Genomic DNA, 72,089 nt, shown 5'->3' with positions numbered 1-72,089 from the left:
TCCAGGAAATACCTCAGTTCCTCCCCAGTGGCAGCTCGTGTGGGATCCAGCTGCTTTCGGCCATTAACAGGGGGAAGCAGGTGGAGAAAATGAACATTTGATGTCTATCATCTATTCGACAAATGGATCCAACAAGATTTACAAGCACTGGTAGCAATATTGCATATCTACATCGTGTCTGATAACATAAAAACAATTAGCAGAAACTAATTCAATGACTATTCCCTTCTGATGGGAGCGTTTCACCCATTACCCAGTTAGATGAGCAAGAAAACACTTGGAAGTAAAGGGAAGGAGCGCCATGAAAAAAATTCACAGTTTGGATTTAGCTCAGCCTAAAATATGTTTAGTTAATTTTCTGTAAACTTACATAAGACTCACATAAAACTATTCCAGAAACTGGAGTTATTCATGATCCAGGAAGAGTGATAATAAGGAAGCTATATATAGATGATGAATTACTATCCAAGGGGAAGGGAGGGGGGGGGCTGCTTTTTAAATATTTCATACACCAGACCTTCATTTCTCTGATGGAGAGAAAGAAGAATTCCTTTCCTCCTTCCAATGTGGATTAGTTAATTACTTCAGCATCCATGTGATGATGGACTCTTTGGACCCAACACAGACTCTGAGATCCTTATTTACAGTTCTTTCAATCTCAATATTTTCTGAGTATCCTTACATGTCCTGTGAGCATTGTTTTTGGTTTGCAGATTGAAATTACTGTAAATTTGTGGCAAAACATCACAAGTAAAACAGGTGTTTATAAATCTGCTCTCTTGGCTCACTGCCTAATTTCCATAATATGATCCATTAACATTTTCACTGAATATTCAACCTTTCCTGCGAGCAACCCAGTGGTTTACTTGTTAAGTCATTCAAATGAAAATAGGAAAACTGCAGAAATGGTGCGTCTGCGAGACTGCGATGTCCTACAAATAGGCGGCATATGGCACTGGGAATACGGCTCAGTCACTTGTTTGATTGATTGGCGCACCATCGCCATCCAGCTGTCAGTCACACTTTTGTTACATAAAATGAGACCACCGGACTCGTTCCAGTTTGAAACATAAATATTCATGATCAGCATATGTTTTTCTACTTTAATTTGTCTTGCCTTTGTTTTGCACACTAGCTGCAGCGTTTCATGTGAATGTCAAGATAACTCTTGTTCAACTTTTTTTTTTTCTACAATTCAAGCTATTGTAATCTTGCTACTTCCCTAACTTTTACTTTAGGACTTCTGACAGAATGTCAGATTTACATGTGTGTATCCGCCTGGTATTTTTGCCTGCAGTGCATGAACTATTGCATGTGTAAACCCATGGAAAGGGTTTACACAATGGGTTGACAGCTACTATAATTAGACAGTACCGCATTACTGCAGCATTACACAAGCAGTCTTCTCTCCTTCTGCGGTGGGCTGTGTAGGTAGGAGACATCTTGCAGTTCACCTGGTGGGCAACATCTGGAGGTGTGATTTGATTAAAACAGCTCCCACATTCCACCCTGCACTTCACACTCCTTTGTGTTGCCTCCCCTGGCCGCTCTGCTTGTAGGAGGGGAACATATGGGCCACGGACCAGCTCATCCAGCGTGATGTCACCTGGTGAAGCCTGGTAACAAGAGCCTGCTTTAACAGTATGTTATAAATATGCAATTGGACAATAAAACCTCCAGATCCCCCCTCAAACAGCATCATTTCATGTGAGTCACAAATTAAACAAATTAAATGTCACAAATTAAATGTCACTTATAAATAAAAGCCTGAGGTGGCTCTCTTTTCCTATTTGTTTAAGTGGAAAGAAAACATTGAAAAGTGAATTAAAGTGTTTTTCATATGCTAAATTCCTCAGAAATACAAGCACAAATACATATGAAACTAGAAGTAGAAGTAGTAGATGTATCACAAGCCTTAAACTTCTAAAATTTCTTGACTTTGTTTGGTAATGCATGATGCAAGGGTATAGCTTTGGCCTCAAAGGATGATTTCTGAGTTTCCTGTGTGCATCAAGTCCAGTTGTGGATAAGATATCTGGATGTCCTATTTACTCACCTGAAAGCTGTTTGGTTCTTCAGCGTGCCGCGCCGCATCGGCAGGTTACAGCTCTGCATCTGCATACGGCGTAGTTAGAAATGTTTGTGAACAGCCATACATGTCCTCATTTGATTTTTAATTGTCACAATCTGAATGCAAACTTACAGATGTCTAAAACTAGAATTGGCTGATGAAATGAGCACCACATTTTATTAGAAACGAGTTAACGGGCTGAACTGGGAGCTGTTTCACAATTGGAGACAAAAGCACCAAAATACACTAAACTGCCAGTTCATCTGATGACTGGGAAGAATATGGATGATTTCACATCAAAGTTTTCCTCTTCATGTCACAGTATGTTTTTGAACTTGCACTGTACAGCTCAGGAAAATATAACCTCACCCGGATCAGCCTCTCCTTTATGGACTTGTGGTTAGTCGGGTTGAAGTGTTGAACCTAAGTTAGTCATTTTTGAACTTCGTATTGAAGATGTCATCGCAAATTTCTTCACTTGAAGATTATAAACAGGTTTAATTAAATGTTATTAATACATATGAATTAAGACATCTTCGGCTTTTAAAATGTGGTTACAGTGATTTTAAACTCTGCATCTTTGTTCAGTTCAGAACAGTTCAGTACAATTTCAGTCAAGCAAACCTGTTAATATGACTTACACACTTTTTCTGGTCTAATGTGTGTAGTTTGTCTGTTCAAAGTCCATAAGTTCATAGTCAAAAGACAGACATGTTGGTATAAAGTATAAAAAAAAGAACTAAACAATTAATCTCTGTATTTTGTATGTAAAGACAAATACTTCAGAAAGGTTTGATAAACAATATGCACACTCTAACGTGCTATTTTGAGTTAGAAAGTGAATGATACTGCAGATTTATTGCTCTGAGCAGCATTTAAAACTTCTTGGAAAATCTTGGGACATATTTACTATCACTTTGTACTTTGTTGTAATAATATTACAGCATTTATTATTGAGGTGGAATATTTACTGCCAGAAAGACATGGACATACTCAGTACGTTTACATGCACCAAAAGTCAAATTACTGCTTTAGTCCAACTGACATCGAAGTTTTAAAAGTCATGAATACACCTCAGTTGGGTTGTAGCTGAACCGAACTGGAGTTCTTGAAATCAAGCTATTAAATCCAGATGATGAGGTTCTGACTCAAGCATGTATACACAAACCACAGTTAGCCGAGCTATTGACTGGCCGGGAATCCCTCTGACGAGACCACAGAAGCGGGAATAACAACAGTCAAGGCTTGACAACAACACAGAAGCAGGAGAAGAAGTGGAAGACTTACTGTACATCTTCCTGCAGCATGATCAGGCTTAGTATGTACGAAATGTACAGAGCTGCTGCATCGTGGCGTCCACATCTCTCCGCATGTTCTTGTCCTCCTTCTACATCTGCTTCCAATATGCCACCTTTGTTTACTAACTGGTCTAAGTAACCAGAAGAATGCCAACGCGAAAAAGCGTGTAGCGCCACCTAACGTTGCAGAGTCGAAAGCACCTCAATCAATAAGTCAATTTTCTTCCTGCGCATCTATACTCGGATTTCTCGGAAACTCCAGTTAAATCCTTAGCTCGATTGCTGCCAATAGCTCGATTTAGATGTGCATGTAACCACACTGAGTAATGCTAGTGCCAGCTACACTTCCTGTCTGTTAAGAACAGGAAACGGAGTCACACCAAAACTGGACATCAGGAAGAACTAGTCCTTGTCTTGATTTGTGCTGCATCATCGAGATGGCAGGGTCTTAAAAAACATAAAAGTATGTTAGCAGTTCAGGCTGCTGGTGGTGGTATAATAGTGTGGGGGTTATTATCATGGCACACTTCATGCCTGTTGATTTACCTACCTACCTGTTCTTTAAGACCTTCTGAATTAGTCACCACTTTGACGTGGATCTGAAGAGCGCTTGATCCCTCGACTACACATGTATCGAAAGATGTATGAAACCAGAACCTTATTCTTCTAATAACAAATGAACCCTTCCAGTATCTCTGTAACAATGAACATGTGATGACTTTCAACAACGGAAGAAGCTTGTTTAAACAAAGCGATTATTGTGGTTTTACTTTGTTACTATGCAAGTACAAACTAAAATCCCCTTACTTCTGTTTTGTCAAAAAATGTCAACATTTAGAAAACAACATTCATTCTATTTAAATATTAGACTTTTAGAGGACTGTTGCACAAAACCAAGATAAGCTGGAATATGTCGGTTATTCCGGCAGAATTTATCCTCGAGTCGGCTGCGTGAAAACGGGGGTGGATCAGTTACCATGGAGATTTTTTCAGCGCAGCTAGACTGGTTGAGACCAGGCTTACAGCCAGGATTTCTTAATCCTGCCGCTCTGTCTGTTCAGTCAGACGTCACTCTGATACGGAATAAATGCAGCTGACAGTTATTCATGATCTTTTGTGTGTATGCAACATTAATTCTATTTACCTGCTTCAAAAGGTTGCAGAAAATGGCTATTAGGATAACAGTCATTATTATATCCATTCCATATTGGCTATAATTGTAAAATTAAGCCCTTTATGAAGGGTAATACTCATTTTAATATCCGATGTTTGATCAATAGCCTGTGTATATTTGTTTGTAATACTACTGCAGTTGTTGAGATGATTATAAATGGCTGAGGTTGTTAAACTCAAAGTCATCGATGTTTTGGATGATGAGGCTCTCATCCTTAAAACAGCTTTCTGAATGAAGAGACTGGGGAATTTTCTCACAACTGGCTTTATGAAACACCTCATTCCTCCAGTGATGGTATCTGTTACCTGTGCAGACGAGGAATATTAGTCCTAGATTACTTACTAAAATTAAAATTAACTGATGCTCAAAGGTTTAAGGTTGTTTTAGAAAAGTAGCTATGGTTTTAAGGTTTTAAATGTTATAAGAAAGCTTTGAAGATGTTAATATGGTATTTCCCATAAATTATAAATACATTAAAAGTGTGCAGAATTACCACATTTATGAGGCTTTATCTCTCCAAACCACCTATATAAGAGTTTCTGATATATATACCTTAGATGTATTATATGGGTCAGGAACGTGGACCTATGCCCTATGAATCTGAAAAATTCAAACGTAATTTAATTCCACTTGTCGATCCTGAGAACATCAAGCATCAAAGCCTTGGCTATATGCTTATTTTTGGCCATGAATGAAAGTCATCTATGCCAGCAAACACTGATTTGTAAAGAAGGACCGATGCTTTAAGCTGAGTGGAGGTTGGTCTGTAATGTCTGTTTCAAAAGCATGCCTTTGAAATGTCTCATTGCATCTGTGTTGCCCTCTAGTCATGGCAATGACTACTTCCTCCGCTGCCTTTGGGTTCCACTTTACCTTATCATGCGCCAGCAGAAAGAAACCTGGAATATTTTGGAGGAAAAACACCGTCGCCTTGAATGGTTAACATGGGATTTGCCGCACGAACGGTCAAGACAAACGTTATCCATCACGTTGATTAAATTCCTCTTAGCTGGTGTCCTTGGCCAAGTAAGTTTGTGAGATTGGCTGTGAAGCGACAATCACACACGGAGTCAATGAATTATTTACGATTGCACCATAAGCCGTTCAGCTTCCTTTTACGTCGCCATTCTTGCAGAATAACCGAAGCATAAAGGTGGCATATATGCACATAGTTACATTTTTTCAGTTTGGTCAAATAAACAAGTGCAATCAAGCTTGTCTCTTGATTGAAAGCTCATTGTTGGAAGTGTCATCTAGATTATGGAGCTACATTAGAGTCAAAACCTGTCATCGTGTTTAAATGGCATCTATTACACAACTAATCTGTACTGTGTTAGTTTATCACCAGCCACTCTCCATCTCAACTGCCCTCAGGTTACTTTCAAGGTGAATTAGTTCGCGTCAAATGATTCCACATGACAAGCTTTTAAGATTAAATGCTCTTAATTACCTAATTATTGACTACTTCCATCACTGGGACACTTATCCAGATTAAAAATTACAAAGATCCCTCTAATCACACACCATCTTGGTATTGTTCTGAACAAAATGGCAGAGTGCTCCCTTCATTTTGATCCGTAATTGGAAAAAACAAACGGAAGCAAAGCAATGGGGATTTATGGAAACAACTTGAGCCAGTAGCCCTTCTCAAAAGGCTAATTTTATTAACTGCTCACAAACAACAGATGCAGATGGATGCTCTGCATGAGCTTTCATGTTATTTTAGTACACAGATTATTCAACTGTCGAATCAGTAACTTGGAATAATTGTTGAGAGAGTTTTGCCGCTTGGACTCTCAGATGTTCAGAGAGATTCACTGGAATCCACCAATCAACCAATCCTGATAGATGCGACAGGTTTGGGAAAGCACCCAGGCGGATTAAAATGAGTGATTATTGATCTCTTTTTCTGATCTACATAAACATTTGAGGCACTTGAAAATTTGTGTTTTGAAAACTTGCTTTTGGTTTGTTGCTTTTTTTTTTGTCTCCTTAAGCTGTTCTCCTCCCCTTTGTCATTAAACTGCCAGTCAGCGTTAGGGAGTGGCTTGGGATCCAATCAATCAAGCTGATTGGGAATGTCAGGAAGTAGCTGCTTTAAGCAGCCAGAGGTTGTGCCTGTTGCAAACTTCATTTAACCAACACAGCATGTTCGCCAGCATGATAATTAGAGCAGAGTCCTTGTTCATCTTCCCTCTTAAGCTTCACACTCGGCGTAACTGGAACTGCAAATAGCCCGGCCAACGGTACTTCTCAGACTTCGAATTCCAACACTGATACTCTACTTTGCCATTTTCAGTTCAGTGTGTTTTAAAGGAAATGATGGACTTGAAAACATTCACATTTTAGAGCTCGAACTTTGTCAAAAGGGAACTAACTGTTTAAGTAAAGAAAGCTGGATATGATTCTTTATTGTTTTTTTTTCAGAATGCTCAAGATTACAAGAAACATGCAAAAGCACTTTTGCATTTCTCTGCAAAGAGTCGCATCATTTGATGAACCGATTGAAGTAGTTTAATCCCTGATGGGGCAGAGCGGCTGCAGGCTGAAGAGGTAGTTTACAAAAAAGCCTTCATAAACATCAGTTTATGCAGTGCAGAATTTAAAGATGCCATGACTGACAACACTAAGGTTTTACAATAAGAGTTCACAAGCCATTGTTGAACAATAATATTTAATATAGCACAATAATTCTTGCAGAAAGTGAAAGAATATTTTTTGAATTGTCTGCACTCGACACAAACCATGAAGGTATACGAGTTTAAAAGATCAAAACATTTTCCGTGTCTCAAGATTAATTTTCAGTCCGCTATTCCCTTTATAATTTAAAGATAAATGAAAAAAGGGCTTCATAAATAAAAACAAACCCTGTTTTAAAGTTCAGTTTCACCAAGGTTCCTTTCTGACCCAGGTTATGATCCTATTAATTTAATAAAAGCAGATTGGTGCTAGAAACAATCATTTTAAGGTTGTGAACAGGGTGCATGCAGGGAGAGCGTTAGTGGCTCGCATTGATTCATACAGTGCAGCTTCAGCTGAGAGTGACGGGAGCCCAGAAGCCGAATCTCCATCAGTCTGACCAGTGCTGTCTGTCTCCCTGAGCTGCCAATAGAGCCTGATGGGCCTTTTAGACACTTATCAATATTTAACCAGCCTCCCCCATTGACTCAGCAATTACTGCCTAATTGATCCGAGATTGATTATCATTACCACCATAATGCTAGCAACGGTCATAGGCAAGGGCTGGTAAAAGTCCTTAGTGGGGAATTCTGTAATCCTTTTATGATTGAGGCCCTGCTCAGACCTTGCATTGAAATGCGTCCTGAGAAATGAGATCACAAGTGGCCAGTGCTTAGCATGTGTGTTCACACCTGGCATTAAAAGGTGTACACAAAAGCATCTTGGGTAATTCCTTGCTGCTATTTATTTATATATATATATATATATATATATATATATATATATATATATATATATATATACACATACATATATTTGCATGAATGCATACATTATTATTTTTAATTGTCAGAGATAGCAGCTGCAAATGACCAGATACAACCTCCGGACAAAAAAAAAAGAAAAGAAGAAGAATCCAGAAATAGCATGACGCAGGATGCATAGATATGAATCAGGGTGTTTGCAACACAAAGAAGAGAGTGACTCAAAAAGACCTCTTTTCCAGTCATTTGCATGTAAAAACAAATGATTCATTGCTTAAGCCGGTGACGTTGGTTTATCGGCCAATTCCTGAATCCTTTTCTGTTTAGACTGCAAAGAGAATGTGGACACACACGCCCGTGACCACCTTCAAAAACGCCCGTCCGGGAATGTGCTCAGACCTTAGTGTTGGTCACATGTGACTGGATTTCCAAGGATACATTTTAATGCAAGAAGCTGTCTAAATGTGGCCGCTCAGCAGTGTAAGAATGAAACTCTCTTAATAATTTTATTCCTCACAGATACAGTACAAAACCGTGGTAAACGCCATGTTCGGGCTGCAGCACATGCAGAACACAACTCAGCCCTTTGAGCAGCTTGTACTGTACCGATATGTCTAAACTTTTGCTTAAAACGTCATACTTTTGTTCTCCTTTGGCTTCTGATCGAATAATGACTTCTGTCTTGATCAGATGTTCCAGTCATGGATGTACTTTCTGTTTATCGGTTTACAGTGTAGAGATCTCCTGCCATTCAAGTGACTCGGCAGCATATAGTCGTCTACTTAAAAGTATCGATTAAGTGGACGGAGATTTGTGAGGATTTATCCACATGGATCAACTACAGAATTCCAGTGTGCCCCACGATATGTATATTAGCCTGGGAGATATTCAAATGGAATCTAACTGGACACACCTGGTTCTCACTGCCTTATGTATCGGAAAGAATCGGAATTCACTTCTAGTGAATTGGAAACAAAAATCCAGTTTATGTTTTAACCACTTTAGGAATCTTCTGTCAGATCATATTAGTAGTGAGATAATGTCTGCCTCCACTGAACAACATTCGGCTGAATTGCATTCTCTCTGGTCCCCGGGTCCGGGGATCGGGCCTCCCCTGGCCGGGGGGTGCACGGCCGGGCGCGGCGGTGGGGTGGAGTCATTCTCAGGTGTCTTATGGGTTTGTATGTGTATGTATGTGTATGCGTATGTATGCATATATATATGTATATATATATTAAATATAGTAACATTGCACATATATATGCCTTAGGTTTTTACCAGCATGGTATCATGTGTGCAGACAAGGTAAAAAAAAAAAAAAAAAAAAAAAGTATTGATTAAGTTGAATGCTTTTACATGTAAAAATCTATAAGATATCACTGTTTTTATAAGCCAAAAGATTTTTTTTGTTATTGCTGCCAGTACGAGACCTGAAGTACAATCCAGCCTCAGACCGGTCAATGCTTTCGACCGCGCGACTGTGAATACGTCTTACGTGTGATCGAAGAGCAATGAAAAGTGGGGAGTGGGGTCCAGGAAGCCCGTGCTCCGGCCAAAGCTTCAGACGGATTACTTATCCCTGTAAAATCTTTGTGGCTCTCCTAACTGCTCACATGCATCATTTCAACATGAATGGCTCCCACTTCTCTGGTTCTTTGTGAAAAGTAAAAAGTAAAGCTTGAAGACATGTTGCATGTTACGAAACTGGCTTTGCACCCAGCCAGTAATTATGTCACCATGAGAGAATTCTTCCTAAAAAAAAGGCAGTTTTGCATTAAACAACCAACATGTGGCCCTCTCTCACATCTGTAGACTATAAACCAGTGTTTCAAGTCACCTGCTAAAAGTTTAGCAAAGATTGACTCGAGGAGTCACTGTTTACACAACTAAAGGCCTATTCCTTTTTTGAATTAAAGGATAATAATGCTCCTATTGATGTTTCACAACAATTATGTAACGGAATGAAACAAGTTGTGCGAGATGAAATGAAACATAATATAAAACGTCTCATGTTATATTATGGCGTGGAAAAGCCTCTGATTGCAGCACTAAAGTTCACTTAAGAGAGATGATATATAGATGATATATAGATATATGAGAGGGGAGGAGAGCACCTCAACTCAAGCAACACTTAATCATTACATGATACAATTGTAGAAATGTGTGTGGATCCTTAAAATTACTTAAAGAAAATCATTAAGTGCAAGATCATTGTTTCCCTGACAACCAGAAGCACAATTCACTGGATATATCTTTGGAACAAATGAAACTGATTAAGTATGAATGATTTGGTTGAAAAACTAGCTCAATCATTGCTGAACAACTGTAAACCTCCACTTTTAAAGTTTTGGCTGAAGGTGAAAGTCCACGTTCTTTGATGCCATAAACGGCCCCTCAGCAGGTTCTCTGCACCTTGAAAACCAAAACATGAGTTTAGTTTAGAGCCTGCAGTCACTCAGATGATAATCATAATAAAACTGGAAACATGGCAAAGCAGAATGTGGTTTAATGGTTTTTGTCCAATTTCAAGCAAACCTTCAAAATCACGGGGTTCAGTCCTAACGATGAAGCTTCTTTCAACTGCATTGAAGAGTTCTAAGAAATATGGAACAAAGTGCGTTCTTCTCATTGTCATCTTTTAATATGACATATTAGTGCAAGTGTCAGTCACTTCATTTATTTTTGAAGCCTCTATGACGGCACAAGGGCTAATTATTATTTACACTTGACGTTTGTAAAGCATAACCGTCAACAGATTAGAAGCTGGATCTGAGCCTCTTCTGCACAACATTTTAAACCCCACATTGAGGTATTTGACTGCTTGGAGAGCAGTCGTCTGTGTGCGTCTCAGTTACTCTGAAAGGATGCATCCTTTTCACAATCTGTGACGATTATGTACATTCATGCAACAGCAAACAGTTCCTCCAAATTAAGCAAGCGGCTGTCAAATCAAAAACAGACATTTTCCTATTCAGCATCAAAACCAAAAGCTTTTACGTCTCATAACCTTTTCTGCGTCACTTATCTGCTTGCACTGATTTGATTTTGTGCATTTCGCCATTCCTCCCTCCTTTCCTTGCATCCTCCTGCTGTCCTTCACTTATCCATCTCTTAAAAGTCATCTTAGGTTAGCCAGAATGTCACATCACTCAAGTGTGGCCTCTGGGGCAGCTCCTGTTATTTTAAAGGGTCATGTACATTTATCCAAGCAATGAATAAGGAAGCACCCAGAGGCTGCAGTAAAAGGCCTGAGGAGGGCCACGGGTGGAAGGATGAAAAGCGTTTGCTTGGGCAAAGTGCGCTTCAAAGAGGTACATTTTCTTGAAGGTGAAAGTTCAAAGACTGATCACCAATTGGATTTTTTTGCCCAATTTAATGGAGCCTTGGGTCGTCCACCCAAGAGGCCGTAGTCATATAACATTTCCGAACACTATGTTCAGTTTACCAAAACTTAGCATTAACAACTCCTTAAAGTGCACGGGAACTGATAGTTGGCTCTATTTCAATTATAATAATTTTGTTTAGGAAAAAAAAAAAAGAAAATGTTGTCTGGAAGTATGAAAACATTTTAATGAAGTCAAGAGGTATCCTCCTGCACACATGGGAGAAAGCAAGCTGCAGAAAGAGTGGCTCATTTGACCATTAGCTGCTGCCTGGGATGCTTGCAGCGGGCCCCGTGCTCATTAAGCAGTGATATAAAGCACAATCTCATAATGACTAAAGATCTGTTTTGTGGTAAGCTCTAAAAAAAACGATTGATTCGTAAGCAGAGGAAGAGACGAAGCCCAGAAAAGAAGGAGAAAATTATAATGAGAGTGTGTGAGCAAGGAGGGAGGGAGGACGGGGGGGAAGAGGCATTTAGTTGGCAGACAGTTTCCTTATTCAGCCGGGCTGGGGAGCAGGGGTAGCTGTCTGCTTCCATGTACCTCATCTATCACTGCCTATTTCTGGGAGACTCACCCATTTCCCCCACCGCACACACAGATGGAAGGGACTGAGAATTCAATCTTTCCTTTGCCTCGCAGTCATCTGCAGAGATGCATTCGTTCACCCTTTCGCGGCAGGGCCCCCGAAACCTGCCAATAATCGTCCGCCGGGACCGGGGGAGGATGACTTACAGGTAACCGGGCTTTTCTCCGTGTGATCTCGCTGCAATCTGTAAAGTTACACAGGCAGATTAGGAACAAGTGGAGGCAGGCTTCGAGAGACGGCGCTGGTATTGGACGGCCGGGATTCACGGGCACCTGTGGCACACGCGCGCTTAGTTTAGCATTTAGACGATCACAACCATCAGCATCAAAAGAGAGGGTTTTTTTATTTAATAGTTCAAGAAAACCCTGCCTTTTGGTGGTAAAGGGTCTGGGAGCTCCCTCAGACCCCACCACACCCCAACACACACACAAAATAGGACTAAAGTAGGTATATAGAATGGAGAGATGGCTGGATTGGTATTTTAAATACTTCAAACTATACAGATTGTTTAAACTTTTAAGATGTTCTCTCTCCCCAAATGAATTCAAATTTGGTGCCTCTTCATTATTTTTAAATCTAGTGTGACCATAAAGCAGATTTCAGGGTATCACCTACAGTATTTCTTCCATTACACAGTACATAATGTTATTTTTTTCCCTTCTCTTACATGATTCTATCAGTTATTCTTCCATAAATGTAGATTTTTCAGACTTACATGCCATTTGCAGTGTAGCCAATGATTCATTATTCTTGTTTGCATATAAATCCAAACAAAGCTAGAACTGGACAGTGTCCACGCGCTGTGGATACTAGTTTAATATTTAATCTGGTCATTTATAGTGAAAAGGCCCTTCCAGATGTGCTGTTTTTCACCAGTCTGATGGCAGCAGATCGTGTGTGTGTCCTGTCTGAATGTCCCTCCTGGTGCTTCCCAGCAACGTTTTACAGCAGCAGTGTGATTAAGTCAGACCTGGCAACCTTTTCATGTCACTTCCCACTCGGGTCGAGTCTGAACGGCTGCAGTAACGTAAACGAACGGATGCGTTCGGCAGCAGTGGGTTAATTGAAGCTCTGATCAGCTGCTCGGAGGAATGCGACTGCAGTATTGAATAAAAGTGCTTTCTAAACCTTTCTACTTTGGTTCCATACACACAGGGAGCAGCTGCAGGGGCCTACTTGTTGTTGTTGTTGTTTCTTCCAGCCACATTGTTCCCCCTTTCCCTGCAGATAAAGCCGTGTTGGACTTAGACTTTCAATCAATCCATTACTGATCCCTGGTTCTCACTATTCAGGGTCATGGGGTCCTGCTGAAACCTGTCCACAGGTACACCCTGGACCGGTCACCAATCCATCACCAACAAGCTCACACACTCACCCCTATTGGATAGTTCACTTAACCTGACGTGCATGCATTTGGACCGTGGGCCGAACCTGAAGTGTCTGGAGAAAACCCACTCAAGCATGGAGAACATGCTCCGTGTGAGCAGGTTCAACCCAGAAACGCTCCGGCCGACATTCAGACCAGGAATGTTGTAGATGTGTGGCTGGAAGAGCATTGCATGTTGGTCTTGCACTTATATGGCGGCTTTTTAACCTTTTTTAGCCTCACCTTCCCATTTAGGCCGCGTTCAGACTGCAGGCAAATCTGATATATATCTGATTCCTTCTCATATCCGATTTTCAGGGCTGACTGTCCACACTGTTTTTAGCAAGTGTCCATATCGGATCTGGCTCTGTTCAGACAGGGCCACATCATTGACTGATCTGACGGGTTGCCGTAGCAACGACGTCAGAGCGGAGGCGTCACCCAGCGCGTGTATTGTGTGAAGTCATGTATTTCTTTTATAAAAAATCCCAAAATATCTGTAGCCTACCGTTTCTGATTGGGTCGGCACTGCGCATCATTTTTAGACATAACAATGAACGCATACAGCAAAAGTTGTGTGATCGGCGGAGGGACCCGGCGTCCCAGCAGAAACAGAGAAAGGTGTTCAGAACAAAACCACCAGCAAACTAACAAACCAACCAACAAAGCTCAGAGTTAACAAAACGAACCAGCAATAAATAACTGGCAGCCCCGCTCCATAACCTCTCCTCCTAGGAGGAGAGGGGCTGACGGGCTGCAGGTTCAGGCTCTCAGCGCGACTGAAGGCTGATTTATGGTTCTGCGTTACACCAACGCAGAGCCTACGGCGTAGGGTACGCGGCGACCCACACCTACGTGGAAATGCGGTCTTTTTTTCTGCTATTAAAACATGATTTGTAATGTGAATTTGCAACACTTAAACTACAAATAATAGTTTTTGACGTGACATCAGAGATTGTACATGCTCTCTGTGAAAGGATGAGTAGCTCCACAACTGGAAATGGGCGGGTGGTTTGGAGCGTCTGGGACAGTCATATCCGATCTGAGTGTTTGGACTGTTCAGACTGACACGCATCTGCCCAAATGAGATATGGATCGGATATGAAACTACCTCCTGGAGGTGGTTTCCATCTGGTTTGCAAAAATCGGATATCATGCGGTTTGGGACTGTTCAGACTTCAAAAGAGTCATCCAGTTTCAATCTGGATGGGCTAAAAATCGGATATTTGCCTGCAGTCTGAACGCGGCCTTATACACTACTCCACGCCATACTATGTAGACGGAACAGATTTATTTTCTTTCTCTACCTATTCACCAGAATATTCTACTTTAATCTGCAGTTTGACTTTCCCCTTTGAAACAAGTGGCTCGTCATCACTCTGACAGGCCTAAACTCCTTCCACGGAGGGTGTTTCAGCATTAAACACTCCACTTTCGCTGGAACTGTCTGTGTGAGGTCAGAACAAGTGGATGATGATCACAGATGTGATCCAAACCTTTCAAACTTAACTACCTCTCCCTGGTGAGTCCCAGCACAAGTTGGCTCTTCTCTTTCCTGTCTCTCGCAGCTCCGTCTTAGTCATTTGCATAATCCCTGTGAAACCCTGATTAATAACTCTCGTGTGATTTGCATATCTGTGCCTGAAACTGAGGACAGACACTCGTGCGGTAAATACAGTCCAGCGTGAGACCAGCTCTTGGAGGTGGGATGTCGGGGTGGGGGGTCTCCGGGAGAGAAAGACAAATGTGCTATGTGCTTCCAGTAAGTGGCGCATGCACACATAGATTTTCTAACTCTTCGGCCCTTTTTCTACACCCCTCGGCCCCGTCGGATGTGGAGGGGCTGGGAAAAAGAAGACCTCGCTACTCCTGCAGGTCCTGCCACCAGCAAGGCAAGCCCCTATTAAATCACTCCGCCAACAGGGAGGGCAGGCTGGCACAGAGGCTGGTGTTTGCTTCAACATTGCCCCCTGGTGGAGAAAAAATTATGAGATCTTTGCCTGTTTCCCCATTACACTGTAGCCCTCTATAGATATTATGAACGAGTTAAATCGTCATTAACATTGTGGTCATTGAACCATGGCAACAAATAGCCATGATGATGAAGTATTTTTAGGATTGCAGAATGTTAAAGCTTAAAGGAGATTAATTATGGACATTTTTTTAAATCCAAAAGTCGACACTATTCACTGAGGTCTTAATGAAACGTATTTGACATGTGAAACTACCACAAGGATGCAGAACAAGAACACTTAGCATTGCATCTCTGTTCATGGCAGCCACATTGAGGGGGTGGAGTCAGCATTTCAGCTCCACCTCCCTGTCCCGGTGCAATGTGCCTCTTTGGAAATCCTCAACACAGCTTTGTGCTACCGTCTCCACCTCTGAGGGACAGTAAATGCAACACGATGTTGAGATACTGATGAGGAAGTGTGTGTCTGGGTCTGTGATTTCACAATGTCTGGAAATCTGAACCCCTCACTGAATAGCATATTTACTTTAGCCCAAAATGAAGTGACAGAGTTCTCTCATTGTTGAGTTTTGTGTCATCTCAAGCACAGAAAATCCTCATACTCATTATTTTCCATTTTTACTTTATTAATTTAATCAAATCAAACATGCAAAACCACACATTTCAAGTCTATATGTTGGCTGAATATTCAAAAGAATATGATCATACATGATTTATTAGGAAAGTATACAGCTCAAGTGCAATTTATTCATTTTTTCAAAGACTTTTGAGGCGATGCTTGCGATCCGAAGACTGGATGCGTCGTCATCCTTTGACGACACATCCAGCTTGGGCGGGTGACTCACTGGCACGCACAGCCACCCACCCCCACGCAGACCCACCCTCACCTCCCTCGGAGACCACAGGCTGCAGACGACAAGCCAGCGATGAGGTAATGACATTTCCTCCTGAGTAATGTGGCCGAAGGCATCAACTGTCTCGCAGACGGCCAGGAGGAGATATCTGGACAGCTCCGGTGACAAGCCCTGCTCTAATCGGCAGGTACAGCTTTCACTGTAGCTCAGGACCCAACCGCTGAGTAGCAGCTAAATAATTGAACAGGTGCAATATGTTGAGGTGGTGTGGGGGAGGGGGTTCGGCCAAAAGACCTGCAGTGTCCTCTGCTTGGGGTAAAAGTCATTAAATGTTGGTCTGGATAAAATGTCAAAGTACTTGCCTTACATTTTGTGGTCCAAAAAACACAATGCTTTCCACCTGACGCCCCCGAAGGGCAGCAGCTGTCGGTTCCTCCACCAAAACACACCTTTTTGTTTTGCTTATTTTGATAAAACACTTATTTAAATCATTTTTCTTTTTCTCCTGAAAATTCAATTGCTTACCGGCTTCTCGTCGGGTCGTCATGACGACAAATTAGGACGTCGCGCTGGCATTTTGCTCGTACCTTGGCATGTGTCAACGACGGCTTCACGGACACACCGATTCCAGATTTCACGGGAAAGGCTGTCAGTGGAGGAGAGTGACGGAGCAGTGAGGTGTGTGTGTGTGTGTGTGTGTGTGTGTGTGTGTGTGTGTGTGTGTGTGTGCAGGGTGGGCTGGCTGACCTTGGGGGACTCTCCCTGTGCAGAGAATATAGAGAGGGAGGGATGGACTCAACCGAAGCAGGTAACAAGCCACACATGGCGAGTGCCACAGCAGCAGTCAGCTGAAACCGACGAGGCCTCTCTGTGAAGGCCAGACGCTGCACTCTGACACAAACAACAACACCACGGTGTACGCACACAGGTGTGTGTGTGTGTGTGTGTGTGTGTGTGTGTGTGTGTGTGTGTGTGTGTGTGTGTGTGTGTGTGTGTGTGTGTGTGCGCGGACAGCATATCAGTTCAAAGGCTCAGAGATGAAAGATTACGGGTCCAGAAAACTTGAAAAAGAAGCAAACACAAAGCCCGAGCTGAGGAAATAATGAGGAGGTTTAAAAAAGAAAAAAGAAAGCAGCTTTATGCACTCAACATAATAAAAGCAACAGAAAAACAGCCTTCAGTTATTGTGAGTCAAATCATTTGTGTACGATCGTTGCACATAATTTGAAGATAATGTTGCCATTTTTGTATCCATTTGAAAACATATAATATAATACTTTTTTCTAAACTTTTACTCAAAGATTTAAACAGAATTTCACTGAAGATCTTGAGTCTGACAAGGTCATGGCAACATCTTAATTGGTCATTCAGTTGCAGGTTTTCCAGCGTGGGGGCCACTGTCCTGTGACACAAGTCAGATTCAGCAGTACTTAAGCTGTTGAATAGATCTGCCCATGTCTGTCTCTCTAATACTGCAAAATAAAGAGGACGGCAGAAAAAGGCCCAAACTCCCACCGCTGTGTTTGACGTTTGGCGTTAGCTTCCTGTAGACCTGAGGTCTGCTCCAACTGTCAGCTCCTTTAAATCAGGGTTAAAAACATTACTGTTTACGCAAGCGTACTCTTAAATTAAACTTACCTGCTGTACTCTACTGCCCTTATTTTTAACAGATTGTGCTTTTTATTATTTTACTTCTTTTCTTATCATCTTATTCAATCATATTTGTTATTTACTGTCTAATTATGTCGAATTATTTACCGTCTAATTATGTCTTGCCGCTTTTAATGTCAATGTAAAGCACTTTGAATTACCTTGTGTTGAATTGTGCTATACAAATAAATTTGCCTTGCCTTGCCTTGCCTTGCCTTGCCTTGCCTTGCCTTAGCTGTTTATGCTCTTATCATGTGTTGTTAGAACTTTGTTCTAGACGTTTTGTGGTCTGTTTACAACTTTACAGACCTGAGTTATGATCCTGTGGTGAAAGAGGCTTTCTCCTTTAACCCATGTGCAGTTTTGTTGTTGTTTTTTTCCAAGATTCTACATGAACCATTTGCGAATAAGCTTTTTCAGTGAAGAAAATGTGGAAATGGTGTCAGAGCCCTCTCTGTATGGGTAGGCAGCCTTAACTGATCCTCTAATGGCGCTTTTCCACTAGTACCTACTCAGCGCGGCTCGGCTCGGGACGGCTCGTCACGCCTCGTCCCGGCTCCACCCGCTTTGGCCTCGTTTGTTTTTAGACACCCAGGTGAGAATTGGTGAGAAGTGGGCAGGTTGGGGTGAAGCTGCTGTGACGTACTCGACTGCGCAACCGCTTTGTTCATGTCGGCGCTGATGAGAAAATCAGCTGGAGCCGCGAGCGGCTGAGAGTAAAACAGCCCGTCTACATCCCTTTTTTAATTCTCTCGTCAGCCCCCAGGTTTATGAACATCTGCACCTCAGAGTTGAATCACCAAACAGACGTTTGTGCTGTATAATAAAATCGCTGCGAGCCGCCAGCATGGATCTATAATATTAACTGGATACAGTGCCCAAAATGGCCGCCCATTCATTTCAATGCATTCTGCTCAGCCAGCGCATGTGCCGAAAAAATCTCGGACTTCCTGGTTTACTTCCGTGTACACGGGCCCATAGAGCATGCGCAGTTGAGTCACCTCCCATGATGCTCTGGGGCCTCCCATCATGCCCCGGGGCAACATCAATGGCACCGACACGGCCGTGACGTCACGCCCAGAAAGAGACTTTTCTTTGACTTTTCTGGCCGTTATAAAACATTTTTGACAGATATAAAGTCCATGACTTAAAAATATAGAATACAAAGATTAGTAATTGCCGGTGATTACAGCTGGAGGTGTCCTGTGAACAGTTTTAGAGGCTTCTCTTTTACTATTGCGGTCTATGGGAAAAAAGCTTTCTGGGCCCCATGGGATTTTTTGTTGCAGTACCGCGGCTGGCCACTGGAAAAAATCGGCACACCTTCTGAGCGCGAGACTGGGGGGCTGGGCTGGCCGCCAGTCGCTCTCTCGCTGACTCCTGCTTCCTGATTCAAACGTCTGACTCCAACCCCCCGACCAATCAGTGGCCCGTAGTGTGATGACGTCAGATCCAGCCTGACTCAGAACCTCGACAGCCTCGTTACAGAAAAGTATCTACTTGGCACGGCTCCACCCGCCTCAGCCCGTAGTGGAAAAGCGCAAGACGGGGGCGTGGCGGGTAGAAGCGCACTGAGTAGGTACTAGTGGAAAAGGGCCATAATATCATCGCTGACGTCCTTCCACCTTAGCATTGTGTTAGCATACACCTGAAGGCTCCAGACAACCAAATGGAGACTCTTGCTGATTCATTCTTCATTCATTTGATCAGCAACATGTGGCTCCTACTTATCCTCTTAGTCAACTGTGAGGGTTTACTTAGTTATTCAGTTCAATACTCCATCATCATCATCATCATCATCATCATCACCATCATCATCATCACCATTATCATCATCATTATTATTATCATAATAATTATTATTGTATGTAAATCTTTACAATGGACAGGATTTTCACAAGAGATGTTGCTTATAGTGCTGCTGCCTGCTTTATGTTGCTGCACTAATGAAATTCAAGGCTGTTTATAATTCCCTCTGAACACTTCCAAGAGTCTGACAGGGCGGCGCTTTTAAGCATGCTGATGATTATTTTCTCCCTGGGGACTCCTTAGAACCGTCTTACAGTTCAGCTGGTATGATAAATGATAATGCTGAACCTTTCCCTCTCCCCCACCACAAGTGGTCAGTACTTAAAACAGCCATTAAAATGTTAACTATACAGCTTTGCTTGTTTTAAGACCTACTGTACATATTAAAGGTGAAAGAAATTAAATACAGACTCTGAGTTTTGTCAAAATGGAAGCTGTGAATGAGTATACATTTAAAAATCATTAGGATTTTCTTTTATCTGCTTCTACAAGTGCAGAAAAAATGAGAATTATTTCAGTGTTGCCATATTGTGAACTCACATTTGATAATGATGCATTTTAGGAGCAGGAGCAGTTATTGCTGGAGTGAGACCTTGAAAAACATATTTAGTATTCCCTAGGATTCCTTCAGTAAAATAAATAAATGTGTCAGAGTCTTCCACGTCTTCTCTCAGTCCTGAAAGTTTGATTGTGCCAATCAATCAAATCGGCTCTTGCAGCAGAATAATGTGTGTTTTGCCCATCAAAGGCAGCATTGTGGCTGAAGCCTCCTCTGGACCCACCAAGGTGTCACAGTAAGCAGCGGTTGTCAGAGGCTCGTCACTGCGGGTGGGTTGAAAGCATGAAAAATACCCTCTCTGGGGATAGAAGAAGGACTGAGGAGACGGGCGCGCCTGTGCATGTGCATGTGTGAGGGCCTTAACTCGCTTCAGCCTGATAAAACATCAGCCCTTGTCAATCCTCCAGACAATAGGTCTCCATCCTGGCAGCGGCCGCTCTTCACCTCCCGGGGTGATGGCTGTATTATTCTGCTTGACGAGCAGGGCCACTAGGAGATTAAAATCTTTGCCTAATTGAATGCTGACAGTTTAAGTTGGCTCACTCACAAACCTATATGGAGAGTGATGATGTAACTAAAGAGCAAGTCATTCTGGCAGTCTGGAGTTTCAGATTCACCGTCACTTATTTGTGACAGCAAAGCTCCTTTGACACCTCTGACAGATATTTCTTATTCTTATAGGCATCATCGTTCTTGAGCTTTGTGAAAATGGTTTCACCGAGTCGAGAAGGAAGCCTAAAAGGAGCAGGCCTACTAAAAAGTTATCACTCACCAAGTTTGCACACAAAGGGCCTGATTTACTAAAGATTTGCGTGCGTAAAAACGTGTGCAAACTTGACATCACCCGCAAACCAATGTGCAAGCTGATCTACTAACAGCGTGCAAAGAGGACTGCGCCTCTCAAATGAGCAAAATAGCACACGCTGTTCATTTAGTACTTTTTCCCTGATGAATAATCAATATGGGGCGTACCCGCCAGAAAGCGCTAAATACTGGGAGGGGAAAATGCAAATAGGTTCATTTACCACACGCAATGAGATTTACCAAGCCTGAAAGTTTTTGCGGGGATTGTGATTGCGTCTGTATTTAATACGTTCGAAAGGAAGGTGCTAATCTGCCCAGCATTACGCACCAATGGCTGCCGTTATTGTGGCAAGGAGGCGACATCGCCAAAATCAAAGAATACGCAGAGAGAGAGTCTTTATTCTGCTGCATGCTATTTAAAAAATGGTTGCACAAGTTTTATTAAAGGCCACTTTTTCTTTAGTTCTTCGCCTTATATCTTGCCACCTTCTTTTAACCTCATCTGCCGTTCTTTTTGTCTTACCAACTGAATTTATTCTATCGCAGATTTTCTCCCATATTGCGTTTCTTTTGGTAATGTTTAAATTTCTTTGCTGTAGTTCATGAATGTGTTTATTTGCCTCTTCCACTAATATCTCTAACTCCAACTCGTCAAATTTCATTTTGCGCTTGCGACTATACTGCTTTCCATCCAGACTCTCCATGGCGCAAACCCTAAGACACGCAACACCTCATTTAAATACTGCAGTTTGCACCTGTTATCAATTGCGCACGCATTCTTAGTTGATCACCCGCAAAACACACAACAACAGCATGTGCAAACTTTTTCAGTGCACACACAATTTAGTACTCTTTATTTAGGATCTTAGTAAATCAGGCCCAAAGAGTACCAGCAAACAAAACCCATAGTTTCAGGATTCATGTTATCATGAAGCTTCTGGAAGGATATCTCGTGTTAAAGAAGCAGAAACTGTAAAAATCCCAAGCACTGCAGTTCAGATTCTTCAGGGTTTGGTTGGCATCATTAAAATCAAGGACAGATTGTACAGAGAGGGCTAGTTCAGACCGACTGCCGAGACAAACTCACTTCTCTTTACTAGGGTTTGTAAAGTTGCATCTGAAGAAACATCTGGACCAAGAGTCTTTGGACAAATGACACCAAAGTGGACATGTTTAGCCATGATCATAGCAAACACCTCACATTAGCTGTCAAATATGCTGGACAGTAATAATTTCTACACGTTTAGCCGCCTTTAGCTGGAATTTAGGAGTCAACATTAATTCCTCAGTTTTAAAGTGTCAAATACAAACTCAAAAAAGTTAAAGATTAGTTGACAGTGCATCAACGATCCCACGAACACCAACAAATCTGCAAATGCATGGTTGAAAAACCAAATAATCCAAATGTAGCACTGCCCCACTGTCCAGATTTCTGACTAAGTTAGCTGTGCAAAAACAAATATTCTTCATTGTGAAGAAGAGTGAGCAAAACTGTCTGATAAAGCCGTAAGGAAAACAATTACTTTAGATTACTGTTGAAGGTGGAAGTTGCTAAACTCCTTATACATAAAACATAGTCTGCTTTATTTTTATTTCACCAGACTGTATGATTTCTTTCTTTTTCTTGTAATCTAATTCTCTTAACTCCTAAAGCCTTGGTCATAAACTGTCAGTAGTTATCAGAAAAGTTGCTCCCCTGACGAAGAGCGCGGCCTTTCTTGAGTATATACAAAAATGCCTAAACCATTTTCAAAAGGATAGAAACGCGAAATTGCTCGTTGCAGTGTGTAAATTCAAGCCACTACCAAGAAACGGCTACAGAATCTGACAGCTAATAGCATTTTTACAACGTATTAGATATCATTGTAAGTCGTTTTTATGCAGCTTGAGTGAGAAGCCGTTGTTTGCGGTTTCAAAGCCCGGACCGGGCGACGATAGCTGCCCGTGTTAATAATGCAAATGTACATTATATTAAAGTCCAAACGTGGGAAGATTTTCTTTTTAAAATCTCCAGATCAAAAATGCAGACAGTAGTGCGGCTGAATGAGATTATAGAAATCCCCTAAATCAACTCCACATTAATTATCACAACATTAAAGAAGAAGTATGTTGACATCGAGAGCTGAATCATCTTTCTGCTGCATTTGTTATTTTACTGGCTTTTTCCTCTTTATGCTTGGCAGACTTGATAGGAGCCCACTGGAATAGATTATGCCTCTGAGGCATCTCGGGGGGGTTGGGCCGGGCTCCGGTTAGAATTCATTTAGTCAGATAGCCTTTGTGGATTATCCCTGTTTTCAGAGGCCGGATCCCTGACAGGTCATTATTGTACATCACACCGGGACCTGATGCACAGAGCCCCGCATAGCAAACACCTCCGCTGCTCCCCTGTTTATACACATTAATCAACGTGCCAGACCGGAATAAATGAATGAATGAATGAATGAATGAATGAATGAATGAATGAATGAATGAATGAATGAATGAATGAATGAATGAATGAATGAATGAACAAACAAATTCATTTTCATTTCATTTTATTCTTTATTTCATTCAAAAAATAAAACAAACAATTCAATACAAATACAAATGTTCATAATTTGTGAATGAAAAGGGAGCAGAAAGAAGAAGAATCTTATCTAATCTGCCCCTTTTTCCAAGAAATACATTCACAAATAACATAAATTTAAAAAAAAAACAAAAAAAACAACAACTAAGTAAATAAAAAACTAAAATAAAATACATTTACCGCCGTCTATGGGTATGTCAATCAAACTAACATATTTCATTATATTTACTTAACATAGGCTTTAATTGTTCTTTTGAATGTAATGTTTGATTTGGATTCTTTGTTTTCTTTATTCAGATTGTTCCATAAACTGATTCCTTTCACAGAAACACTACGTTCCATCAATTTAGTCCTGAATCTTGGTTTTTTAAAGATCTCTGTTCCTTTTAAGTTATACTTGCTTTCTCTTTTTTCAAATCTTTTCTGAATGTTGATTGGTAAAGTTTTTTTTATGAGCTTTAAACATAATTTGCAGAATTTTATAGTCTACTAATTCATGAAATTTCAACAATTTTAACTGAAGGAATAATGGATTTGTTGGATCTCTATATCGTTTTCTACTGATTATTCTTATGGCTCTTTTTTGCAGAATGAAAATTGACTGAATATATGTTTTACAGGCGTTTCCCCAAACTTCAACACAGTAGGTCAGATATGGTATCAATCAATCAATCAATCAATCAATCAATCAATCAATCAATCAATCAATCAATCAATCAATCAATCAATCAATCAATCAATCAATCAATCAATCAATCAATCAATCAATCAATCAATCAATCAATATAATCTGATCAGATGATTCAGGGCAGATTTTAGCACCAGACATAAACGGGGTCCAATGACCGTCACTGCTATTTTGTAGAACCAGAACCAGAGGAGCAAGGAATCTTTTCAGGGACCCCAACACAGCGGCAAAGTTTCTTTATGCTATTTGACATACAATTATCCATTTTAATTTTTTTTTTTTTGACTATTGTTACCAATTATTGTGAAGGAAGAACAACCTGACAGCTAACATGTACAGTAGGGGAGGAACTGAGCACTCTGAATACTGTCTGGGACAAACCGCCGGTGCTGATCCAGTCAGACTGAACCATTTTACATAAAAGGTTTCCAAATCAAATACAGTTATTGTTACCAGGACATTGAAAATGAAACATTTGTGATTGTGTGTTAGTAATAACTTAGTGTTGTTATTTTTTCTCTCTTATCATTTCATCATCATGAAAGATCCTCGTGTTCGTTTGTCTGTTTGTCATAAGAAAACCAGGGAACAGAATCAAAGTTAATACAAGCTTTTATTTAATCATGCACAATGTTTTCCAGCCGGAGGTAAACTTTTCTCAAACCACATACTGTAGGTAGGAGAGAAATGCACACTGTGATCATCAATCCAGTCATATTTACACCGAAAAAGGGAGGTGTTTTGTACGTTAGAGGAGCCGATGTTGAACCTTATCTGGGAGTCCAAGTGCAGTGAAAGAAACTTAAACATGACACACTTTCAGTCATATATTTCCTGTTCTCTATCTCTAATCCGACATGCCAACCCAGCAAAGATCGACAACCAAAACCCAGAGAAAAGCAGGAGGGGACCCATCAATCTTAAACATCCGTTCCTCTTCACCATCCTCACCTAAAGAAGAACTCAGCTAATCAGTCTGCTCATAAAAACAGGAGGTGGTTCTGTACTGAGAGCAACCATCAGTGTACAATCTTATAGAAAAAAACCCTCATACTTTGAACAATTTCATAAAATCCTAACAATCACTAGGGGCCTCTCTGCCCCCACTTCAATCTAGAATCCGTCTCCTTTACCCCCGCCTTTGACGCCCCAGCGTGCATTTAACTAACAGCAGTCCAGCGGCAGAATCAAAAGAGGAAGGTGGGGAGCATGCCTGTACTTTCATTTGAACGCTCCGATGTAAACAATCACGTGCTCCTAAGTATTATTTGATTTGCAGCAGGAGTGGTCTGTGTGTAGGAGGCGGTTGCACGCGTCAGTGCAGCATCAGTGCAGCGTAGCACATGTATCTCACTTATTGTAGTTTTGAAGCGGGAACATGATCCGACTGCTAATTCAGAGGATGTTGCAGAAACTCAAGCGTTGGCTTTGAACACAACCAACCTGCAGCTGTGCTCCGTTTCCCTTTTTCATCATTCAGCACTAGAAAATCAATTGTTCCTCTAAATTTCCCAGAATGAGCTTCTTCAACAGCAAACTATGCAACCTTTCAGGTAGAAAAAAGTGTGAACAGCAGCCTCGTCTTTTCTCCGTTTACATACAAATAAGCTTTTAATTGTTCAAATGTTGAAGCAAATATCCAAAATTAGCTATGCTAAATATTGTTTACGTGTTAAACTTGAGAAAATATTACTTATATGATTATTAGTCTTATATGGTTATTAAAATATGGTTATTATTTTCAGACGATGAGGATGTATTTTTTTATATATTGTTAAACCTTAGAAAACAGTTTTTTTCCGTTTTTTTTTTTAAACTTGAGAAAACTGTGGATCACGGCATTGATAATTGCCATTATCAATGACAATGTGTGACAATAACCACGTTGGAGTGTCTATGAACATTTTGCTGATAAACAACTCTTAGATAGAGGAACTTTGACACACAGAAAGCTAAAAGTTTAACGACACTGAGTCTGTGCTGACTCTTTTTTTAATGATCATCTCCTTAAAAGGAGCATGCGACAGGATTGAGGCAGAATTTATGAAAGAAATTCGTATACGTTTTAAGTTTTCTAGTAATAATGTCAGATGAAGCGTTCCAAACCAAAAAGAATGAGCCCTCTAGTGTATCTCTCCGTTGCCTTGAACAGGTTGTGTGCTGCAAAATGTGCTGCAATTGTGACCGGAATTTCCCGCGCTGGGCTGCGGATGTGACGTCACATGACGCTGCATGCGCGTTCTCCCCGTTCTCCCGTGCCGGCTTCACTGTTGGCTGCAGTACCCCCAACGGCCGTCGTGGCGAAGGGTGGCGCTAGAGAGTCTCATTTCTTAAAAGGAGCCTCATCCTCCTTTAACTGAAATGATGGAGGCTCTGAGGAAAGACGAAGAGACTCAAATGCTGTGCTTAGCTTTAGCTCCTAAATAATAATATAGCAAAAAAAAAGAAAAAGAAAAGTGGAGGAAGCTCAGAGAGAAGGCATCCGCATGAGGCCTTTCAATCTGGTATTACCAGGTGACCTGACTCCTATTAATGAGCTTCAGAAGAAACATTTCCAGATTCACACACAGCTAATTAGCGGGTGCTTGGCGGGCGGCCTGCCTATCAAAACCGTGACAATAGAGCACATTTACAAAGAGCTGCCATGGGAGCCAGGGAATATCTACACGGGATTAATATAAACAAGTGGGAAATTGTTAATGATGAGGTCCCTGCATCCTGAGGGAAAACGCTTATACATTGAAGTGCAAAGAGGAGCTGCGCTGTCATTCAGAACGCTGTCTCACGACGGAAACACAAGCGGGAACCGAGGCACCTGTTGAGTCCTGAAGCAAGATCCTCTCTGCAAGGTCACGCCCTCTGAACCATCGTGGTAATTATTCCTGACGTGAGGATTAATATCTAATTCAACATGTTGTTGGTAACTTTGCTACAGAGGGGCAGCCGTCCAGGATTATATCAGTTCAATGATGACTTTGAGCCCAGCAGCTGATTGCAGGCTGTGCTGGTAGGTTTACTCACCACATTGATTTCTTTGCCAATATTGAAACTACAGCTCCCAAGACATATCACCCCGTTCTGTCCGCTCTGCTCTCAGCAAATCTTATTAGAGATGGAAGCTGATGGAAGCTCCTTCCCTGCACGACGCTGCAGAGAGCACAAGGTTAAATGAAGACACGGGTTCAGGTGAAGCCGAAAAGATGTCTGCAACTCACTTCTGCCATGAGAGGGTTGGAATCTATTCACCTGAACTGTTAACATGAATAAAATGAACCCTAAGCTACTACACACAGCTGAAAGACACACACTGTAAGTAAGGTTTTGAAAAGTAAAGTTTTTAATATTCACAACAGCATAATTAAAGCCACTCATTACCACAAAACTACCCCTGACTACAAGGGGGCAGGTATCACAAGAACATTCATTTAAAGTTGCTTTCGTCAATTAAAATTATGACTAAATATCGTCATCAATGAACCTTTATCACCTGAGGAAAATGAGACGAGACGCAACGAAAATGCTGGTCATGTGACGATAATGATAATTAAATATATAATGCAATATCGTAGAAGAATAAAAACGATGCTAAAATGTAGATTACAAAATAAAAACTCTGCTAAAATGTGTCTTTATTTGCGTTGACCAAAACGAGACAAAATGTTCTACCAAAGATCGTTAATGTCCATGTTTTCAGTAGTTTCTCTGGTTTAGTTCTGCTGGGTGACGTTAGTCCTCAATCCCAGTCGCTGCAGCGGGGAATCAGATCCAGAAGAGCTGCAGAGTTAGAGGCTGATGCCGTTAACGCAGAGCTCTAGTTAACGTCAGTTAAAAACAAAGTAAAGTCACATAGAGAAACACGGGGATATTCTCTGGGGCTGGAGAAGAAGAAGAACCATCTCTGGATACACTTTCCTACATAGATGTGGAAAACAAAACCCAATGTGTCGTCGAAAAAGAAAAAGATGGGGAGAAATGCGGAAAAATAAATATGTTGTAAACTCAAATTAGAGTCTTCTGTATCTGGAATGAATGTATTCTTGAGTCTACAAGGTAAAAATAATATAATAATAAGATAACCTTGTTTGTAAAAGGGGTTTAGCTAAATACAATCTTTGACCAAAACGAGACTAAAATGTCATCAGTTTTCATCAACTAAAACTACACTAAAATGGCCCTGGACAATTCTGACTAAAATACGACTAAAATACTCGACATACTTGACACAACTAAAAGGAGTATGAACGTGACTAAAACTAATAAAACTAAAAGCTTGACCCAAAGACTAAACTAAAACTAAAATTGAAACAGGCTGCCAGAAACAACACTACGTTCATGTATCATCTCCTGGTGTTTGACACAAATCCTCTTGTGAGACAAAGTTTAAGAAGACGAGCAGGACCACCTCCTCTCCACTCATTAGCCAATTATTGTCAGTCCTCTTTAGCCAACACAGCACCCCATGTGGTGAGGAGTGGTATTGCTACAGAGCGGCTTTAAATGGGGTTTATAATTGTTTTCTCTTAAAAAGGTTGATTCTCGGACCATCTGGTATGTACTGCTCTTGAGGACAGTATACAGGACTGTCTCAGAAAATTAGAATATTGTGATTTTCTGTAATGCAATTACAAAAACAAAAATGTCATACATTCTGGATTCATTACAAATCAACTGAAATATTGCAAGCCTTTTATTATTTTAATATAGCTTATCATGGCTTACAGTTTAAGAAAACTCAAATATCCTATCTCAAAAATTTGAATATTCTGGAAATCTTAATCTTAAGCTGTAAGCCATAATCAGCAATATTAAAATAATAAAAGCCTTGCAATATTTCAGTTGATTTGTAATAAATCCAGAATGTATGACATTTTTGTTTTTTTAATTGCATTACAGAAAATAAAGAACTTTATCACAATATTCTAATTTTCTGAGACAGTCCTGTATGTGTTTTTATTTGTACCCACATTTGGGAACTGAGATGTTGCTTTATATGTGGGCTTGTTTTGTACCCCTCCCCACACCTGTGACAGTTTTGTGCTTAATGTTATACTAACGTGCTTGTGCCACCTTTTTGTTTAAACAAAAAACAACAGTTGCAAGCCCAAGCATACACTTCCAGCCCTGAAACAAGGCAAGGGCATCACACAGATGCACATGCATTCCCGAGTCTCTGCTGGGTGTTCGCTAATGATACCGGCTCACAGTAGATGGATAACCACGCAGTGCCTCACTTCCAAGACGAAGGCCAGCTTCGCCGTATTACAAGCACAACAGCGTCACCGGTGCACTGTTTGGCATGCTGCTCGGCCTCCGCGCGTTAGTCACATAGAGCCGCCCGGGGAATACTCTCGGCGTCTGCCGCTCGCCGGCCTGCAGCCCCTGGCCCTGAGAAATCAACAGCCAGGATTTATAGATTTACCTTAGATTGGCTGTCCTGCATTTGTACCCCCATAAATACTTTTACAACTTTGCTAATGCCACTGTTGGGAATAAACAAGGTTACGGCAGACAAGATGAGGCCGAAATTTAGCTGGCAACTCTTGACAGCACAGGACAGAGCGATGAGGAAGGAGCCGTAATGTCAGAGCGGGAAGGAAGGTCTCCGGATCGGGAACGAGCACTTTGTGGCAGTGCGGGGTGCACTTTTACATACCAATACAGCTTTTACAGCCCTGTCCGCTGACGGATAAAGAGGCTGTGCTCCATGTTTACTGAATAACTTGTGTACGGGGAGTTGTCGCTTTCTCTGAAAATGTGGAACCGTTACGAGCTCAAGACTCAGAGCAAGATGATCTTTTTTTTTTGGGCCACTCTGCATGTGTCAAATAAATTCCATCAATAAGACTCACAACATGTACAAGTTAAAGATGCAAATTAAGATGAATAAATAAACAGCATGACTTAAATAAAACTGATGACCTTGGGCGTACTCTTTTTTTTTTTTTTTTTTTCAAATCAAAGACATTATGGATTAATTTTTCAAGCGCACTACTTCGGTTCTGTTTTAAATGCTACTCATTCAGACAACTTCATGAAACTTGCAAGATTTAAAAGCATGAAAAATGCATCGGCCAGCCATCACTCTCTTCATAATGAATAAGTAACATCAGAATCAACACATTCACTCTCCGTGAAGTCTTGTAAGACTGTCGGCATGCGAACACTCCAGAGTTGACTAAGCAGAGCGTGTCGTCCCACTATTTGCACCTTACACGTCAGCAAAAGCGCCGTAGTTAAGTTGGTCCCGGCAGGAAGAAAGCTTAATGAGGAGCATCAATTGTTTATAATGGTATCGGTTCAGAAAGAGGTCAAAAGGGGGACAAAGGGATTGTTTCACAGAAGGCGTGTATGTATCCTACAGTCTCATTTGCCTTGAGGAAAGCTTGTTCGTTATGCCTTGTTAGATTTAGTCTCTTTGAGGAATCAACTTTGAAAAAAGGAAAAAGAAATCACAAAGAAACAAACTGCAGAGCAACTTAGTAGCTTTGAAACACCAATAATAGCTTTGTGACGAGAATTGATAGTGTATTATTATTATTATTAGAATTAAAATTATGACAATTACAGTCATTTCAAGTCCCTCTTTTTAGACTTCAATGTTTATTTTCTGTTCCAAACATTATCAGTCTGTGGGAAAAGTGGCCTTTTCTTCGTTTAAAAGCAAACATTGACAACAGAGTCCTATAAATGACGTACGAGCCAGAAACCACAAAGAGTCAAAGGGATTTACACAAAAAAAGCACCTTTATTGCTTTGCAGCTCGCAGTGAATCCAGTTTACCTTCCTGCGTAATTAAATATTGAGACCTTGGTGGTCAAGTTGGACTCAAAGTAAAAAGCTAAGCAGCCTTGGCATTGACAAACAATGTGCGATTTCTGGCTGAGAATCCAATGACAAGATTGCCTCACCTGTCACCCGTCTGCACGTTAAAATAAGCTCAGCTCAGAAGTCTATAGGCTCTTATAGCCAAATGGGAAACTTGCAGCAAAGACAACTGTACAAGTGTGTGAAGTACTTCTTTCATAAGCAGTTTAACTTCTTTTTTTGATATATACAGAAGCTTTTATATTAACAATAATCATCCAAGTCTGATTTGGACGTGTGCATAATGCAGCACATCAGGTAAATATAGCACCGACAGAGGCAGGGGGCCAACATTTATGTTGGTGAGATGTGCAAAAGCACAATCTGTGCGTGTTTGGTACCTATTGGATGTTTTAATGAATAGGTAACGTGCTACACGGTAGTTAGACCGCCGAACAAGGGCCATGAAAAGAGTAGGGGGGTGTAAAAGCAGCAGGGAATCAAGGACTTTCAGAATTAATGCAAAAAGCAACAACAAAAGGAACAAGAAAGCTGCTTGAAGTCTACAGCCGCAGGAATATCAAGAAAGATGTACGGTGGGTAAACTGAAAAGGATAATTGTGCCATTTTTGAACACCGTACGTTCACCTCAGCTCACCTGGTCACCGTTTAACAGGTTAAAGCCAAAAAACACTGAATTTATCATCACTTTTGCAGAGGTGAATGCAAATTCAGCTATGGGCCTTAAAAGCTTAACATTTTATGGGAATACTCACAATGAACGTAGGAGCAGAAATGTACTTTCACTCTACTTTTAGGCATTTTTGTACACTACGCCAGCATTTTCTTCCTCTTTTTTTAAAACAATGTGAATAATTGATTTATTCATTCAGTTAAACTTGTTATTTATTATTATTTTTTGGCATTTAAGGCCTGGAACACATTGTACCGGAGGTAGAGGGAAAGTTTGTGGTCTACTAGAAAGGTTTTATACAGAAATGAAAAATAAATAAATAGATAAAGTAAAAACATTCTACCTCAAAGAAATATAGAAAGGGATGTACATAATGTCTGCCCTAGCCCTAGTGAATAATATCATGTAACAATTGAAGGGGTACAGATGGATTGTAAAGGGTATTGTACAAACCAGAAGCCTCATGTTTTCCAGAAGCAGCACTGGCGTCCCTGGGCTCAGACTTGTATCGTGGTTAGATCAGTAATCCAGATCTTTTTTGAAAAAGTGGTTGCCATGTGCTATGAGCCAAAGATGAGAACGTCCCTCCAAGCCCAAAAGCCAAAAGCTGTGATGGGATGGGGTTGTATGAATGCTCTTGTTAAAGCTCATTTATACTCATGTGTTTTTCTTGCTGTCTGCAAGAAAATATCTTTTCATTTCAAGTCAGTTGACTTCAATTGAAGACTTTATTCCCCGGAGGTTAGTTGTATGTTGGAGTAGGAGGATGCTCCCTAAAATCAGCTCCAGAGGCTCCAGAGCAGAACCAGCCCTCTTCATCAGTGTATCTTAAAATCATTGGTGCTGATGTTTCAGCTCCAATTGATGACTACAGATGAGATTTTACTATCCACGAGAGACTTTTAGAGGCTACTGTTAAAAACATGCTGCATGCAGTGAAGGAGTCTCTCATCCAGGCGAACACCAAGGACCAACAAGAACAGTGTTTGACTTATTCCTGCTGATCCAAACATTCACAGTTGTCACCTCATTCAAGATGAGATGATTGTTCCCACACCAGACAATAAAACACTCCACCAGCTCTCTGTTCTCAGTCTCTTGTCCATCACTGATACCCCCACATCTGCAGAGACGCTAGGAATGGGCGATATTTGACCGTTCACGATATACCGTCAAAAAAATTCCTCACGGTAAGAATTTGTCATCTCGCGGTAAAAACTATCAATTCCCGTTGATGACGTTTTTGTGTAACAAACATGGCGGAAGGCGGATCTAAGAGCGAGGAGCTCGTTGTTTAACGAGGCTCCAGCTCTGGAACTGGTTTGGATTTAAAAAGAGACACGAGGAGCAAACATCATCTATTATATGCAGAGTCTGCAAAAACAGAAGGAAATGGTTGTTACATTTTGATATAATGTTTGACTATTACGAAAAAAAATTGCAATAGTATCTCATTTGTGGCATGTTCCAACCACAGGTTAATTTGCACATTTTATTTATATTAGAAGAGGTCATCACTGATTGGATTTTATTTTCAGTGAACTTTTATTTATTTGTCCTGTTTCTTTATTTATCAGGTTGTATTTTTTTCTACTTTGTGATTTTATAAGCTAAGAAAACTTGAACGGCAATGGTATTTTAGCTGTTTGCTGTTATCCCACTGTTTACGCCATACAGTTTGAATAAATGTTTCACATTTGTACATTTCAAACTTGTTTCATTTGAGTCATTCCAGTTTTGCAGTACAGGTGTACTAATTTAATTGGTTTTTATTAATTCAATTTAATTGGTGTAGTTTAGTAGCATTTAGTATCTTTTAGAGCAGGGTTTTGGGGGCTCCAAACACTGAATGTGGTGATAGATTTATAGTTACAAAGGTGGAGTTGAATTTGTATTTTTTTTATCGTCATTTTTATCCTTATCGGGATAAATGCCAGAAATGATCGTGATACATTTTTTAGTCCATACCGCCCATCCCTAGGGGGGGGGGGTGTCCTGTGTTCTGTAGTTTCTTTAAAATGCACTGGGGAAATAACTCCATGTCAATGAACAAACTGCAGCGTCCCTGAAAGATGCTCAGTTGCTAAGTAATCCAATTCCTTTGGTACGTGAACAAGGTGGGATGTCTCACAGCACTGGAACCTTCAGGCTGGGGTTGAAGAAGTGATGCAGGATCCCACTTTGCTGCTCTACACAAGCCTTGGACCTGCAGCCTGGTCGTGGTTCCATCTCTCCACCTGCCTCCTCCCCTGACCGCTGGAGACACCGGTGGGACCTGCAGACAGCAATGATTCAGCAGCAACATCCAGGTCTGAGGTGGAAGATGATGCAATTAGGGGACGGGTGAGATGTGACCGAGAAGCACAGGGGATGGTGGGAGGAGTGTTTGGCTGGAGGATCCCGAGCTTGTTCATGAAGTGAACCTAAGAAGGGTCCAGTTCAGGCTCAGTCTAGACTTCCATCCGTCTGATCAGACATTTCAGTTCTGCTGGAACTTTCTCTCCAGCATTTTCCCATAAACAAAGATAGAATGAAGTATTTCCCAGGGATGAGCATGCATTTTTCAACAAGATAATGCAAAATGACACTCTAAATGAGTAAAGATGGGGGAAAAAAGAAGGTCCGGGTACTGGACTGAGTGACCTGCAGCCATTCGTTTCCCACCGAGAGACAGAGAGACAGAGAATATGGGCAGAGAATGTTGAAATGGAAAATGCAAGAACCACCCGTCCAGTTGCTCACCTTACGCCGTGTTTGCAGGAGTAACTGAATAAAATAACAACCGAAGTGCCTCATTTCTTCGTATTCTCAGTAACAAAACACTGGGACAAAATTTCCTGGCCAAAGACTTATTTTTTTCTGCGTGTTGCAGACTTTCTATAGAATGCAAACTTTGATTTGGAGTTTTATAAGACCTTGACACAGTGTCCATATGGGGCTCTTTGCTGTAGCAGCTCCCTGCACCACCCAAATCTCTGTTTACATGCGCTTTTGAAGCTGTATTATCAGTGTTTCACTGCTTTATAATACTATCTATATCTATAGATACTGTTTAGTTTCTTGATGTGTATCGAGCTCAGCTCCTCCATGAAGCGAACAAGTTCCTCTCTTACTCAAAGTAACACCTTTAACAGGGTTATAGAAACTACAATGCAGCAGCAGGGACTTATCAGAAGTTCTGGATGCATTAAAATTCTGCTTAAGCGTCAAAAAAGTCACGTCGCCTACGATCAGAAGCTCGTAGTTCATCCAGCAAACAGACTGCTCACCTGGCTGAGCCCAAAATATGAAACGCATTACCATATTACTCCTGGGTAGTTGCAGCATTAAACCCAGATGAAGCCTGTGTGGCGCGCAGGCAGAACATACATCTTTATCTGCGTCCACTTACAAAAGGTTATCTCTCATAATGCTCAAGCGTCACCTGATGAATGCCGCGGTAACTCTCAATATTTCCACTGCGGGGGGCACATATGTCATCGTTGAGATGGCGGGCAGGGTAGGGCACAGATGGGAACTCTTCCCTCACGCCGGCAGTGAAGTATGAGCTGCAGGATGAGCCGGACGAGGGCGTGTGATTGATAACGGCATGTGTCTCAGTCTCAACCAGAGAGACAGAACACCAAATGAACGTCAGCAGACGTTACAGACATAAGTCACACAAAAGCACACTTTTGGATTTAGCTCTCAAACGCGGCATTTAGAAATTTAGTTTGACCTCGACAGCAGATAACGTGTCTTTTAGAAACCTCTAAACTATCACATACACTTTAAACTTGACAGTACAGGTTTGGAGCAGTCGTCTCTTTAGTTTACTAGACTGCAGCGGGATTCATAGCTGGGAAACAAAGTCCCAGCGTCGCTGCACTGGCCTCTGACCAGTTCAGAACATGTTTAACCCTCCTGTTGTCCTCATTTTCTGAATACACCCCATGTCCTCCGGGTCAAAATGACCGGTCTTCAGTAAACCCTCATTATAAGCACCTTAATTGAATTTTAAACACTAAATTTCATCTTGCCTGAAGAAACAACTTGTCATTCATCACAAAATGCATGAATGCCTAAGTTTTCCTTCTTCATTTGTATTTCTATAGGTAAAGAAAAAAATGTGCAAGAGTTTTGAATGCATTTTTATTCATCCCAATGACTCAGTTTCTTTTTTTTTCTCCAGTGAACAATTTTCAATAATGTATAATACAAAAATATGAAATATAACATATCCCATTCAACTAATTAGCACATATAAGGCAGAATGCAAGTGCACAGCCTTTGCAGATGTTTTTATTACACCTGTAGCACAATATAGTCCTTCTTTTGAGGGCAGAACTGACATCTCTTCCTCTTACTCTCATTCATTAATTAATTAATTAATTAATTAATTCATTCATTCATTCATTGCCCTAGCTGGGGAAGTTAAATGACTCGAGGACAACAGGAGGGTTAATATTATATTCCGTTTTTCAGGAGTCCAGACGGATCCACACCATAAAGTTCACATCTGTGCGAATTCTTCATCTCTATGAGACAAATTTCTCCAAGTGGGACAATAAAGTAAATTGAATTGAATTGAATCCCCCAGTCAGAGAGCTGAGGTCAGTCAATCAGATGCTCCTTGTAGTTCCCAGATCCAGCCTGGGGAACAGAAGGAACAGAGGGAACCGAGCCTCGGCGGTAGCCTACTTTCTGCTGCTACTTTAGTGACCACAAGTTTAAGTCTGGGATCATTTAGTTAGGATGTTTTGGTTAAAGTGCAGTCACAAATCTGAATTAAAGCTGCAAGCAGCGATGAACGGGCCCTCGCACTCACGGCCACCGTCCCCCATAAGCATATCAGAAAGGACACCACCCACGATTTCCTATGTCAAACCATTCAAAAGTTATGGCAGAAAATAGGAACTATGAAATATCGATCAATCAGAAGAAGGGGCGGGGCTAATTTGCACCAATTATGGTCAAGGACTCAAAACCATGTCCGATGACACCACCCACGAGTCTCTATGTCAAACCATTCAAAAGGTTATAGCAGAAAATAGGGACTATCAAATATTGACCAATCAGAAGAAGGCTTATTCATGCCAATGAAGGTCAAGGACTCAATACTGAGTCCGATGACACCACCCACGAGTCTTTATGTCAAACCATTCCAAAGTTATGGCAGAGAAAAGTTTTCTAGTGGGCGCTGTTGAGCCGTTAGGCCACGCCCATTAATGCAAACCATGAAATACTAAATGTATCACCAGGCCTGGCTTGCATGCAAAATTTGGTGACTTTTGGGGAACTATCAAATATGGACCAATCAGATGAAGGGGGGGCGCGCTTTTTGGCGTCTAGCGTCGCCACGGTAACACTTTTGAAAGAGAAAAGTAATGCACGTGGTCGCAGGATGGAGACGCACATTTTGATGTATAACACACCTGGGTGCACGTTACGGTTCGGGCCGTATTAACTGCTGAAGGAATAGCATAAATTGCGCCAAAATAACACGATTAATTCAAAATGTTCAAAATGGGCAACTTCCTGTTCGGTTTCGGCCATGGCACCAAGAGACTTTTCTTTAAGTTGCGACATGATACAGGTGTGTACCGATTTTTGTGCATGTACGTCAAACCGTATTGTGGGGCTTGAGGCACAAAGTTTTCTAGGGGGCGCTGTTGAGCCATTTTGCCACACCCATTAATGCAAACCATTAAATATCACATTTTTCACCAGGCCTGGCTTGCGTACAAAATTTGGTGACTTTTGGGGCACGTTTAGGGGGGCAAAAATGCCCTCATTTTAGAAGGATAAAGAAAGAAAAAAGAAAGAAAGAAAAATTCCTACAGATACAATAGGGCCTTCGCACTGAAAGTGCTCGGGCCCTAACTAGGATGATGTGAATGGGACAAAACACAAGAAAGGCTCATTATGTAAAAATATTTTATTTAATGTTGTAGGAAAAGAAGAAGATCGGATCGGATGAGCACCACCTGAAATTCAGCCAAACAAAGAAGAAGTCAGGGGAAAGAGGAGCCGAAACGGATCCAAAGAACCAAAGAAAACAGTTCAGAAACAATAAATAAGCTACAGAACCAAACCATGGTGCTAAATGTGTTTAAACTGAGACGAGCTGAAGAGTCTGCAGCTCTATCTGCACCACAGTAACTGCAATTAAAGTGCCCCAGTTTCTTTCCTCCCAAAGGATATGTCAGAGTAAGGATACAAATGGTTCTGCTGGGCCACAATATCAAGCCTTGGCATCTTGAATACATAAAGTGTAAACACAATTGTGAAAAGAAAAAGCCATCACAACACAGTTCATCTTATGAAACTCAGGCTATAATGAGAATTCAGAAAGCACTTTGATGGCTTGCTTTATCAAGCGTTGCCGGGTTTGAAAGTTTCACTCACCTGTTTCACTCAGCGCTTTCTGGGACCTTTTTTTGTGTCTGTGGTTTCTGGTTTGGGTCTTGCAGATCGTGCAAACTGCTGTGAACCTACAGTTAAGGTCTGTTGACAATCACCAAAATCACATTTTCTTCCTCCCTCACTGCATTTGTTAGCATCAATACAGGTGCAGCTACAGCTGAATAAATACAGCAACTTCACTGAAAAGCTCACTTCATTTTTAAACACCGGCTCTCCGTCTCCAGGTGCAGTTTATTCAGACAGTTCCCACTCTGTCATTTTCTACCAGAACTGACACAAAGCGGCTTTGAGCCACGGAGGCCCCTCTCTCTTATGACACTCGCTGCCTCGCAGAAATTTAATTTGAGGAAAGGTCGCAGCTGTTTCCTCAGAAATGCCAGAGGACTAGTGGCCAGAATTGACCTTATGAGAGTTTGGTTGTCTTGCTTCGCTGACGTAGCCTCGCGCGCTCCGTCCATTCCTGCCAATCACCCAGATTAATAAAGTCCTCACCCCCGTGACAGGTTAAATAAAGCCTCGCCACTGTTGCGCTGCCTGTTAATAAACCTTAAAACTTTCATCAGCCAGCATTTCACGCAGGTCTATTTTTTAATTTATTTGGGTAGCAAGCTGTTTAAGGATTCACCGGCTGGTTCAATAATGCAGTCTCAGCCAAGCACTGCAGAAATCATTATAGGGAATTTATACTGGGACCGGCTCCCCCCTGGCCGGCGGCTGCTTAATAAGAAATCTGTATCAGTGTGAAGTGCACTTCACTTTCTGAATCTCCGAGAAGATAAAAACTAAACTCGGCTTACAGCACGCGCTTATTTCTTTTTACAACCGACCACTGCAGGTGACGCATGTGGAAAATTTGCAGTCTTGCCAGAATTGGATGAAAAAAGAGAGAGAGAGCATCGGATCTTCCTTTTCTGTACTGGTAAACTTGTCGCCGAGTCCCAGAGGCATCTAGCTTTGCATAAGAACCACAAACGTCGAGTAACGGTCTCTAAGTGACTGAATCTGGTTATCTCATTCAGTTTACATACCTAACTAAACTAACCAGCTCTTGGCCTCGGCAGCTTTTTTCTTTCTCATCACACAAATCTAAAAAGTTACTACACCGCCCTAATTAACTAATTATGTCCCAATGACACAACCCTAGAGGCTTCCAACAAAGACTGATGCAAATCCAGCAGTTAGCCGACTCACCTGATGTGTTTTTGCATTTACTCGCCTTGTTTATAACTACAAATATGTGATATTAGGTGTTTTGATCGGCTTTCTCGACAACTAATCTCCTGCGAGTGGTATGTGCTCTCTGCGAGCGAAATGGCTTTATCCCAAGAACCAGAACCAAGCAAGGTGAGGCAGCGTTCAGTTATTCTGCTCCTCACCGGTGGAACAAACTTCCTGTAGACCTGAGGTCTGCTCCAACTGTAGATCCTTTAAACCAGGGTTAAAAACATTACTGTTTACTCAAGCGTACTCTTAAATTAAATACTTACCTGCTGTACTCTACTGCCCTTATTTTTAACAGATTGTGCTTTTTATTATTTTACTTCTTTTCTTATCATCTTATTCAATCATATTTGTTATTTACTGTCTAATTATGTCGAATTATTTACTGTCTAATTATGTCTTGCCGCTTTTAATGTCAATGTAAAGCACTTTGAATTACCTTGTGTTGAATTGTGCTATACAAATAAATTTGCCTTGCCTTGCCTTATGATGCACGTTTAAACATCATCCAAGTCTACTTCCAACAAAGACCGATACAAATCCAGCAGTTAGCCGACTCACCTAATGTCTTTTTGCATTTACTCGCCTTGTTTACAACTGAGCTCTTTTCAAATATGTGATATTAGTTGTTTCTGTTCGGCTTTCGACAGCTAAAACACAACCTGGAGGAGACCTGAGCTCAGTGCAGGGCCTCCCGGGGTTGGTAGAGGGAGCAATGCCCAGGACTGACTTAGGTAGGAGCACTGGGTGATAAAATGGGGAAAAATCGTGATAAAAAGATTTTAAAACACCTTCCGAGTCAAAGGCTTTGTTGAGTCAGACAAGTTCAGAGGCTGATAGACATTTATCCGTGAGTAGACGAGGACGAGCAGGTGGCGGCTCAGAGCTGCCAGAAATTAGTCTCCGTCCCCCTGAAGGCACCGAGGGCTCGGCCAACAACATCTGTGAGCAGGAAGGTCTTCATAAACCCAAACACGCATCCCCGCTTTTATTTTGGAAATACATCATTCTGCACCTTTATTATTGTCTCTCTCTAATTGATTTAATTACCTGTACTATATTTATAATTGAACCGTCTCAGCGGTGTTTCTTTCAGTTCAATAAAAATATTTGTACAAAGAAAAGAACTTTGTATTTACTTGTCTCTCCTTCACACAGCAACTAAATTGAGCATAACAAATCTTCCCAGCCTGCGCTAAAATCCACGGCCTGGTTTCCTCCAGCGAGGGGGGATAAAAGGATACGACGACGAGGGGTTTGTCGTAGAGCACGAAGCCGTTGGTTTCCCGCAGGGCTTTCTCTGCACTCTGCTCACTCGGGAGTCCGACGAAGGCCTGGCCTTTCATCCGGCCCTCCTTCATTAGCACGATGTCAAACCTGAGGAAGGAAGCAGAGCGGAGGCGTGTTACTGCAAACACGGTTTCTGTTTCTGTGAGCACATAAAACAGCGATTTAGGGAGACGCCGCAACCTGCGGGTTTTATTCCAGACAACCGCTCTTACTAAACAGCTATTTAAGTCGTAGAGTAGGGTTCATGTATCATTCAGCACGGGAGGTGCAGCTGACTGACGTTTGTCCTGATAGCATTCTTCTGGTAAAAATGGCTCCTCACTTGTGCGAGTTTATCACCGGATGTGTTATCAAACATTTAAACGATGATGTTCTGCTACCGAAACACAACCCTCAGCAGCACCATTAAGGGTTCGCTTGTTACTCTCCAATAAATGTGCTTTTATGTCTTTGTTGTAATAGAGAGAAAGAGGAACCAAAGTGGGACATCTAAGCTGCATTAACATACAGTATATCTCAAAAGTGAGTACACCCTTTAGATTTTTGCAAATATTCTGTCATATCCTTTCAGGGGATAACACTATCTTAATGAAACTTTGATATAACTTAAAGTAGTCAGTGTGCTGCTTGAATAACAGTATAGATTTATTGTCCAATGAAAATTACTCAGTACACAGCTGTTAATGTCTAAACTGCTGGCAACAAAAGTGAGTACACCCCATAGTGAACATGTCTAAATTGTGCCCAAAGTGTCAATATTTTGTGTGACCACCATTGTTATCTGGCACTGCTTTAACCCTCCTGGGCATGGAATTCAGCAGAGCTGCACAGGTTGCTTCTGGAATCTTCTTCCACTCCTCCATGACGACATCATGGAACGCACGGATGTTGGACACCTTGCACTCCTCCACCTTCCTCTTGAGGATGCCCCACATGTGCTCAATTGGGTTTAGGTCTGGAGAAATACTTGGCCAGTCCATCACCTTAACCTTCAGCTTCTTCAGCAAGGCCGTTGTCATCTTGGAGGTGTGTTTAGGGTCATTATCATGTTGGAAAACTGCCCTACGGCCCAGTTCCCCAAGAGAGGGGATCCTGCTCTGCTGCAGGATGTCACAGTATATATTGGATCATGTGTCCCTCAATGAAATGCAGCTCCCCAGTGCCGGCAGCACTCATGCAGCCCCAGACCATGATGCTGCCACCACCATGCTTGACTGTAGGCAAAACACATTTGTCTTGGTTCCTCACCAGGGTGCCGCCACACACGCCAGACACCATCTGACCCAAACAGGTTTATTTTGGTCTCATCAGACCACAGGACATGGTTCCAGTAACTCATGTTCTTGGATTCATTGTCTTCAGCAAACTGTTTGCGGGCTTTCTTATGCATCGGTTTCAGAAGAGGCTTCTGTCTGGGGCGACGGCCATACAAACCGATTTGATGCAGTGTGCGGCGTATGGTCTGGGCACTGACAGGCTGACATCCCACTTCTGCAACCTCTGCAGCAATGCTGGAAGCACTCGCACGTCTATTTTTGGTAACCAACCTCTGGATATGACGCTGAGCACGTGGACTCAACTTCTTTGGTCGAACCTGGCGAGGCCTGTTCCGAGTGGAACCTGTCCTGGAAAACCGCTGTATGATCTTAGCCACTGTGCTGCAACTCATTTTCATGGTGTTGGCAATCTTCTTATAGCCAAGGCCATCTTTGTGAAGTGCAATAATCCTTTTTTTCAGCTGCTCAGAGAGTTCCTTGCCATGAGGTGCCATGTTGTCCAGCATTCAGAGAGAATTGTGCCCAAAACACCAAATTTAACAGCCCTGCTTATCATTTACACCTGAATCCTTGTAACACTAACGAGTCACATGACACCAGGGCGGGAAAACAACATCATTGGGCACAATTTAGACATGTTCACTATGGGGTGTACTCACTTTTGTTGCCAGCAGTTTAGACATTAACAGCTGTGTACTGAGTAATTTTCAAAGGACAATAAATCTATACTGGTATTCAAGCAGCACACTGACTACTTTAAGTTATATCAAAGTTTCATTAAGATAGTGTTATCCCCTGAAAGGATATGACAGAATATTTGCAAAAATCTAAAGGGTGTACTCACTTTTGAGATATACTGTACAAGATCGGATTTACTGAGACTTTAAAATGAAAATAAAATGTATTAACCGACCGACAGGTGAGCAGCTGCTTAATAAAGACTCAGGTGGAGCGTTAATGTGAAGTACTGCTGATGCTCCAACATGCACGTCCCTCATGATCCCAGCATCAGTTTAGATGATTATTAATAGCCCAACGCCCAGTCAGCAGGAACAATTCTCCAAACGAGTCAGATATAGCTCAGCAGGTAAGCAGGAATCACAGCGGCCGCCGTGTGGACAGATAAAGTAAAGATACATACATGTTTTTCTCAGTTTCTGAAGACGGGTCGATGTATCTGGTGTAAATGTACTTCAGGTCCTGGAAGACACATGAGAGGAAGATTCTTCACACCTTTCTTTCACAGTGGATTAAACTTGGGTGTTAATGAACCCAGAATTCAGTTGTGTTTCTTTTTAAGCAATGAATTTATCTCCAGATCAAACATCCCACGCAGCGATGGCGTGAATGTGGGTCAATCGTGGTGCACGGGCCTACCTTCTCCTCCGCCGGCTTGGCGATGTTCTTCACGTACAGTCTGCAGGTCGGCTCGCCCGCTTCATAATTTTTAAACACAGACATCCTTTTCATCTCTGTTTTTGAAAAAAAAAAAAAGGAGAAAAAAAATTGGATGCAAGGTGAATTTTAAAAACAGGTACAAAGGATCACAGAGCTGCCTTATTTAAAGTCATTGCAGCTCAATACCACCTCAATGTTTTATTTAATGCAGGAGGAAGATCTGATCTGGGCTAAGAGAAGGACTGTGTGTGTCCGACTCTGGCATGTTTCAGCTGGAGCGTCTCTGTTTGGAGACACGTCTGTCCGTCTGATCCAACCTCCACAATTACTCTCTAAATGTTCCTGGTGTTCACCCCGCGGTGGCTGCTTCAGCACCGACTCCAGTTTTCATCACTCAGAATACCAATAACGGCCTTTTTTTTGTGTAGAAGTGCGCTAAGAAATGGAAATAGTGAAAATAATGAGCTAAAAGAAGCCAAATTAAGAAATAAAATGTGTTTAGCCTCAGAAATAATAAAGGAAAGGCTGATATTAAACATTAGCCACCAGGTGCTCCCCCTGTGAGGAAATGATCAGTCTAATTACGCGTTTGATTTTCAACAGGTTGCACTTTTCGCTGTTTTCTGTGACACCTCAGTTTCAATTAGCTTCCAGTTCCTTCCACCACACATTGCAAATAAGCTACTAGATTCATCTTCTTGCTTCGCTTCTCAACCAGGTTCTTTGTCGCAGCTGTTCTGCATAAGAAACAGCGTTTGCTGGCTTAAATTATCACCATTTTGCCCGAGTTACCCACTTAAAGAATCATTTCGAGAAGATTTTTAATGATGAAATGGTCTCCGCTTGCATGATGAGTTTGTGACCAGCTCTGCTGGTGTCCTCGCTAAAGAGCCTCCCTGTGGCGAGTTGTTCTGGATACTGAGTCTTATTTACCGTCTTTTGATAGCCGTCCTTTCTCCAGCTCCTTCCTCGAGATGACATCGGAGGCGAGGTCGTGCTCGTCGTCGCTGTGCTCCATCTGCTCCTGCGGTGCCTGCGCGCTCGGGTAAAGCTTCCCAAAACCTTCAGCCGCCGTCCCTTCCTGACTGCCGCCGGGGTCCGCCCGCCTCTCCTCCACTAGGATGCAGGATTGGAGATATATAATATAATTAGTTAATGCAGACATACATAACTCCTGTCAAATTAAATAAATATAACAGTAATATACCTGACAATTGTTTCAAATGCAACGAGGTTCAGGCAGCATTTGTGCACTGTGTCTGGGAATGTGACAAAATTAAAAATATTCTGGAGTGAGGTAATTAATAAAACCATGTTTATCCTGTCCTGTATGAATATTCCACTGATTATTTATTTATCGATTTGGCTGTATTGCAAGAAAATTGGGTTATTGCTCTTAACTGGAAGAAAACAGATGCACCTACAATCGGTGCTTGGATCAAGTTTATGGCACAGTATGTCAAAGGAGAGAATAACATATACATTAAAAAACAAACTCGGGATGTACGAGGAAATCTGGAAACTGTTTAATCAATTCATATAGGAGATATAGGGTGCTTCTACGGGAGGAAAATGCAGGGCAGGATACCGTAATATCAGAGTAGTGGTGAACCTGGGAAGGGGAATGGTCTTGGAGGGTGATAGCAAAAGTGTAACTTTTATTTACTGTATGTATATCTTTAATTTGCTAGGGGTACCATTGGAATGTACTTACAATACTGTCATATGCTACTTTGTACTAATGTTGGATCCTATAACAAGAGAGATGTAAAGAGAGAATGGATGTGGGTTGGGATGGGGGGGTTAAGACTGTTAAAGGGGACCTATTATGTAAAAACAGGTTTTCTCTTGCTTTAACATATATAAAGTGGTCTCCCCTCAGCCTGCCAACTCAGAGAAGGAGGAAAGCAGCCAGATTCTGCAGTGTCTGTACAGCCGCCTGGATGATCCGTCCAGTGTGATGTGGATCTACGAGCCAATAAGATTCTGCTCCCTTTCGTTACGTAACGAAAATGCGATTTACATAGGTCGGCCTCCGATGCGTGAAACTACGCCCACAACTAACTCCACCGGCCGGAGCTTCTGCCATTTTTTCGTAGCGGTGTATTGCGTCATTCAGGCAGCCAATCAGCACAGAGCCTCATTATCATAGCCCCGCCCACTCAGAATCACACATAGATAATGAGGTTAGAGAATGGGAAGATAAAGACATGGCTCAGAGGCTGAATTTCTAATTTATTTAGCAAAAACAATCAAAAGCTTGTTTTTAATACATTCAAGGCCTGTTTAAAATAGGTATTAGATGCCATAATAGGTCCCCTTTAAGTCAAAAGTTTATTGTTAAAAAAAAAAGGATGCATGATTGGAGGATGAAGAAGGAGCAAAATGTTGCAGGTTAACAGCTCATATAAACTGATGGTCAGTTATTTTGAGTAAATTAGAAAAATCACATGTTGTGATCTGCTGCATTGCTTCAGGATATGAAAAAAAAAGCCCTCTGTTGACCGCGATGTAAATGAGTTTCCATATTGATAGTTATAAAAAGGACGCCTCTGTCCTGATTAAATAAATAAGAAGCCAAAGAAGTGAAAAGTGTTGGCACAGACTGAAAAGGACAACTCTCAAGAGGGAGCAATCACAGCATTCAGCTTTTATCAAATAAAACACTGATCAAAATCCACTCCTGTTTTCCAAACATGAGTCTGAACGGCGGCGGGAGGGATAACTCTCGGGAAGCGCATGAATGCACACACATTGTCAACGGAATTACGGAGGGCAGCAGGGCTGTACAAATCCGGTGAACGGGAAAAACAGCTTGACATCCTCGTGAGTTGTGTGTGCGCGCGCTCTCAAGCAAGGATATTGGGGAGCTTTTCTGATACACTCTCCGCAGACACCCAGATCGCTGTTTTCAAAATTATAGTCCTCCTTATCTACCTCCCACCTCCCTTTTTCATTTAAATAGCTTGTTTATCGGATCCCACACACCCACTTCCGCAAAACAAGACTAATCCAAAAAGCCACCTGTCGTAGTTTATCTTCCCCGTGCCTTTAGGAAATCTTTTGTGCTTGACTTTGAGATCTATTTTACTTCTCGGGGACTTGCCAGGGAGTGAAGTTGTAGCTAGGAGAAGGGAGATAAGGTGAACAGGGAACTGCACAGATGACAAGAAGCACAGACTGTGCCTTCAATGACATTTGCTCACACAGATAATGGTTGAAACTGTTCTGGTGCAAGTTTCTGCTGTGACACACCGCTGTGCAACACTTGGCTCTCGGAAAGGGTTCGAAGTTTTCCAGCAGGAGCAACACATTCACCTCCTGCCTGCATGTCACGATAAATAAGATGTCGAGAAGTGACCACGGGCTTTTACAGCATTTCCTCCCATGAAGAGGGAGCGAAGCCGTTTCCCTGGCCAACATTAACACATTAAATTAGCTGAAGAGACTGAAGATGAAATGTTTTGGGTTCATACTGTTTGGAATCAACATCTTCACATGTGAGGACGTAATGCTCGCCGAGTGAAACTGTTGTAATTAACACACGGAGCCAGAGTGGTGGATGGTACACACGCAGGGACAAAACCTGTTTGATGTTCACTCTGCTGGAAATTCAGCAAGAAGTAGTTACTCTTAGAGAGACTTTGTTTATTCATTGAGCTGGAACAAAAAATTCAACAATTAGTCGATCATGAGAAGAACTAACGACAATACAAGAATTAGTGAGAGCAGAGTGTGTCAAGTACCCTGAAGCCATCTTTGTTACCGTTCGTCAACAACATCCACCTCGCGCTCTGCTACAGTTTATAACAGCCCACTGATTTCTACAATAACCAATTACATATTTGGTGCTCAATGCCTCACAAATGTTGCTGTTTGATATCTAATATCTGTTTAATATTCTTCCAAATTCAATACCTTTGGATTTTGAACTTTATCAGGCAAAGAACGACGCCTGATCTGCCTTTCAGAAGTGTGAAAAGCTGTTTTGACGATCTCTGAATGATTTATTAAGTGCAGACATCTGGGGAGAGTGAGGGAGGTCTGGCGGTCTTTGTCCATGCTGCTGCTGCTGCAGGATCCCCCCACCCCCCCCGCGACTCAGATAGGTGAAAGTTGATGAACAACGACATTCTTCAACAATGCTTGATAAGTAAATTGAATCACATATTGAGAGTGAGCTCTTACCGTTGTGGTCGTCGTCAGGCAGGCCTGGCCCGCTTCCCTCCTCCACAGATGCCACTTCTGGGACGGAGATGTGGAATTCGATTTTCTTTGGACCAGAGGGGTTCGGCTGCTCAAACACGTCAGACGGCTGCAGCATCGGAGCGCTGAGGACAGTGGAAACACAAGCCACAACAAGCCTGAATATTGCAGTTTTGGAGGGCAGGGGGGTTCTTCCTCATTCTGGTCAACGTGAAATATTTCCCAGATTTGAATTTGGAGTTAAAAGAATGTACAAACATAAAACAATTTAAAAAGAAATATAAAAACATAGTTTATTTGAGGTATAAAAATGAAGACTGTGTTTAAAGATCATCAGCTGTGTGTGTTTTGCTATTTAGTCATGCTGTCTTTGTATGTTTGTATAGATATACGTATTATATTTATATCATAGTTATATTTATATCATAGTCATAGTATATTTATATCATAGTTACATTATATTTATGATAGAGCTTACATTTGGTATTAAACAGGTTATTTTTGTAAAAATGATATATATTTATTTATTTATACAAATTAGTGTATAGTATAAAACGTAAATACAGGCATATAATTTATGCTTAGTTGTGGAAAGGGGGTGGGATTAAATAAGTTTATACTTCCTCCCACTCCTTTTCGAACATGTAACTGAAATATGTTTTTTGATATGTTTTTTTTTTCCCTTTATGTGGCGGAATGCCCACCTGTATTTGTTTCTCTTATCTTTTTTTTCTTTTTATATATACATGTTCGAAATAAATAAAAACGAACGAATGAACGAATGCAAACATGTGGCCGATAGGGTATCTGTGCAGATTTATAGTTTACTAAGTGGAGCTTGTGTCTTGTCATTAAGGGGGTGAGTGTGAGTGGAACACGACGTGTCTGAGCCACGCAGAGCTGTTTTCATGAGGACAGCTTATTGTCTGGAGGGTTTTGTCCTGGGTTTCTACCTGGCGCTGAGTACAGTCTCCAGATAAATTATGCGTGAGGACTGTGGCATGCATGAGTGCGTTCGTTGTACCTCTGAGAGTCGGGTTTGGGAACATAGAGTAGATCCTTGATCTTGGGCTTCTTTCTTTTTGAAGCTGTTTTTGGTCTCATGGGTCTCTTGCACGCCTGGTTGGCCAGACTCATCACACGAGCAATCCTGAAATGAAGCAAGTACTTGGAATAAAAGGAATGAAAAAAAAAAAATCCAACCTGGACAAAAAGAATAAACAAATAAATAAAATGTGTCCAATCTAAAAGCCTCCCCCATCGAGTGCTGATCAATACCCCGCTACCCCGATGAGCCTGGCAGTGACCATTTGATGCAAAACAGCATCACTGCAGGTTTCCTTGCTGCAAGAGCAGATTTCCCTTGAGCCAATCGGAGCGTGAATATCTGCCCCTCACCTCTCTTTGTCCTCCTCGTCTCCACTCTCGTACTCGGACTCTTCCTCGCTGGACAGCTCCATGTCTTCCTCCGGTAGAGGCGGGTAGTCGGGAGGGAAGGGGGGCGGCATGGGGATGGGTGGAGCCGGAGGCAGGATCTGAAACTGCAACACAAGAGCACATGGATACATGGATTCTCCTTTAAACCGCGCCTGGCTGAGCTGGTTACATGACGCAGACATGGGATGTGAGGTCGTTGCATTTCATGACCTAAAGATCTGGTTTCTTACTCTTTTTCTTCACAGACTCAGTTCCTCTCTACCCACCTCATATCCATACTATCCATTTTTGATACACGTTTTCTCTTTATTAGATGCATCTCCTGACACTTTCACTTTGATATTTAGTTATTTGATATTTATGAACATGTGATGTTTGTTGCAGATGCTTGATTTTATTCTATTACGTGGCGCCCTCAGCACTTGCTGCTCGGTAGTGTCATGATGGAAACTGATCTTGCTGTTTAAGACATAAACAAAAATAATTCAGCATGCAGAAGACTCTGAAGCAGTGAAGACATAAAGAAGCAGCCTCCTCGGAGAGTATATGAATGTCCATCTGTCAAATTTTAGATTGAAAACTGCAGTTTTTTTTGTTTTTAAAGCTAAAAATAAATAAAAAAGCTGAAATGAGGCTTTGGATGCAAACAAATCATATGTTTGTCAATGATGGCTGTCATGTCACTAAACTCACCATCTACAGCTGAATGACGCTTGTCATCAACATTGATGTCCAGAAACTTACCATGGGCGGTCTGGCTGTGACGGGGCCGAAAGGACACGGCAGATTCATCTTGTTCATCAGATGAAGCACCTGAATGACACGAAACACAGGTCTATGAACCGTGGCTCCTGTACGTGAAGACTGTGGATGGGAGCTGCTTATACAAACATACTGCTGCTCCCAAACAGCAGCTGATAGCGCCGGCTCCGTGTGTCAAACAGATTGCCGGGCTTTTGCATACAAATACAAGGATCAAGGTGAGATTGAGGCTGAAGTGAGATACCTGTTGTGTGGCTGAGCGTCAGAGCTCTTTCTGCGACACACCAGCGCCACCAAGACGCCATCACGAGAACTAACAGCACTGAACATGCAGGCATGAGGCTTCCAGGGAAATGTTAAACCCATAACTCACGCCTCCCACTAATGGTTTATTATTAATACTTGCTCCCAAAGCAAAATTTAAAAGGCAAATGTTTGCCGTTTGATCTCTAAAGACCTTGCATGCCTAAGATAAACCTGGAGGACACTCATTCAAGAGTGCTTTTATTCAGCAATATGGATCTTAATCTAAATATCCTGTGACATTTATGCTTTTACTGAATTCCCCAAAAATTAAGTATTAAAAAAAAGGCAAATGCAGCAACACTGATGCATGTATAGAAACATATGCACATCACATTAAATCAGATGGGAAAAACAATATTTACTCACTTGAACATAAAACTTTGGCACACCCATGAGGGCATGTATTATATTTGTCAGAATGCCATTGGAGGGAGGTGGGTATAAATATTTCAATGTTGGATTTGACTGAAATTTCAACCTGGAGGGTTTAAGCAGAGAGAGAGGGGGAGAGAGAGAAAAAAAAACATTAAAGGCAAAGTCTGGAGCTCCGGCTCTTCGCCTTAAGCACAAGAACTCCTGCATCAATTGCAGTCGTGATGTCTTTAACTTCATGCAAGTTAACAATTTATCCTCTGTTTTAACAGAAAGCACAACATAAAGAGATGAACAGGAACAAATCACACATACAAGTGATTTTGTGTCTCGTTATTTGAAATAAATTAACCCGCTCTGTTGACAACTTAATACAAGTATAAGTTTTATCCTGCAGAGGTTTGCAAGAACGTCTTTATGACGTACAGATACATTTTGCACGTGCTGTTATTTTCGTGCAGCATCTAAAACAAGTTTGAAGGAGTATATGTTTGTCTAGCATGGGATGTTCAGCAGAGATGTCCAATAAGGACGAATGGGGAAAGCGACTAGTTTTCAAGGGAACTGACAGGAAAAAACCCTGAGGCCTAATTATTCCAACAGAGCAGGATCCAAGCTGAAATCCTGTTCTTGAACAACACCTGCAGACACTTTGTAACCAAAGATGTAAGCAAAATATACAAACAAGTCAGTACAATGGTTAAAACTAAAACTGCCTGCTCAGATGTCGAGATCAAAAAGCAAGAAAACATGATCCTTCGCTAAAAAGAAAACTAGTACTGTATATGTAGAGCGGGGGGAAAACAGATGAGGAGAAGACCAAGTTATTGTCAAAGTTCATCATTGTAAAGAACAAAGTCAGAGATGGAGGGCTCTCTTGAATCTGGCAAAAGCAACAATACAAAGCCTCAGACTACTTTAATTTCAAAAGTAGAGAAAGCAAATAAAGAAGTTATCCCTGAAAGACAACTTCAGAGTCTTCCTTCAGTCCTACTCGTTCAATATTAGAAGATATCAGACAGATTGTCTGCACGTTTTTAAATGTTGTCTGAAGTAATGAACAACTGCTGGCGACTGAGTCAGGAAGCCTCGGAGCACCGTTGAGGGGAGACGGTCTTTGTCAGGTCAGTAAAGCTCAAGTGGTATCAGATGACCTCAACAATGAGTAGCAACAATCCAGCCTTTTGTCTTTACTTTGCTGGTCAGGAATCAGATCTGTGACAAAATATCTAAATCGATGAAATGCAGATCCCACTGTCTCACTGACAAAAGTTTCTAATCCCACACATTCACTCACAATAAGGTTTTACTAACTGTTACTAGAACAGAAAAGTACAGGCAGTGTGTCATCTTGCTCTTCTACCAGGTGGAAATGTTATACTCTGATCCAGTCAGCATTTTCTTGGTGAAAGTCCAAGACCATGTAATTTTCTTGAGAATAAGAAGCTTTTAAGTGTGAGAGAGAAAACACAGACATGGTTTCTGTATCTGCAGAAGGACATACTGTCATTCCCGGAGCAAGAGCAGCCTGTCTAGGCTGGGCTGATCTAGGACCCGCACGCCCGACGGCCTGTCAGGCCCTCAGTGTTCGCCTGCTCATAATTGGACACAAGACCTCTGACAGCTCTTGAATACGGCTCTCAGACTCCCATCAAGCCTTACAGGCAGCTCGTCTCCAGGCAGTTTCTACACAACAACCGGACAATACTTTGATAACAGATTAACCTGTGTCACACGTGCATTATGAATTGTCATTGGTGTATTAAGAGCGAGTCCAGACTTTTACATACAGACGTATAGAACACTTTTATTTGGTGTCTAAAAGTTGCCAATTTAAAAGTGCCCCTTTTCTTGGTGACTGTAGGAAGGGAATTTAACACTTTCTGCCTATCATTAAAAGGCAGAAAGTGATAAATATATCACAATAAAACTGGGCAAGAACTAAATAAATGACCAACATGGGTAATGTAGCTGATAAATAATGACAAGCATTCATTCTTACCCGATACTAGGAGCAACTCCGGTCTCTATGAGGGGGGTATTTGGTTGTTTGCGCTCTTTTGTTTTCTGCTCTTCTTTGACAGGTTTATTGCTGTGGAAAAAATGGAGATTAAAAAAAAAAAAAAAAAAAAAAAGACTTTACAGACTCTCACCAAAGGAAACAATCTGTCTTTATCAAAAGCCACATTCCCCCTGAGCATTGTGACTCAGATCAGGTTGGTACAGGTCACTTTGGAATAGTGACGCCCCGCTTGCGTTTCCACTGCCAGACTGTAAATACGATGGCTTTCATAACGGTGTGAGGTCATGTCCATGGGACATCAATAAACTGATAATACTACCAAGAATTCCACCATTTGGCATAATTACAAAGTACTACATAAGGTAGGTAGCCCCACAGAACCATCAACACAAATCAGAAAAAAAAAGAAAAAGTAAAAAAAAGCTTGACAAACTTCATCATTGTATTCAGCAAAGAGGAAGCTGTACTACTTGCTCCCTCTTGCCATACCAACCATAGATGGTGTTCTTAAAATTCAACCATGGCTAGTGTCATCATAAACCTGTTTACTTTCTCATTCCTCAACACACAATGATCCTGAGGAAGGTCTGCACCTCCTGGTCTGTCCAAGGAGCAAAGCTGCTGCTTCCTTTGCCTTCTAAAAACAAAGCCCTTGAGTTATTATTAATTAATTATTTTTTTCAAATTACATATTGTTTTTCTATGTATTTTTTTTAAATTTGCATTTCTGTTGTGTGGGACGCATGGAACAGTTATTTAACAGAAACACAAAAAGGTGTGTATCACCCCACTGCTGAAAGTGTGGCTTCAACCTATACAACATATTGGAAATAGTACTAATCTGATATTTATACACTGGTCAAGTAACTTACCTGTCTGACACTGGTGGGTCCTTTAAAACTGTGATATTATCTTGGCCTTTTGCAAACTCTACCACAAGTGTCCGATCCAGAATCTCTAACTGGTGGAGCCTGCTGAGCGCCTACGAGAGTTGTGATGCAGGAAAAGATGAACACTACAAGTGTCAAAGCTTGTTTGATCTTCAAGTGCAAACTACGACCAGCACACTCACCTTTGCTGCCGACTTTTCATTTCTAAATGTTGCAAATGCTGAATGTTTCTGTGGAGATGGACACATTTGTTCACATTGGTCAGCAAATCAACTAACCTAAGGATCCTTAAGTTTACACAATATCCCTGAAGTGCATCATACCAATGGACCCCGGTTGGAGAAGACCCGGACTGACTCAGCGCCAAAATACTTGAGCAGGTCCTCCTTCTCATCCTGGCTGAGCTCCCCTGGTAAATGGCGGATAAGTAGCGTTTTACTCAAGTTAGATTGGACTACGTCTTCATTCTTGTCCATTTTTCCCCCCCTGTGGGTCAGGCAGCAAAGAAACACAAGCATTAACACACACACACACCCACCTCCTATAAACAGACCATGCATTATTTAGGGAGGATTTTTCACTCAGGCATTACAAGTCAGGATTATGCGCTCCCTGCTGCTGATTATACTTCACTGTATTATCCCTCAATATACCAACATTTAATGCTATTACACTACACAGCCCTTTCAGATACCACCCATAATCATACTGGATGTTGGAGCTGAAACTGTGTATGTTATATATAGAGATGCTGACTCAATATTGCTGAAAATGTTTGTGTACATTCATATAAACGTTTTTACTGAGAATACCATGCAACATGAACACTGCCGAAGTAAAGACCCACTCGTGGTTATATCTTTAGTGTTGCTTTTAATGTTCTAAACTACTTCCTTCATTGACTAAACGTAAGGCGAAGTTTAAATCCCCAAATCTTCTTACAAACCCCCTATGACCATGAGTTAGCTCGCGGCTAACGCTAAAGTAACACAAGCCAAATATAAAGTAAATTATGGTTTTAAGAAAAGCTATTTTTTATTAAATGCAGCGACTGAGTAAAGCTACGCCTTTTGGTCAAATGCTAGATAAAACAGGACTCTGAAAGCATGCTACGACCAAATATATTTAATTTTTAGTGGATAAAATCAAGTCGTACCGCGTCCCAGAGCAGCTGCTGTAAACAAACCCACTTCCGGGTTTCCAGGCCGACATTCTTCTTCTCTGGTGGTTTACGGTAGCTGGCGACTACGACCGGGGGCATTACTGCCACCCTCAGGAATTTGCAACCTCCAAAAGAAGTGCACTTATCTTTTGACACAGTAAGTGCTGTTTTGTTTTTCGGATGCTTTCCTGTAAATGTTGTATCTTCCTTTTGACAGTTATTTCCTGCAAATAATAACTACACACTTCTCTGTTTTTGCCAATACAACAAATAGCCAGAATAGGTGTTTTCCTAATCTGTGGAAAGATTTGTTCAAGATTATTATCTCCTCTTGAAGATGGCCATGAGTTAGCTTCATGAGTTAGCGTTCCTGTAAATGTGGTATCTTCCTTTTGACAGTTATTTCCTACAAATAATAACTACACACTTCTCTGTTTTTGCCAATACAACAAATAGCCAGAATAGGTGTTTTCCTAATATGTGGAAAGATCTGTTCAAGATTATTATCTCCTCTTGAAGATCCACCTGGCTGTGTTTATCTCATACAGTAGACTTATCAACTCCTGTCAGTAACTGGATATGCCTAATGTTAAAATGATAGCTTTATTTTTGGATTTTACTTTTTGCCATTTTTGAAAATTGTCATGACCTTTCATAATCTACCATTAGTTACCTTAAAGTTCTTCCCTATTAAAAGTCTTCCGTGATTCAATTTGAATTTATGCAGCTCAGTACACCTTGAACTTGAATAATATCTAGCTTTAGCAAGTGGATTCGGCTATTATATATTATATATATATTGCTTTTGAACATAAGTGACATACTTTGATACCTGCAAGATGAATATTCATCCTTGAGAAAATACATGTGGACAAAAATAGGATTTTTCATAGTCTTAGATCCATTTACAGTAATTAGAGTAATTCTCTGATAGACCACGAGGTCAATAATCAGGAGAAAATTTAGCTGACACTTTAAGGACTTGTGTGAAAAGAGATCCCATAAGAAATGTTTAGGTTATTCTTCTTCTTCTTGTGAGAGGAGAGTGAGGGAGGGAGAGAGTGGGAGAGAGAGATTGTGGATTATTTTTCCATATTTCTGTCCTTTTTCTTATTTCTGAATTATTTGTTTGGTGGTGGTTTATGTAGGTGTTTGTGGTTGCACGGGTTTAATTTTGGGGTTAGTTTAGTTTGTGTCTTTTTGTGTTTTCCCGCCGGCCTGAGGCTGGTGGGGCCCGCCCTGCAGAGCTCAGGGGAAGCAGGTAGGCAGGGTAGCATCGTACCTGTGGCCCGGCGCCGGACTCCCAACACAACACAGCGGGAGGTGGATGGAGCAGAGAGAGAGAGGCGGGATGAGCAGAGCGGACACAAAGGGGTGAGTGAGGAGGGGAAGTGTGAGGCTGAGAAGAGAGGTGGCACGGGTGAGGTGGTGGGAGAGACAGGAGAAGTGGGGGGTGAGACAGTTGAGGTGGAGGGTAAAGAAGGTGAGGTGAGGGGTGAGGTAAAGGAGGTGGAGGGTGAGACAGAGGAGGCAAGGGACGTGTTAGACAAATAAGAATGGGACAGGTGAAGTAAAAAAGTCGGAGGAGGAGATGGAGATAGGTGAGAAGGAGAGAAAGATGAAACTGGAGACGACAGGGTGGTGGAGGGAGTGAGAGAGAAAAAGTACCAGACAAACAGATTAAAGCCGGTTTATCTTTAAATAATGCTTGTTTGAATGTCTTTGTAAAGCACTGTGAATCACCCTGTTGTTGGATTGTGCTATATAAATAAAATTGCCCTTCTTCTTCTCGTTTTTATTATGAATATTTTTGTTGTATATTATTGATAATAATGTCAATAGTAATATACAGTATTATTATCATGTTGTTGAATGAGTATATTGGAGACAGACAGTCAGAACCAGTATCTGACTGTTTGGGGATTACAGTAAAATATATATTCATGTGTTTAGGGCCATCTAGTGGCCATAATGAAGAACTGCATCAAAATTGATTAAAATCAATGCAGATATTTCTGATGAGGGAAAAATCAATGTACTAACAGAAAATAAAATGAACATTTTCTGCTCTCAGGTTACTCCCAGGTGACTACATCCACATGAATTTTTAGTGTAGAGAATATATATCAATATTTACTGTTGCTATCTTTTTAAAGCTATTTTCAGCCTAAATGAGGGTATTGATTTATCTCATTTTAAATCATTTAAAATTCCTTGGTGCAACGTAATGCAGCGTAATCAACAGCCACACACCAGCATTTGAGTCATTGTTTTCACCTGCAGGTGTCAGTCTAACCATGAGCTATAACAACTGTTGCTGCAGAAGTCATGGCTGGGATTTGAAATCCTTTAATGCTCAGTTACAGTAAACCCTTCCTTCAACCACAACACATTAGTAAATAAACAGTAATCATTTATCCAAAGCTAAGAGATTTTTGGTTTTTGTTTTTATGATAAAGATTAGAGTATTCAATAATTGCAAGAAGGTATTTCTCTATAAGTGAAAAAAAATTAAGCAATTTTAGTCCTGCATTGATTTTAGTTTGGTTGACTCCTACTTTAGCATAAAAGTGATTAACTACCAGTGAGGGAAGGCCTTTCTTTCTTCTGATCAGCTTAATGTTATGAAGGCCTTCATCATCCCATCCCCACCCCCCCAAAAAAAGAAAAAAAAACATTCCACTTCTCAGGATGCTTCCAAATTCCTGGCCAAATGAAGCCTTTTCTTTGACCAGCAAAGCACGGGCATTCCTCGTCAGGGGTGCACAATACCCCCTTTCACCGTGGCCTGGCTCTGAAATTTCACAGGTGATGGGAGGAACGACAGAGACTCGATCCTCCTTCCTCCCGCCAACGTAACACATCAGACTGAGGGACAGGAGAGGAGAGAGATGCTGATTGGGGCTGTCGTGGCTGTCGAGGGTGAGCTAAGGCTGATAGGAGGGACTCATTTTTTTAATAGTTGACCTGAATGCAGCTATAGCAGCTGTTTTGTCCCAATAAAATATGTAATAAATGGCTCATGGCATGGCAGAGATGATGTTTGTCATACTAGAGCACGGAGACACTGACTGCCCTCTTTCATTCTGAATGAAATGTTTGTTCCAGCCAGAAGGTGAAGAGAAAGGGCGGGATTATGAAGGGCAGCGAGGAGAAAAACCTTACGCGTTTCAGGTTTTGATAAAAGATAAAGGACACTTACTGCCTCTGTGGGCAAGATGAGGTATTAACTGCATTAAAAAGGACGGTGCTTTTATTTGGCAGCAGCTGACTAAGTCTGAAGCTGTCGCCGTGATTTACAGGTTGCGGTTTGGGACTTTGGGCCACTTTGCCGCACGGAGCTGAAAGTTATACCAAGCATTGGACCTTGTGGGGTAACCTGGAAAACGGATGGACAAGGTCCAGACCTCAACAACCAGACCTGTGCCAGTCTGCTTGGGCTGGGTCATTTTATCTCTGGCTGCAAGATTTGGGCCAAAAAGGAGTCAAAACATTTTGGGCAACTGGTAGGGTTGCTACCTTTCAGAAATAGAAATAAGGGACGCCCTGATTTCAGCAGCGCAGGAGCCAAAAAAATAGCCCCAAAAACTTCTAAAGTTTAGAATCTAAACTGAATAAAAATGTGTTTATTTTATATGAAAAAACAAAATGCTTTGATTTAAAGTTTAAAGTGCTTTAATAGCATTGAACTTGCATGACTGAACAGACAGACAACCATATAGCAGCTGAAATATCCTCCTATGCTACGTATGTCCATATCAGCCCAGATGTAATATAGCCTACAGGTGAAGAATATGGTGTAAAAGTTAATTTATTTCAATAATTCAACTAGAATATGGTGTAAAAGTTAATTTATTTCAATAATTCAACTAGAATATGGTGTAAAAGTTAATTTATTTCAATAATTCAACTAGAATATGGTGTAAAAGTTAATTTATTTCAATAATTCAACTAGAATATGGTGTAAAAGTTAATTTATTTCAATAATTCAACTAGAATATGGTGTAAAAGTTAATTTATTTCAATAATTCAACTAGAATATGGTGTAAAAGTTCATTTATTTCAATAATTCAACTAGAATATGGTGTAAAAGTTCATTTATTTCAATAATTCAACTAGAATATGGTGTAAAAGTTAAGGAAAATACAGTACAAATCGTGTCCCGTATTAGTTCAATACGGGACGCAACATTTTTTTCTCAAATAAAGGACAATTCCGTATTTTACGGGACGGGTGGCAACCCTAGCAACTGGGTACAGATATTTAGAAGAACTGACTCACTTGCTTTTTCAACCAGTTAACTGTAAAGGTTAATATCAACATATTAGGAGGCCTGCTACAACCCATGAAAACACCTGAATTACCTGCAAACCTCTCTGGAAACCCAGTCTTTTTGTCGTTTATATCTCTTTCATTGCTCTGAGGACACATTAGCAAGGCGTCACCTTGTGCCACGAGGTCTAAAAACAAAAAAATGTACAACTATCCTGAGCCATTTTTGAATATGCCTCATGCAAAGGAGGTCAGGAGATTTCACACAGGCAGCACCGGTAGTGCAAGAGAGATGGAGGAGTTGCAGCAGTGCAGAGCAAGACTGACTGATTACTTTCAGAGGATGGGATTTGAAAATGAAGTGTCACACTTCACACGGAAACCACTTTCAAAAGAGGGCAACGCTGAATTGGTAATCTTGAAGATAAGGGAGCTGTACAGCCTGCAATCCTTGCGCTGGGGGCAGACAATGAGCCTTTCACAGAAGTGACATGATCACTTGAAATTATGTGAAATTGGGTGTATTTCTGAGAGGAAACGCAGCCTCAGGTAGCTATTTACTTTCTGTCAGGTTCTCAACTCAACAAAGCACTATAAAGAAATACATTATAGTAGATTGAAGTATTTATTAAATATTCCCAAAAGCAATATTTGTTTATAAATGACGAACAGATCATTTCTACCAGTTGATGAGTTGAGAAGCAGGTGCAGTTACACCACAGCTAAAGAAAGGCGATTATAAAATCATCATGATTAGGTGTATGCTCCATAGATTTTACTTTGTGTTTATCGTAATCTAGTCAGAGCATGTTTATTAGCAGAGGTGGACAGAGTACTCGACCCCAGTACTTGAGTAAGAGTACAAATACTACTGGTCAAAATTTACTCCGTTACAAGTAAAAGTAGCTCAGTCAAAATATTACTCGAGTAAGAGTAGAAAAGTACTTGCTTTTAAAGGTACTTAAGTATCCAAAAGTAAATGCTTTTAAATTTACTTTAAGTAAAAGTAAGAGTAAGAGTAAATTTCTTATTTTCCACATCAGTAAATGACTATATTCTTTCTAAATTAATTTAAGGATCTTTTAACTCTTGTTTCTGAGAATTAACTCTTTGAAACCAGCTGCACTGATGTGCTGCTTTTAGAACGACAATGTTATATAAAACCTGCAGAAACACCAAAAACAAATCAAATGAATGGGATCATAAGAGGACAGCAGATGATGCAGAGTTTATTAACAATCATGAACTGAAACCAAATGAACCTGCACCATCCAACTAAGTCTGGATCCCCCTCAAAGACCACTGCTTTACAAAAAAAAGCAGGCGTAGCCATTGTTGCGGCTATTATATGTCTTGACAAACGCAGGCTACTTTGGCGGTATCGTTTTGAGGAGGCTTGACGTATTTCCGCTTTACGTACATCCCAGTGGAGAGCGTGCACTGTGATAGGTCTCCTCCTTTGACAAAAACAGCTTGTGTCCAATAGGATTTTAGGGAGGAAGAAAAAAGAGCAGACCTGAAAGTAACGAGTACTTTTCAGCCTTCCTAGAAATTTACTCGAGTAAAAGTAAAAATATTTGTCTTGGAAATGTATTCAAGTAAGAGTAATAAGTACCAAAGAAATCTAATACTCAAGTAAAGTACAAATCCTCTGGATATGTACTTAAGTACAGTACTCAAGTAAATTTACTCCGTTACTGTCCACCACTGTTTATTAGGAAACGAAACTATCAACTCTGGATAATAGTGCGACTAAATAATCTGGTCAGGCGCTGCACCTTCATAAAGGTCCCACAGTCCTCGTCCACTCCCCACGGCCTAAGAACTGAACACAGAGGGAAGGCTAATGCACCCAAGACAGTAAACTCAGGTCATGTCCAGCCTGCGACGCTATAAATGGACTCTTTCATGCTGAGGGCAATGAATGGGGCGGTGGGGCCCCGTGTGGTGGGACAGTGTGGATTTCCAGCGGTCCACGTGGAAACTGCATTGAAAAACTTGGGGTCCGAGTGTATCAAGCATCCACTGTGCTGACTTTAAATGTGTCAAAGAAAAGTTTATTTAGCTGGAAGACTGGGTTTGTGACTTACCATCTTGTTTCAGAGGGGGGATTGACCAACTTCAACTGTCCCACAAAACAAACACTCCCGACTCTTTTGAAATAACAAAGCTCGTACGCTTTTAAAAGTAATAATTTGAGACATATCTTTCTACAGGGTACAGAGGTTGGCGCTTCTCTTAGAGCTATGAGTGGAGTAGTCGGAGACGCGCTCAAACATCCAAATTAGCGAGACTTAGACTGGTTAAACAGAGAAACTCTTCCTTCAACATTGACAGCAGACTGCTTAACTCTTTCCCTTTTTCCTTTTCTATTTAAAACTGTGAATGTGTGATTCCTCAGTGTTTGCGTGTGCGTTTGGCAAAGGCCGTCTCTCACACTGGTGTGGAATGTTCATACAGCAGCGACTTGGGATTCAAGTGTGCTCCTCCAGTCTGGTCAATCATGACCACGGTGTCACCCAAGCTTCTCCGGAGTCGCCATTTTGGGCTTTCTCACTCTGCGTTTGTGTAATGCAATTACCAGTTAGTCAGCGCTGATAACAACTTGAGGATTACGATCCGGAAAGCTGATTTAGCAGAGCGCTGCACACCGTGAGAATAAACTTGTTGCAGGGATTTTCAAACAGGGTCCAGAGCCAATGTATATCAAAGTTTTCCCTTGACAGTAGGCTTACAGAACAATGACACACATGGATCTCTGGTCTCCGTTAACGAGATAAAGAGAGTTGACTACTGATCAACAGCAGAGGTGTCTTCAGTATTCACATTCATTACTCAGTTAGAAGTATAGATACTAGAGTTTAAAAATACTCCTGTAGAAGTTGAAGTATCAACTCAAGTTTTTTACTCAAGTAAAAGTATAAAAGTACTGGTTTCAAAACTACTTAAAGTATAAAAGTAAAAGTAATGTAAGGGAGAAAAAAGCCATTAAGGACAAAAGCCATTGAAAATGAATGCATCTTAGTATAATGCAAATATATTAAAGAACCATATATGTGTACTATTGAGCATTAACATGTGTTTCAGAGAGCAGGAGATATGATGACTAGTTGCCTATAAGTATTGTAATGGTGCAAAAAGTCAAACTTCAGAGGCATGTTATCATTTATCCTAACCTTTATTGGAATGTACATCCAAGTTTAGTTGCAGGAATCTGAGGGAACGGATGTAAGAACAAAACTGGACAAGAACATCTGAAACAACCACAACCAAATTCACTTTATCCGGATGGAGCAATTTAACTGGATAGTTTTTATTTAAAGGCCAAAATGAAATAGAGTAACGAGGCTGTTTTTAAAATGTAAGGAGTAAAAAGTACAGATAATTGCGTGAAAATGTAAGGAGTAAAAGTAAAAAGTCGTCTGAAAAATAATTACTCCAGTGAAGTATAGATAACCAAAATTTCTACTTAAGTAAGGTAACGAAGTATTTGTACTCACCTCTGATCAACAGTCAGTCAAAGATCGTGTTCAAACTGAAGAAATTCAACGCCATCATCGTCCTCACCAGGAAGGGTCGAGCACAGAAGATCGCTCCACCATCATAGAGTCTGAACGGTCACAGTGACCTAAGGTGACTTCTCCACAGCTGAAATACTGCCCAACTGCAGTTCGCTCAAGACAACAAACCAGAAGACTGCAAGAAAAATACTGTGCTCAGAAATCTAAAAAAACCAACTGTTTGGTTTAAACGATAAGTGTAATTTTAGTAGAAGAGGAAAGATGGTACCTCTGCAGAAGAACCTTTTCACTTGAGGGAAATGTGGCAGTGGTTTCATCGCGTGGGCCCGTATTAAATGTTGACATTTGTGAGGGATTTTCAAAGAAACGTTGGGTCATCCATCAACTTCCTGTAACTTAAGGAGGAGGCGGGTTGTGTGCAAGGAACAACTGGAAGCATGCTGATGTTTATGTGACAGAAAAAGAGAAAGAAAGAGGGAAAACTGTTGCCTTTAGTCATAAACTTTTATCTTGCACCATTTTCAAAGGACGTAGCGGTTCAGCCCAGTCGCAGTAACGCGAGCGAACCCCCAAACCATCCCACAAAGGCAAACAAAACTTTAAAGCATCATTACAAATGAAAACGAGGACAAGGACTGTTTCAATAAGCCGTGTGTTGTCAGTGTCTGTTTTATCTTGGATTAAATGACCTCACTGCATCTTCATAAAACAAGACTTCATTACCGTTATTATTTAATTAAAATTGCCACATTCATCCGGATTCACATATGAATTATGTCTCATCCAGCCACAAGAGACAATACATAATGTCTGCGCTGTTTAATTAATGTTCGAACAGACTTCCAACATCGTCCTGCTGACAAATTCACTGTATGAAGCCATTTGAAAACTAAAGACCCATGTGGCCCGCAGATGTGTCGCACTAAGCTCTGCTTTAATCACGCCGTGTTCATCATCGCCACATTCTGCTTCCAGGGAAAGAAGTAATTCCCCTTGTTTTGGATGTCCTGTTTCACAGCTCCACAGTTTCTCCGAGAGAGTCTCGGGACTGCTTTGCTCTTAAACGTAAACACTGCTTACACGAGGGGAGATGCAGCGCAAGGCTTTGTACTCTGGATTGCACAGGTTGGTAATCACGGCGCAGAGCGGATCTGTGGCTTTGAAGCAGCCTTTAATTCTCCAGCTGATCAGAGTCAGGGCAAAGACAGAAATAATATGAACTGTGGCCTCTTTTGTTTAATCAGCACTTTACAACCAGCAGTTGATAACTGGGCACGTAGAGGAAATGGCCAAGTTCAGCTTGTAAGGTGAACATGATGAGTGGGTTTACGATCGACCCAAACATGCAGGATGTATTCACAACAACAGAGCAGGGGCCTCATTTATAAAGCTTGCTTGCGCACAAAACTGGCTCGACACGTCTCATTCATTCTGACGCCCCAAACAGGCTGCAGGAAGCCGCTGCACATGCTCAGCAGGCTCATTCATATGCAAATACTACTTTGCATTGCCCATTTATGGTATGAAGTGGGAGTGTAGAGGGCGGGGTATGAGCCGAATTCAGCTGCGCAACCTTCCAGCTGGACTGGGATTTATAAAGCCAACATTGCGTGCAAGTGTGCGTGCACAGGGTTTTATAAATCCAGATTGTTTTTGCGCCCGCCATTTTCGGCTTTTGGCTTTTCCATGCACTTTTAGTATGAATCCTGCGCACTCTTTTATAAATGAGGCCCCTGCACATTAAAACAGTTCCTGACCCCGACCTGACATTTGAGTGTCCTAAATGATAAAAGCAGCGGTCGGATCACCTTAAACTTCATTTGAACCTGAGACTTTAGACTACAGGTAAAGCTTCAGTGTACAATTCATTCATGTTTCAAGTCCTGCACTTTAGAACCCATGTAAAAAGAGTTAATCTGACGAGACAGTCGGGCCGGTGTTAACTGTTATTATCAACAACAACAGCCTTGATTCAGCGTGAGCCGCACTCCCGAGCTCGGTGGACAAGGGTGGAGCACTGGGATCAAATAATGCAACCTTCTCTGGATGGAGAGTCCTGGTTGAGGGTGAAGGGAGGTCAGGAATCCAGGGCTGAGGCGGTATCTCAGGAATGTTGCCTCCAGACCTGCGCTCCGAGGAACGGTGACCACAGACAGATACCATCATGAGACCTGCGGACAAATGACTCTGGGACAGCGTTGCAGATGTAGCGAAGAGAGCCCTGCTCCCAGAATAAACCCATGACAAAATGTCAGCATCCGAGGAGCTTCTGCAGTTTATCGAAATGTAAACACGCTGTTTAATGTGAGGCGTGATTTTCATTGTCTAGAATAGATCAGGGGTCGGCAACCCAAAATGTTGAAAGAGCCATATTGGACCAAAAACACAAAAAACAAATATGTCTGGAGCCGTAAAAAATGAAAAGTCTTGTATAAACCTTAGAATGAAGGCAACACATGCTGCATGTACTTCGAGAAAAAAGTTGAAATGTCGAGAAAAAAGTGGAAATTTCGAGAAAAAAGTCGAAATATCGAGATTAATGTTCAAGTACAATCTTGAGAAAAAAGTCAAAATGTCGAGAAAAAAGTCAAAATTTTGAGAAAAAAGTCGAAATGTCCAGATAAAAAAGGAAAGGAAAGAAAGAAATAGAGAAAAAAAGAAGGAAAAAAGGACAAAAAAAGAAAAAAAGAAGAAAAAGGAAAAAAAGAAGAAAAAAAGGAAAAAAGAAGAAAAAAAAGAAAAAAGAAAAAAGAAAAAAAAGAGAAAAAAGGGAAAAAAAAAGAAAAAAAAGAAGAAAAAAAGGAAAAAAAAAAGGTGAAACATTTTTTGAAAAAGCTCCAGGAGCCACTAGGGCTGCGCTAAAGAGCCGCATGCGGCTCTAGAGCCACGGGTTGCTGATCCCTGGTCTAGTGGTTACTAATCCAATCAAATTATTATCCCACACACAGAATGTGTACTGATGACATCTCTATCTAATTTCCTATTCCTATCTTGCCCAGGCATCATATGGCGAGTTTGAAGAAACCCCAGTGGTTCTGGGATTATGGTGCATAGTTTTAAACTCTTATGGCTGATTAAGTACATGTGATTGATATATAGTAGTGTAGCCACACTGAAGAATTTTTTAAATAATGTTTTAATTGTTTTGATTAGTCGTGTACTCGCTCTCTTTATCCGACTCTTGACTTGACTGTTTTTACTGTTTTATAGGCTCCGTGGGAATACATAAGGACAGCAGGGCCCGGAGCTAGCTGGCATCAAACCCATGTTTCCTAATGTTTAACAGAGGTTCCCTGTGCCCATTAGATTGATTTAATACACCAAAAGGGCTTGTGTTTTCTAATTGATATTGAAAGCATAGCACAACGGCAATGATAAAAACATTCAGACACTGTATAAAATGCAGCAGAGTGGAAAAATCTCTCACGATCATATATTTTATTCGCAACAGAAGATGGAAAGCATCCAAAGTCTAAACTGAGGAAATGTGGCAGGTCTCAAAAAGAAAACAAGAAAACAAGTGGAGCAGGGTGATGCAGCTACTGCATGTAGCATCCCCCCTGAAACTGGAACTGATGAGACATTTTCAGGGATCAACGGGCCCGGGGCTTCTTAAACATGTTTTTACCCCAGCCCTTTTTCAGTTGTTGGAAGGTCTACGCTGGAACCAGGCCTTCAGCACCTGTAGCCGTCTACGATGACACCAAACGCTTGTTATAGCGGCGGTGTGCAGTTTAGCATTGTCTTGCTGAAACAAGCAAAGCCTTTCCTGGAAGAAGATGAGCCTGTGTTTCTCTAGAACATGTGGTGTCTGTATGTTTAGATACACACTTTTCAGCTTTTGTATTTCCACATATGCGAGCTACCCATTCATTAGGCAGTAATGTTGTTTGAACTGACCGCTATCAACAAGCAAGATATGTCAATTCATTAGGCCACAGGCAGTTGTTCACTTTCCCTCCGTTCACCTTGAAGACCACTGGCCCAGAAACAGCCGTGGCCTTTCTGGATCATGTTTACATTTGGTTTCTTTCCATGTCAGCGCTTTAACCTTCATCCTTTAACAGAATCATGTCTAAATGTAGCACTGCCTGATAGCAAGAAGGGATCATGGGAATCAAATGTTGATTTTTGTCCCATCCTAGCTGTACAGAGATTCGTCCAGATTCTTAGAATCTTTTATCTTTTTGATCATTTTATGCTGAGGATCATTGTTTTGAAATTCTTTCACATGTTCTGGGATTGAAATACCTCTCCCTACCTGTACCTCTGAGATACTCTGCCTTTTAAAGATTAATTCATGTATATTTTGCCCAACCTGTCGCTGTCCTGCAAAATGGCCCTCCAGGAGTTTTTTGTGGTGCTGCTTAATATTCCCACCTTTTGTTGCTCACGTTCCAACTTGTTTCATGATTTGATGAAACGGTAAAATAGCTCAGTCTCAAACTTTGACAAGTGTATTGTCTTCTAAAGTGAAAAAATGGTCTCATGAGAGTTGCAAATCATCGCATTCTGTCTTTATTTAAATTTTACACAGTGTCCCCACTATTTCAAAACTGGCATTGTACCTTTGAGCTAAAGGATTTGAGTAAATTAATGTTTGATGTTGTTATTAATGATGAACTAGCAGACGTGTCACCTGAGCCTCCAGCCTTCCTTGTTCTGCCGGAGAACTCATCCACTAACCTGACAGCATCTTCACTGTTCTCATTTTCAACGCTCCCAAAAAATATTCATAACTTCTTTTGTCACCAACTGAGTCAGCTCCAAATGACAGGCTTGCTGACGAACGGTGGAGAAAATATCACGGTGACCAAGCGGTCATACATGTCTCGCTACTCTTCTCCAACTCCTTACTCTCAATGTTCTCCTGAAAGTTTTGTGCCATTAAAAAAACTAAAACATTTCCATGCCGCTGACTCTTTGCTTAAATGTATGCAAGGTTTTAATTATTGTGAGCGATATACACTGAATTGAAGTCAGGCCCTGATCAGCTGTGGAGGAAGGACATGAGTCTGGATGGAACAGCTTTGTCATCCCTGTGTCTCTGCTGCGCGGTGCTCAGAAAGCTCTGCACCAGCGTGCAACCTTTCACTGCACAGAAGGATACGTGGGTCCATGCTGCTTGTCAGATGATCAGTCATTTCGCTCCCCGAACATCCAGCTTATACTTATCCGGGAAAAAGTTGAACTTTCCTTCCAGAGACCAAAAAGTACAAAGAGACATAGTTTTCCTATTTCAGTTCAGAGATGGTATATTCATAATTCTTGCACCCTGTGTTCTGCAGCGTCTACATCATCCCGTCCCCAGGTTCAGCTACACCGACCTCTTTAAACCGTTAATTATCTCCCTAATGCCGGGGCGCCTCCCTGAGCTTGATGGGACCACGTGGTGAATGAAGACACACAGCTGGGTTACAGCAGGCATCCTTCACTTTTTCTCAAGCAGAAATTACACTCTGTGGGAGACATTTTAGAGTCTTTGAAGGCTGTTTTGCTTACAGAAAGCCCAACAGCAGCAGGGACAGCTGTATGTGTGCGCCTCCTTTTCTCTTTCTCTCTCTCTGTGGCAATGAAACCAAAATTGCTGCTTGGGTCCTGTGTGATTGTTTTGGACGTAAGAGAACAATATGGTATGCATTCTGACATAACCACTAAACCCCCCCTAAACAAAGCTAAAGGGACATCAGCACTCAAACTCAACCGGTATTTAGTTTCCCTTCTTTGAAATGGCTAAATCTTTAAGGAAACAGCAGTTGTGATCGGGTTAACCTCGTATCTCTAAAGAAAGTTAAACTCCACATTGCCGTGTCCTGATTTAAACAAGCCGGTTAATATAGCAGCTCAGACTGCAATGGCACAGGCAACAAACGGACTGCACATACGGAGACCATTCACAACTCTAATGGACTCCAGATATCGTCTTGCAGCTTTCCTCGTAACATTTCTGGAATCAATTCGTGTACTCGAGGCTGATATCACCCTTCTTCCTCATTAGATTATTTCTTGCTTCGGCCTTTTTCAACTAATTGTTGAACTTCAAATAACATTGTTCATTAGCTCAAACATTTTACATTTTTACTGCAGCCGCATCTGGGCCTAAAGCACCAACAAGTGTTAACGTGATCCGGAGGAAGTTCACAGCATAGTTGAAGCCAGATTCAAATCCAATCCTGTCATCTTAATGTCGGGAGGTTGCTGAGAATCTAGCATTAAGATGCCCACGACCTTCCCCGTCTCGACTGCTCGTCTCCAGTCACCTTTCTGAGCCGTCGGCTGTTCCTTAATTACAGAAAGCATCAGAAGGCATCAGGGGCGGATAAGGTCTTCTGGAAACAAGGACAAAGAGCATCCAGCCAGTCATTTGTTTCCTATTAAGAAAAAAGCCCCAATGCCGTTGGCTTTATTTGTAAAATATGAACATGAGCACAATATAATAGTTTGCAAATACCTTCTACTTTATTGAAAAGAAATGGACAGCTCTGACAGTGGCCTGACTCCAAACACTACTCATGCATGAACGATCTTCAGGATCATCCCTGTTATTCAATTCAATTCAATTCAATTTTATTTACATAGCATCTAATACAACAGATGTTATCTCTAGACGCTTTCCAGAGATCCAGACAGACCAGAACGCAGCTCCCGAGGCTCCAGCCTGCAAACATGCACAAAAGAGAAAAAAGGGGGGCCGGCACAAGAAACTACAGGAACGATGGACAAAAATGATAGCTATGAGATATTTATAATAAATAAAAATGGTAATGGAGAAGAGAGGCAGGGAAAAGGAGAGGAGAAGAAGGGTGAGAGGCACCGCCCAGCGGATCATGTCGGTGCCCCCCTGCAGCATAAGCCTATAGCAGCATATCTACCGCGAAGCTATATTTGAGACTAACTATTATAGTCTTGTTCTATAGCTGCAACTATGACTACTGACTCTAACACACTAGAGTTTACACTACCTAGAGATTTACCAACACCAGCTAGAGGTTTACTAAACACTAACTATAGGCTTTACTAAACAGAAAGGTTTTAAGTTTAGGTTTTAAGTTTAGTTTTAAAGGTGGAGGTGGTGTCAGCCTCCTTAACGCAGATTGGAAGTTGGTTCCAAAGTAATGGTGCCTGATAGCAGAACGCCTGCCCTCCAAATCTACATTTAGATACTCTAGGAACTACAAGTAAACCTGCACCCTGGGAGCGGAGAGCTCTGCCAGGAACATAAGGCACAATCAAATCTTGTAAATACTGCAGAGCTAAGCCGTTTTGGGCTTTATATGCAAGTAATAAAATTTTTAATTGAATTCTGAATTTTACAGGTAGCCAATGGAGCGACGCTAACACTGGAGAGACTGGAGAGTTATCTGTAACAGTACTGTAAATGTAACACTGAGAAAACTTTACTATTTATGTACGAACATTTAGCAACACACCAAAAGCCAATCTGGAGCATCCAAGAATATAAATGACATAGCATCGACTCCCAAGCAACCAAGGAGAGGGTTTATGTAAATGTTTTTTAAAGCAGCTGTGGTGTTTTTTAATTAAAACCTGTATTACTCCATTTGTGAACATAAAGCTGATGTCATAGATTTTCATATTCCTCTATGCAACCTATTATTCAGAAAATGATGCAATCAGACAGAGTCAGAGACCCAGCTTGATCCTGGAGTTCATCTTGAATGACTGTGGATGTTTATCTTGGCCCTCGGTCTACTATCTGCACAGCCCTGATCATCCCGGGGCTGCGTTTCGATTTAAAGCTATGTCCCGGGAGGCTACAGTCCTGCTGACCTATAATTATTGGTAATATGTGCAATTGCACTCAGAGAAAAAGGACACTTTTGGCAATGTTTTTCCCTTTGAGCTGGATGGTGACAGTGAGTAAGGTTGAAAAGTTAGTTTGAACAACCCTCTAATACAAAGATTGTGAATCATTTTAAGGGTAGCAACAAATCTGTCCAGCTTGTATTGAAATATCAACTTTTCTTGCTTGCATCGATTTATAATATTGTACTAGGCATGTAGTTTAGACACATTTGTAGAAGTGTTGTTTCAGTCATCAGTTAACAAATGTTCCTGGTCTCTATTTTTTATTTAATGAAAAAAAATGAATTTTTTGCTTTTCTGGGAATTACAATGATAAGTAGCAGCCAGGTACTGCTCATCAAATGTATTTAATTAATTCAGCAGCTGCAGGTGGAAAAGCAGACGTTTTAGCTCCTCTGGTGCATTCGGGTGAAGAGGTTCACTCACCGGCCACTTTATTAGGTACACCTTGCTGGTACCGGGTTGGACCCCCTTTTTCCTTCAGAACTGCCTTAATCCTTCATGGCATAGATTCAACAAGGTTCTGTAAACATTCCTCAGAGAGTTTGGTCCATATTGACATGATAACATCATGCAGTTGCTGCAGATTTGTCAGCTGCACATCCATGATGTGAATCTCCCCGTTCCACCACATCCCAAAGGTTCTGTTGGACTGAGATCTGTGATGTGTTGTGTGTTCATAGATGCTCTTTTGCAAACCTCGGTTGTAACGAGTGGTTATCTGAGTTACTGTTGCCTTTTCTATCAGCTCCAACCAGTCTGGCCGTTCTCCTCTGACCTCTGGCATCAACAAGGAATTTGCACCCACAGAACTGCCGCTCGCTGGATATTTTCTCTTTTCGGACTGTTCTCTGTAAACCCTAGAGATGGTTGTGGGTGAAAATCCCAGTAGATCAGCAGTTTCTGAAATACTCCAGCAGCCCGTCTGTTTAGGTGTAGGGTGGCCTGTTCAAAGTCACTTAAATCACCTTTCTTCCCCATTCTGATGCTGGTTTGAACTGCAGCAGATCGTCTTGACCACGTCTACATGCCTAAATGCATTGAGTTGCTGCCATGTGATTGGCTGATTAGAAATATGCATTAACGAGCAGTTGGACAGATGTACCTAATAAAGTGGCCGGTGAGTGTATATCATTAATGAATTTAGAGAAGTAACTGTATGTATATCTTTGAGAGAGGGCAATCATTGTAAATATTGGGGTTAATAAACACTCTCTTATAAACACTGCACAAGGTGAGTGATGGTGGGGGAGTCTCCCCATACACAAAATAGACCTTTATCACGAGGGGCATTTTTTACTTGTTAAATACTGATATCAGTGTGTGTTGTATCTCTTGCTGTATGAACTCTTCTGATGAGCTTCAGGGTCAGGGCTTTGGTAGCTTTAGGTTGATGGCCTGCTTAAACTGAATGCAAATGGTTTACTGCTTTTGTCTCAGCTCTTCCATCACAACTGTCTCCTCCATATCTAAATACAGAGAGTCTGTATTTGAACTGTTTGGGGGGTGGGGAGTGTTTTTGTTGGATGACTTTCTAGAGCCTTAGCACTGTCAGCACAGGCAGCCCTGGCTGGAGGTGAGAGATCCGTGACTTGAGCAGATGCATGTTGTGACCTCGTCACTAGACTACGTATCCAGTCAAAGGTCAAACAGGGCAGCTGCACGCAAAACCCAAGTGGTTGTTCCTCTGGTTAAGTTCCCTTTCCCTGGTCTGTGAACACATACACATATAAAAGTGTCAATGTCATAAAAGGGACTCTGAGCTAAAGACTGCAAAAGGCTGCTGTCTGTAAGTAAACTATATAATTGCTTATGAGAATGGTTGTTAAAAAGAAAAACAAACAAATCAAAATGAAAAGAGCAAAGAAGTTTTTAACTTCCCACTTTGGATGTTGAGCGAATGCAGGAGGATGTGATGCTGTTGGTGGAGCTCGTTGAGGTAAAACTGCAGTAAGAGATGATCTGCTCTGAGCTGGGACTGAGACGTTACAGC

General features: G+C 41.3%; 1 protein-coding gene across 2 annotated transcripts; it reads right to left on the bottom strand.

Annotated features, from left to right (window-relative positions):
- Positions 1–37,626: 37,626 nt before the first annotated feature.
- rnpc3 (RNA-binding region (RNP1, RRM) containing 3) lies at positions 37,627–54,511 on the bottom strand. Of its 2 annotated transcripts, none has more exons than XM_061713122.1 (16): positions 54,471–54,511; positions 53,638–53,800; positions 53,497–53,544; positions 53,297–53,406; positions 52,404–52,493; positions 50,396–50,507; positions 49,706–49,774; positions 48,923–49,065; positions 48,549–48,674; positions 47,507–47,649; positions 44,252–44,434; positions 43,298–43,392; positions 43,062–43,120; positions 40,598–40,730; positions 38,115–38,192; positions 37,627–37,964 (listed from the first exon to the last, which is right to left on the bottom strand). In XM_061713122.1, the coding sequence occupies exons 2-15, from the start codon at positions 53,788–53,790 to the stop codon at positions 38,124–38,126; spliced, it is 1,533 nt and encodes a 510-aa protein (XP_061569106.1). In that variant the 5' UTR covers positions 53,791–53,800; positions 54,471–54,511; the 3' UTR covers positions 37,627–37,964; positions 38,115–38,123. The 2 variants fall into 2 exon arrangements, with proteins under 2 accessions (XP_061569106.1, XP_061569107.1); XM_061713123.1 differs by having other exon boundaries at positions 37,627–37,693.
- Positions 54,512–72,089: the final 17,578 nt, after the last annotated feature.

Source organism: Cololabis saira, chromosome 22, assembly GCF_033807715.1.
Source record: "Cololabis saira isolate AMF1-May2022 chromosome 22, fColSai1.1, whole genome shotgun sequence".
Classification (NCBI taxonomy): Eukaryota; Metazoa; Chordata; class Actinopteri; order Beloniformes; family Belonidae; genus Cololabis; species Cololabis saira.
Note: the sequence above shows the minus strand (reverse complement) of the source record. Positions and strands in the feature narration are given on the sequence as shown.

Coding starts and splice junctions, on each gene's coding strand:
- rnpc3 (XM_061713122.1), bottom strand. CDS start 53,790: ATGGACAAGAATGAAGACGTAGTCCAATCTAACTTGAGTAAAACGCTA. Junction 49,775..50,395: donor TGCCAAAGTTTTATGTTCAA/GTGAGTAAATAT, acceptor CGTGTCATTCAG/GTGCTTCATCTGATGAACAA. Junction 43,393..44,251: donor AGGACGGCTATCAAAAGACG/GTAAATAAGACT, acceptor TTTCAAAAACAG/AGATGAAAAGGATGTCTGTG.